A 71,705-nucleotide genomic window follows, 5' to 3' on the forward strand; every position below is an offset into this window, starting at 1 on the left:
TGTCAAGTTACCTACAAAGAAGAATAATTATTCTTGGTCATTGATTCATTTTTCATAAGATAAGCTAAAATAATCGAGATATATAAATACTTTGAATCACCTAGTAAATAAATTCATTTAAGATAAGATATAACTCCACACAGAAACAATTCAAGGCAAGATATTATATAATATAAGGCCACGCAAGGCCCATCAAGGTCATTTAAGGCCACTTAAAGCCAGGCCACTCCAATCACACAAGCTCATTCAAGTTCAATCACAAGTTTATAGAGAGCAAACAACACAACCACACATATTTTTCTTCCTCCTTACCTTTCACTTTTTTTTGATATACTTTTCTTTCATCTTACAATTTATTAACTTAAATGTATAAGGGTTTTTTATTCTTATAAGATATACCTGATCTTGCTAGAGAACATGAAATGACCCAAACTAGACACTTCAACCTAACCTAAAATGCAATAGAGAAAAACTAAAATCCAATCTCAATTTTTAATGACTTCATCATTAATATGTAAAATATCAGTCATTAAAATTTCAATTTATCCTAAATTTTACATGTAAAAACCTATGTTCAATCTTAAGATGTAATTATATATATAGGCGCTCGAACTTGCCTGATTTTCAAAATTGAGTATTTAATCAAACTTTCGAAAGTTGGTGGATGCATGGGAAGTGTTTTCTAGAACTTGACTTTCAGTCCCAAATGCATTTTTCTAAATATTTCTTGCTCCCTCTGGTCTCTTCGATGAACTTAGAATGATTCCTTCCTTTGACCCGTTCCGATAGTTATAAATAGATACCCTCATCCCTCACGTCAATTGCGTTAACAGATTCCCAAAATCCGAGACTAGTAGCAGAATTCAGCTCTCTAAACTTCGTGAAATCACCATAGCGATCGTGTATTAGCCCAATTAACAGACAGTCACCGAAATGATTTAAACAAATTATTCATCAACTAATAAATTCTTATAAAATAATTTATGATTGATAGAAGTGTTAAAAAAAAATAAAATACTTTTGACAAGTAGAAGAGACCAAGAAAAAATAAATAGTAGAAGAGACCATGATCTCGATATGGCAAATGGGTGCTTCTGTATCATGGGAGCAACCCAAACCCACAGGGAAAAACTTGTTGGAAACCAAGAAAAAATAAATAAATAATAGAACTCAAAGAAATACTCTTGATATCATGTAAAAACAAAATGAAAATTGTATATTTCATGTATCTCACAAAAAGTATTGAGGATATTTATACAAGCCTATACTACTACCCCAATGGAAAATACAATCAAAGGATTTTTGTTACATATATTTGGCCACAAATCAGTCAAAGATAATTACTTGTGTCTCTAGGTTTGCATCTTTCACATATTTACTATAGTTTGGAGAATTGTTTTGAATCAGACCTGAAGTAGCCAAAATATCCAAATCTAACCAGTATATTCATATCAGCTCATTTACACCTAGCAGTACATATGCGAAAAGAGAGCGTCAGACCACATTGCTGCTTTATTGGGTGTCAGAATCTGGAAAATTTACAAGTTCAATTTCAGCTGGTGGTGAGGGCTGAAGATTCTCTGGAGTGTCTTCAGGATTAGAGAGTTCCAAATTGGAAGAGTTCCATTCATGGATATCAGGGGAAGGATCAGAAATTGGAGATTCTCCTGGACTCACAGTTTCTCCATGATAGATATACCTTGCTAGAGCAACTGTTTTTTCCCAAACACTCTTATCACTTGGAGTTGCATTGCCTCTGTCCTCCACTTCTTGTTTATAGTAGTTTTTCAGCAATTGAAACAGAAATAGGAGAAAACAAATGGTCGAAGTGGCACCGGTTATAGCGTAGATACCCCAGAAGCTTTGCAGGCTCAGGCTTCCAGTTATATCATTGTCAGTTGCATTGCTGAAGCACTCTCGCGACGGAGCAAACCACTTGTCTTCCAAATGTTTTAGTTCTCCATCTTCTGATAGCTTCAGGATCGCTTTGGAAAAATCTGCGGCGATAGGAGAGCCTTTCTGAAATACCTGGAAACAGAATCAGAGCAGTATTCAATCAGTCACTTATGCAGGGAAATGCATCTTTGAAAGAGTGCTAGTAATTGCTTGACTATTTAACTGAAATTTTTTATGGTAATCTGTCATGAACTCACAAAGCCTAGTCCACCAAATCTGTAGGTAGGAGTGGTTGCAGTATATCGCTTGCAGTGATGACCGATGAAAACTTTCTCATATGGGAGTTCGAGAAAGGCAGCAGATATGGAGGCACTTTCAAATTCCCCTTCATAGTTGTATTCATAGCCAACATTCTTGATGTTCTCTGGTTTGAATCCTAGCACATTCTTCAGATAATTCCGTACAAATGAATCTCCATCACAGCCAACTTTTAAGCTGCTCCTTTTCAGCCACTCAATATCGGTAACATTTGGCTGCAGACGTCGGACAGTCAGCATTGAAGAGAGACTGGCAGTGTAGCTCGAAGTTAAGATCTGAAAGTGTTTGAATAGTAAACGTGTATGAGAAGAAAACTGATAGAAAGAAGTAGAAGAGAAAATACAGAAACTGTTGTATTGAATTTTGATGAAAGAAATGAATAATCCTGATTGCATAAATTCCATGCAATCGTTACACATATTTATTGAAAAATAGAATAACAGAATTCCAAACTTATAGCATGTAATCATTACATGCTATTATCTGTTAACATCAAAACAGAAAAACTAACTCCTAGAGACTAGGACAATGGATTATTATTAGCAAGATAATTAGAAATAACAGAAAGCAAAAGACTCGTTGACAGCTCCTCCAATGACAGCTTTAGAAGCAAACTTCAACAAGATCAATACTACGAAAAGCCACACGAGAAGAACCACTCTGGTGAGGTTACTGTATATCTTCTCCCCTGCATAAAAAATTAAATCTTATGAATTTTCTCTACCATAGCTATATAAATGTCAACGATTGATTATAATGTTATCTCATGCAGTAAGAAATGCAGCTGCCAAAGCTGGATGAGATGCATTTTCTCTGGTGCACACTTAAGACACTTGTGTGGATAGCACAATAAACTATTCTAGTTTTACTGTTTCTCGAAAGCAACTTACTGTGTGCAAAATAAAGAGAGGAGAAAGTAAACCAGAGAGTAAACTATTCTAGTTTTACTGTTTCTCGAAAGCAACTTATTGTGTGCAAAATAAAGTGAGGAGAAAGTAAACCAGAGAGCTGTGCCAATCTGATTCTTCCATGGGCCGTTGAATTCAGGATTGGTGTGATGCTCCAAGAACCACACTATGAACATTGTGAAGATCAATACGGCACCAGTGACCAACCACATGTCCTTTGTAAACGGCTTCATAAACATCCATGCTGACTCTTTAGACACTTCTGGAACTATCATTGACAATCCTGATTCTGCATATGGTTGAGTAAACTCAACCTTTTCTGCTCTCCTGGCTAGTATGGTTACATCGCCGACAATGGCATCGTATGTCTTTTTTTAAAAAAAATCAGCACAAAAGATAAGCAAACTTTGTTATATAAAAAGCCTTAGAAATAAATATATGTTATTCTAGGTAGAGAAAAATTAAATTTACCCTCATGGGAGGTTACATCTATTTCTTTTATAGCTTTCGAGGTCCGTCTTTTTCATGAAATGAAAAAGGTTCGATATAAGTTAAATATCTATATTTTATCATGTTAAAATATCACTAACTTATTAGAATAGAATATTTTTAATTTATTAAAGGAAAATATATCTAATTATGGATCTAGAAATTTACCAAACCCACACAAGTCTGAGCTCAGTACTTGTCTAAGGCTGAAGATTATGGGTCTAATGATTCTCTAGACCCATACATGTTTGGGCTCAGCGCTTAGCTGAGCCGAGAGATGGTAAGTCCAGAGGTTCATCAGACACAATCATGTCTAGAATTAGTATGCAGTTGAGTCTTGAGATAATGACTTGATAATTCAAAAAAGTTGTATATATTCGGGCTCCATACACTTTGATGAATTAAGTAATACTCTAAAAGGCGTAAGAAAAATACTATAGTTTTCCCCACATCTTTTTTACATAAGAGTTTCACTGTGCACAGTGAAACTCTTAACTGTTTTTTTTTTTTTTTTTTTTTTTTTTAATTCAGTTTGTTAATGTGAATTTTTTTTTATTTAATTATCAGATTTTCATGACATGGATCTCGGGTTTGACGGGCTAACCTGGTTTGACGAGTTAACCCAGAATTTTTTTTTTGCTTTTTTGCTTTTTAATTATTTTTTCTCGTTTAGTTTAGTTTATTAATTTTTTTTTCGTTTAACTCGTCGATTTTTTTTTTCTATTTAGTTATCAAACTTTCATGATGCGAATCTCAGGTTTGACAGGTTAACCTAATTTGACGGGTTAACTCAGTTGATTCAGATTTTTTTTTTTAATTTTTCCTCATTAGTAATAGGCTTATGTCTTTTGTTTTTTTTTTTTTTTTTTTTTCGTTTAATTTAGGTTGTTAATATTCAATTTTTTTATATTTAGTTATCAAACTTTCATGACATAGATCTCAGGTTTGACAGGTAACCTGGTTTGATGGGTTAGTACAATTAATTATGAGTTAACCCATCAATTTTTTTTTTCTATTTAGTTATCAAACTTTCACGACATAAATCCAAGGTTTGACTGGTTAACCTAGTTTAAAGGGTTAACCCAGTTAATTCAGATTTTTTTTCTTTTTTCTTCATTAGTTTTTTTTCTTTTTAATTAATTTATTTAATTATCACACTTTTATGACATGACCTTGCAACTAGACCCGCATCCAAGGCTATTGGGTCTGGTATTGCAGCTAGACCTACTTGATCATGTAAGTTTAATGTTATTATTAATATTAAAAATATTACTTTTGGATCAGGCGTTATAGCCAAACCCAAGATTCTTAGATATAACTTTGCAGAAAGACCTAACACTTTTAAATCTTAACTTTTTTTTTTTATACAAAAAAAATAAAATTAACCTGCGCCATCTAGTTATTAATCTAAACTTTGTTTATTTGTTCAAAATGGAGGACCAGGAAAAACAAAAAAAAATGTTAATGCCGGCTTTAGTTTGCAGCAGCAAATTATATTATTATCATTCCTGTTATTGTATAAAGATGTCAGTCTTGTCAGGTATTGTGATTAAGGGAATCACTTACAAACAAAAAATAAGACATAAAAAAATGGAAGCACAAAATAAATATTTAAGGATTAGAATAAAGCTATCATCTGTACTGCGTCATATGATCATCATCGAGTACTTCGAATATTTAGAAGAGGATCAAGTTCTTACCTTGTTGTACACGTGATGCACCAGATCATCATAGGTGCCATTGTAGGGAACAAATTGGTAAGGCAGATCATAACCCAGAACTTCTCGCACCTTACGGAAAAGTTCAATGCAGAAACCATTATATTCCTCTTTACCAGCAGCGTTTGTTGATACTTTCACAAACGTCTCAAATGAGGTCCTACCAGGAACACCAATAATCATCCGCTTTGTATCAGTAGGCATCAACCAGCCTTTTGGATTACGTTGTAGGTCTCCCGGCCAAATCACCGGCCCTTTCAACCTTATAGCATCTGTACTATTTTCAGCTCCACCTTTTGCCACCACAGGTTGGTTTGAGAATCCAAACTCAGGTATCCAGAAATCTAGCTCCCTGCATCCCCTTCCAACCACATTCACAATCCTCAGCATAGGGCTATGCAACAACTCACCTGCTTTGACATTTATCTCGCCGCTTAAACCAACAAAACTTGTTGTAAATATGTTATCCAGAAACGATTTTGGACTGCTAGTGTTACTAGACAGTCTGTCCATGGCCTGAGTGATGATAGCAATGCTGTCATGTGCTCGTAGAGCATAGAATCCTGGCTCATAGTAACCTTCCTCTGGATATTCAGATATGAATTTCTGCCGGAATTGGGTAAGAAAAGTTTGGTAGGAACTTGTATTATCATAATAGTAGTTCTTAATTCCCAGAGCACCTTCCATGGAGTGGATAACAGAAGTGTTAACTATGTCCAAGAAACTTGTAACTCTATCTGTAAGTATCCATACCATGTCATTTCCTCCAAGTCCCATCTTCTTAGCTTCTCTAAACAGATGAATCATCATGGGCAACGATGACTGGAGCACGATAAAAACCCGAGATTGTATTTTTTCACTTAGTAGTTTTGTCAGTTCTTCTTGAACAGCATCTTTTGGATCAGATACGAAGGAAAATGGTGGAAGAACCAAGTTATATTCAGTCTCTGAACCAACATCTTGAAGAGCCTTAGATAGGAGAGCCAGCATGCCATCACCACCATATGCATAATCTTCGTAAACAGTTACAACCCTCCTCCAGTTATAAGATTGAATAATTGCTGCAATGCATTTTATTTGGTTAGAATCACTGTGAGCCATTCTTATCAAGAAAGGCCAACGAGATGATGCTAATGGTGGTGTTATGGCAGGTGCAGAAAATGAAATAACTGGAACTTTAAATTGGCTTCCAATATCAGCAACTAAAGCTGCCTCATCCCATCTTTCCATACCAATAATCACTTCCACTTCATTCTCTTCAATCAACTTTTCAGCTGCAAGAATAATTCATGGAGCAACATTAGTGTAGTCACTCTTGTCATGGCTAAACGTTAAAAGTACATGGAACCAGATATCATAAAGTGAGACCAAAAAAGAAGAAGAATATTACCAGAAAGAGCAGCTTGAAGTGGGCTACTCCGGGAATCCTGAAAGTAAAGAGACAGCTTGTGATTTGGTGACCCATTGTTGAACTTTCGAACTGCTATTTCCATTGCTGTTTTCTCTTCTTTCCCGGTTCTTGAATTGATATCAATGATGGCGCCAATGTTTGTAACTTTACTATCATAGATGTCTTTACCTCCATGTGGGAGAGTAGTGACTAAAAAGGAGGCAGCTACAAGGAGCAGAAGCCAAAATTTTGGGAGTTTGTTAAAAGTAAAGATAGGGAAAGTCATTAGAGCAGTTTCTTTGAAGCACATCATACTAGTCTTGGTAGTTTTGTTGTTGAAGTGATAACTTCTACTACATGCTTTTGGTTTATAGCATTTGAAATATGGTGATAGTCCGTGATCGGAGAGGAAGAAAGACACGCAATTTCGAGGAATTTACGCGTTATTTTGAGAGGAACAAAGACTCGGTTTGCTTGGAGCAAGTCAATGCTTTAATGAGAGAAATTAAGTACTCAGCTGTGTTTCATGATAAAAAAGAAGAGGCTGTCCTACAGTTCTGATAACGGTATGTATACTATCTATATAACGATAAAAGAGAAAAATAAGAGTTTGGGACATGTATGTGGGTTAATGGTTATCAGTCATCCACTGATCCTTACCTGGTACTTATAATTCCACTATTGATTTAATTAACTTTTCGATCTACTTGATGTTTTGCAGATGTTCTTTCGTACGAGGTCAGCCTTTGGATTTGATCTCAGCTTTGGAATCTTTTTTCTTAGATATTATTGAGATTGGAGTTTTTGGGGAAAAAAAGTGTAAATATTATTAGTTTTGTCTATTACAAGAAGCAAGATTGGCTCAAATGGAAACATCACAAGATAGACAACCATAACAAACAATACAAAATTCTACTGAATAGGTTACTGCATCAATGTTGTTAATTTATTATATAGGTTGTTTACTGTTGTAAGTTTTTAATTTATTATTGTGGAGTTCTGGTTTTCTTGGGCAGAACCTTGTAGCCATGCAATTTCCTTGCTACTGCCATTTTGACAGCTGTTTGTGTAGAAAATAATTGTGTCTACAAGCTGAATTTTTCATTAATATTCTTCTCTTCGTGGGAGGAAATATATAGACAAAGCTCTGAATAGATAACAATCCTATTCTTGTATGGCATAGTTGCATGGAAAAGTAAAACCTAGCTTGTTTTGAAATTACACAGCAGGAGCTGGAATGAGTTGCCGAGCTTAAAACAGCAATGAACCGCTTGATGTTTTTTAACATAGCCAGCCCAACAAACGTTTTAAATTCTTTGGTCTTACATTTTCCTACCAACAGCATCGAGTGGTCCTCCTTGTCAGCTAGTGTTGTTAACTTCATGGTACTTCTGTCGCATTTCGATTCCTTGTACAGCGTAGTTAAACGGGCTTTAACTTCCAGGATCAATCCTCAGAGGCTTACCTTTCATCACCATGTTAAAATAGTATTTTACAATCTATTTTAGAATAAAACAATTATAATACATCCACATGTGTTCCTTAATACGAATTATACATGTAACATTGATTGATGTCATCAGGCATTGGTGGACGTTCGATACTGAATTCTTACAAATTAATGAAGAAATTACTTATAAGAAAAGAAGTCAATCTCTCTCGGATCACTGTCAAAAATTAAAATAATACGTCGCATCATATAATAAATGAGTATTATATAATTGGAGGGTTTATATTCAATGAAACTGGAGGTGGAATTTGGACAGATGCTGGAGGTGGAATTTCTAAGCATATAATAAATGCTTAGAAACTTGAAGGAAACTCAGCGTTGAAAAGGTTGCCAGAAGAAAGATTTTAAACAATAATTGCCTCCTTGTCTCTTTTGAAGATTGTTGATGTTATTAGAAACTAACTTATGCCCACACTTTTTGATGAATTGTTGTGTGTGGTCTCATACCATGTGATGGTGGGACCATCACATTAATTAAAAAGAGAGGCAGTTGGTTGCCTCGGTAGGAGATAGCAGAAATTTTAACAAAAGAGAGGAGAAAAATAGGAGAAAGAGAGGAAGTTGAGACAGCTGAATTGGCTGTCATTTTTCTTCAATTTCTAGCCTGTTTATCGTTGGATTGGGTTGAGATTTTGACAGTAGTTTCTAGACACATTACTCTTCATTCTGAATAGTTGGATCGAAGATTAGTAGTGTGGAAGCTGACCGTTTTAACATAAAACAAGGCTGTCAGTGTTGTGAGTTTTTCTCAAATACTTCTCTCTTTAATCTTGTTGTATTCCAAGAATAGATTGTTATTGATTATATGTATGTTGTAGTCCTTAGTTAAATCTAAGGAAGAACAATTGTGAACCCATTATTTGTTGATAGTGGAAGTTTTTAGATGGACTGCGGTCCCGTGATTTTTCTCGCATCGGGTTTTCCACTTAAAAATTCTGGTGTTGATTTGTGTAATTATTTGCATTATCTTATTCATTGTTTGATTCTGATTTTGATTGCACAAAGAGGAAAATGAATTGGAACTTGTATTCCGCTGTATTGATTCGGATAGATTAATGTCTGGTTATTTGTTTCTAGTTTTCCTAATATAAATAAACGTCAAACATCAGCAAGTTGGAATTTGGAAAAAATGCGGTCAGTGGACATAAATATAATTAATCCGGCAGTCCATTTAGCTAAAAACGAAAGGCACAAGCATTATATATTTTCTATAAAATTTATTTGCCTTTACTTAATAAAGATGCAATCTCTTTTTTCTTTCTTTTCAATTCGTGGATTTATTTAATTAATCAGGATATGTACATAAACAATGTTCATGAGTTAAGAGAGAAAGGAGGGACACCAAATCATATCCTGAGAGATAGTTTATACATCTAAATTCTAACCCTATTGAAAAATTATAGTGCTTAATTGATAAATAACTTCAACTACTATTGGAGTAATTAAGCGGAAATAATTAATATTCATAGGATCCTTGATCTGAGGATAATTTCTTCATCTTCTTTTCATCTTAATTTGATCTTATGTGAAATATGAAAGGAGTCAGGTCCAGTATTCCTATATATCATCCAAAATCATGACACACTGACATGGTCGAGTAACGCATGCAGTCTCACAACACAACGATACCTAATCCTTAAAAGTATGTGTGTGTGTGTTTTACTTTAGACATACACACACACAAACACACACTACATCATTTAATAATTTTATCAACAAAAGTTTTTTATTGGTATGAGATTACCATTCCATCGGTGAAGATTTTATCGATTAATTCATTGACGGAATGCATCCATCGATATAACGTTCATTGGTAATTCTATCATCTATCACTAATTTTTTCGGTAAAAAAATAATTAAAAACCAATGGTTTTACAAAAGAAAAATACATGCCAAAAAAAAAAAATTCCCCACTAGAAATATACCGACGGATTGATTCCGCTTGTATTCCCTTTGGTAGATCACCAACGGAAGTATATCGTTGGTAATTGTATCATATGCAGTAAATGCTTTTCTAACTCTCTGGAAAATACCAACATAATAATTATGTCTATAAGTTTGTCCGTGATAATTAAAAAATATTTTTATGAATAAAATTGTATAGAATAATAAAAAAAGAAAATAATTAAACAAATACAATTGTATAAAATTGAAATATGTAAAAATAAAATTGTCGCAAACCACAAGTCGTTCAAGTGTTCAACCTCTAATGATAATCTACATAAACCATCCAATGAAAAATCTCATAAACCCTTTTTAGGAGTGAGGGATTGCTATACTTCAAATGATAAATTTATCAATTTGCCCTTTAAGTAAGATTACAAATATTATTTTAGGATAATTTTATAAATTTATTCAATTATGTCCCTACTTGCTTTTTTTTCTAGGTCTAAAATTATAATCCCTTGTATTAATTATATCATAGTCCTTAATTTCTAAAATTTATTTATAATTAAGTCACATTTGATTAATCATTCCATTTTAATTTCTAACCAATGATTCTTATGTGTGTGACTCATTAGGTTTTCTAATAAGTTGATCCAAATATAAATCATAATTCTAAATATAAATCAACCATGGATTAAAATAATTGTTTCAAATAATTTCTTTCATATTCCATTTAGAATTGTGGACTTCAACTTTGGGGTATTGATAAATACAAACTGAAGAAAAGGCAAACTACATATAATTGAAGATCAAGTACAATATGTAGCAATTTGTCATGATTTCCTGAATATTAGAAAAATATAAGTAGCTTGACTTAACTTGTCAGTGACTAGTTTCTCAGTATAATTAATTTTTATAATTTTATAATTTTTTTGTAAATTATTTTTGTCTCATGAACTTTATTTTTTACTCTAGATTAATTAATTAAACATTATATTAATTAATTAAATATAAATAAATATTAAAAATAATAAATTTTTTTTATTAATAATAAATATATTTTACATTAATAAACAGTAACCAATCAATTTTCTTCTTACAAAACTTTGGGCATATTTGGACACCGCATCGAAAAGAACATCTTTGATTACCTGTGGGCCTTCAGGATCGCTTTTTGTAGCTTGCTATTTTGTTCATATTATATATTCTCGCTGGCCTAAGAAGGCACTGCAGATCCGATTCAATGCACATCTCCAAACGACAGTAAACCGCTTTGGAAGTTTATTATTGCAATCTCTGAACCAAAATCTTTAAGATGCCTTAGTTTTCTATTTTAGGGAGATGCCAGCATTTGTAACCATCTACCAAATTTCCAAGAATATATAATCTTCGTAACTTACAACCCTCCTCCAGTTATAAGATTGAATAATTGCTGCAATGCATTTTATTTGGTTAGAATCACTGTGAGCCATTCTTATCAAGAAAGGCCAACGAGATGATGCTAATGGTGGTGTTATGGCAGGTGCAGAAAATGAAATAACTGGAACTTTAAATTGGCTTCCAACATCAGCAACTAAAGCTGCCTCATCCCATCTTTCCATACCAATAATCACTTCCACTTCATTCTCTTCAATCAACTTTTCAGCTGCAAGAATAATTCATGGAGCAACATTAGTGTAGTCACTCTTGTCATGGCTAAACGTTAAAAGTACATGGAACCATATATCATAAAGTGAGACCAAAAAAGAAGAAGAATATTACCAGCACGAGCAGCTTGAAGGGGGCTACTCCGGGAATCCTGAAAGTGAAGAGACAGCTTGTGATTTGGAGACCCATTGTTGAACTTTCGAACTGCAATTTCCATTGCTGTTTTCTCTTCTTTCCCGGTTCTTGAATTGACATCAATGATGGCGCCAATGTTTGTAACTTTACCATCATTGATGTCTTTAGCTCCATGGGGGAGAGTAGTGACTAAAAAGGAGGTGACTACAGGAAACAGTTGAAAGACTAGCAAGAATTATAGAGATGAAACACAGAATAGAAGTAGAGAAATATACTGCTGTAATGCAGAGGAAGAAGAAGAAATGTCTATATGTTTTATTCACTTGTTACGTTCCCAGCACTATTACATTCATTTATATACTGCTGTAGATGAAAAGCTTGGTTACGTTTTCCTACTCAGCTGTAACAGAATGCATTAACTGGCTAACCATTATATTCTCTATTCTCTTTTGACAGGTGGCTGAAGCAGAGTGGCTGAAGCTTGAAGCTGAGCTCCACAATCTTGAGAGTCCGTTAAAATTAATGATAGGGAAAGACATTAGAGCTTTGTCTTCAAAGCATATCATACTAGTTTTGGCCATACCGTTATTGAACAAGTAACCTCAACATATGAAAAAAAGAAAGTATATGTGGACCGTGATGTTTGAGAGGAGAACGCGAATTTTCCAAGGAATGATGTACGCGTTATTTTCACACGTCTTAGACTTGGCTTTTGCTGGAAGTATTTAGCAAGGACAAGTTTTTGTGTGGTCATCGCTGCCTAAGATCAGTAGATCACACTGTTTATGTGTGGTCATCGCTAGCTCTCAAATCAGCTAGTCATGCTTGGTGGCTCCCGAGAATTAAAATTGAGTTAATTTCATTTTACCCCTTGTATAAATTATACGAGTTTATCATTTTTTAAAAAATATTTTCTTTCAATTACCTGAGTTGATTAATTTTATTTTACCCTCGTGTGTAAAAGAAAGAAGATAAATAGATAAAATGTTAAAAAAGTTAGTGATGGAGAAGAAACTTGAGTGAAAATCGATAGTTATCAAAAAGGTAAAATAAAATGAACTTTTTTAAAAAATTCACGAGTTATTCAAAGATATTACATGATAATAGGATAGGTGATAGTAGAAAAGTTGTAGAATATTTATTTTTCCAAAAAACAAAACAAAGTTTGATATAGACTTTGAAAAAAAAACAAACTATAATCATACTTAAAAATAAACTAAAATCCTAATGGTATTTCAAAAAAAAAAAAACTCAATATATTTAAATTAAATTAAAAAATCCATAAAGTGATACATATAATATATATTTAGCCCTTTGATTTTTGATTAAATACACTTACAATATACACACACACTTTGAATCACCAAATAAATAAATTCATTTAAGATAAGATATAACTCCACCCTAAAACAATTCTGGGTAAGATATCATATAACATAAGGCCACTCAAGGCCTGTCATAATTCATATTGGGGTTCTCCTCAAATTCACCTTTTCTATTCCAAAATAATAGTAGTGAGAAAAGGATGCTAGAGCGCCCTGAAAATGGCTAGAATTGGGTTAAGGAGGTTAAAAAATATAAAGATTGAAATTTGACAGTAATTTGTTGACTAATGAGAGCCCTTTTGACAAAAAAAATTTAATTTGATGAAGAAAAATCCAAAATTAAATGTTTATGGACTCAATTAAATTTTATTGAAGGTTTAATTGAATTTATAGAGGGTTGGATTATAAGAAAAATTGATTTTGAATTCAATTTGGGCTTTAATTGGAAGAAATTAAAGTTCTAGGGTCATATTATAATTTTTGAGAGTTGATTTGGTTAAATCAGGGGTTTAATTGCATAAATATTGAAGTTTGATGGCCAATTAGGGACTTAATTGAATAAATTCGAAACCAAGGACCAAACTGGAAGAGGTGCGTAAATTGAGGGGATGTTATTGACAAAATCAGGAGCCAAATTGAAGAAATTGGAAGTTTATTGATCAATTGAGGGTCAAATTGCATAAATCAGAGACCAAGAACTAAAGTGAAAAAAAACAACCAACTTCAGGGCCGACGATTGAATTTGGTAAAGATGCAATTGAATTGGTTTTTAAAATCAAAATTTACAATTTAGGACTTGATTGAACAAATCACAAATTGAGGATTGATTTGGAATTTGGCACAATTTTGCTGCCATTTTCTTTTAAATGAAATGACGCTTCTTGTCCAAAATAGCATCGTTTCATCCACTGTTCATTGAAAAAAAAGAAGCCTAAAACGGTGCCGTTTTGAACGGCATTGTAGGTCTACTTCTTCCCTGGACGCACGAGTTAGGGGAAGAAGAAGCAGCAACCTTCCCCTGCATTTCTCCTCTCCTTCTTTCCTTGAAACTTCAAAAAAACACCGACCACAACCCCACTTGCCTAATCTTTGCCCACGGGTCAGTAAAAAACAAAAGGGACATACCCCTTTGGCGGCTGCATGGTGGCCACCTCGGCTACCCTACCCTTGCGTCATGATTGGGAAGGGGTAGGAGGCCTCTCTCCCCCTGTTTTTTTTTTTCCTATAAATACAGGGGAAGAGAGAGCATAAGGGAGGAGAAGAGAGGAAGAAAAGAAAAAAAAATTGAGATGAAGAAGGGAAGGAAAATAGAGAGAGAAAGAAATAAAACAGGGGAAGAAACAGGAAGAACCGTCACCTCCACCTTCCTCGCCGCCGCCACGAGAACCGTCTTGAGCCGTTGTCTATAGCAGCTCCACCGCCAACTGAGGCAAAGGAGAAACTAAACTGAAACAAAGAAAAAAAAAAGCAGGGGAACCCTTGGCCGCTTCAATTCTGCCACCTCCCCAGCCACCAGCAGTTGTGTTCTAGCACCTCCACCATCACTAGCAGTACTGTGAGCCACCACATGCCAGCCTCCTTCTCTTTCCCTTTCTTCTTCTTCTTCTTCTTCAGGTCTCGCCACTGTTCACGTTGCATGTGAACAGTGGAGAGATCCACTATTTAATGGGCCGACAACATCGGCCCAAACCAAAATGGTTGGGTTGGGCCTGCCAAATTCTAAAAATTGCAAAAATTTGTTTTTTTGAAAAATTGTAATTTTTTGTCTATTTTTCTACAAAATTTTTCTTAATATTGGTTTATATTTTTATACCATAAAAATACAAAATCCGATATTAAAATACCCGGTTTTTGTCAAAACATAAAAAAAAATATTTTGTTTCATGCATATGGCCAAGTCTCTCAAAGTTAAAATCATATTGTATTTTCATACAACAAAGAAAACTTCAAAAAAATAACTTTTAGCATGCATTTTGGCTTTAATAACTAGTTTATTAAAGTCATGATAATTTAGCCAATATTTCAAAAATTCCAAAAAAAATATTTTCTTTTGTTTTAGTATCAGGGATTACAAATTTATACATAAAACATATTCCCGATATTAAAAAGGTATTTCTTTTGACGACATAGAACAATTAGGTTTTTACCTGATACGATAAGGATCTCTTTACAGATGAAGACTTTTCTTAAACCGTAAACAGACTGACAATTAGAAACCACAACAAGACCTTAGATTTTATCAGACAACAAAACAATGTATCTTATCTTAAGTAGGGCGTAGTTGGGGTGCTAATACCTTTCCTTTACGCAACTAATTTCCATACCTGATCTCTGAGACCAGTTAGGGTTCCCAGTGACTATAATAATAGGTGGCGACTTCCATTCAAAATTTCCACGGATAGAAAACAAGAATTTCTTGTCTCCCTATATTTTCTAGATAGACTTACATATACTTGAGAGTGAACGATTCACTGTGACGCCGCACACATGCGATAAGGCCCGGCAAGGTCATTTAAGGCCACTCAAAGCCAAGGCCGCTCCAGTCACACAAGCTCATTCAAGTTCAATCACAAGTTTATAAAGAGCAAACAACACAACCACACATATTTTTCTTCCTCCTTATCTTTCACTCTTTTTGCTATACTTTTTTTTTCTCTTGCAATTTACTAACTTAAATGTGTAAGGGTTTTCTTATTCTTAGAAGATACTTGTTCTTGCTAGAGAACATGGAACAACCCAAACTAGACACTTCAACCTAAAAAGTAATTGACAAAAACTAAAATCCAATCTCAATTTTTAATGACTTCATAATTAATATGTAAAATATCATAGTCATTAAAATTTCAATTTATCCTAAATTTTAAATGTAAAAAATTATGTTCAATCTTAATATGTAATTATATAGGCGCTCGAACTTATCTGATTTTCAAAATTGAGTATTTAATCAAACTTTTTATTTCTTACAACAAATTGTTAATGGATGAGTGTTAGTTAAGTACTGTTGATGTGTCTATTACGTGATGATATGGACACTTACGGGCTAATATTATTAATGAGATGCCACATCAATATGTAAATAAAAGAAAAAACTCCATCCAAAACCAATTTTAAATAAATTAGGAAAAAGTTATTTAAATAAATTAAAATACACACACACTTCTAATTTTCTACAATGTTTTGGAGGGGTTTTTTTTTCTTTTATTTACTTATTGATGTGGCATCTCATTAAAATATCATTACTAAATGTTATCTTAAGTTAAGTTCTAGTGTCCATATTTTATTTAATTTATTTTTCTAGAACTTGACTTTCAGTCCCAAATGCGTTTTTCTAAATATTTCTTGCTCCCTCCGGTCTCTTCGATGAACTTAGAACGATTCCTTCCTTTGACCCGTTCCAATAATTATAAATAGATACCCTCATCCCTCACGTCAATTGCGTTAACAGATTCCCAAAATCAGAGACTGGTAGCAGAATTCAGGTCTCTAAACTTCGTGAAATCACCATAGCGATCGTGTATTAGCCCAATTAACAGACAGTCACCGAAATGATTTAAACAAATTATTCATCACCTAATAAATTCTTATAAAATAATTTATGATTGATAGAAGTGTTAAAAAAAAAAAAAATACTTTTGACAAGTAGAAGAGACCAAGAAAAAATAAATAGTAGAAGAGACCATGATCGCGATATGGCAAATGGGTGCTTCTGTATCATGGGAGCAGCCCAAACCCACATGGAAAAACTTGTTGGAAACCAAGAAAAAATAAATAAATAATAGAACTCAAAGAAATACTCTTGATATCATGTAAAAACAAAATGAAAATTGTATATTTCATGTATCTCACAAAAAAGTATTGAGGATATTTATACAAGCCTATACTACTACCCCAATGGAAAATACAATCAAAGGATTTTTGTTACATATATTTGGCCACAAATCAGTCAAAGATAATTACTTGTGTCTCTAGGTTTGCATCTTTCACATATTTACTATAGTTTGGAGATGTGTTTTGAACCAGACCTGAAGTGGCCAAAATATCCAAATCTAACCAGTATATTCATATCAGCTCATTCACACCTTGCAGTACATATGCGAAAAGAGAGCGTCAGACCACATTGCTGCTTTTTTGGGTGTCAGAATCTGGAAAATTTACAACTTCAATTTCAGCTGGTGATGAGGAGAGACGATTCTCTGGAGTGTCTTCAGGATTAGAGAGAAGAGTTCGATTCATGGATATCAGGGGAAGGATCAGAAATTGGAGATTCTCCTGGACTCACAGTCTCTCCATGATAGATATACCTTGCTAGAGCAACTGTTTTTTCCCAAACACTCTTATCACTTGGAGTTGCATTGCCTCTGTCCTCCACTTCTTGTTTATAGTAGTTTTTCAGCAATTGAAACAGAAATAGGAGAAAACAAATGGTCGAAGTAGCACCGGTTATAGCGTAGATACCCCAGAAGCTTTGCAGGCTCAAGCTTCCAGTTATATCATTGTCAGTTGCATTGCTGAAGCACTCTCGCGACGGAGCAAACCACTTGTCTTCCAAATGTTTTAGTTCTCCATCTTCTGATAGCTTCAGGATCGCTTTGGAAAAATCTGCGGCGATAGGAGAGCCTTTCTGAAATACCTGGAAACAGAATCAGAGCAGTATTCAATCAGTCACTTATGCAGGGAAATGCATCTTTGAAAGAGTGCTAGTAATTGCTTGACTATTTAACTGAAATTTTTTATGGTAATCTGTCATGAACTCACAAAGCCTAGTCCACCAAATCTGTAGGTAGGAGTGGTTGCAGTATATCGCTTGCAGTGATGACCGATGAAAACTTTCTCATATGGGAGTTCGAGAAAGGCAGCAGATATGGAGGCACTTTCAAATTCCCCTTCATAGTTGTATTCATAGCCAACATTCTTGATGTTCTCTGGTTTGAATCCTAGCACATTCTTCAGATAATTCCGTACAAATGAATCTCCATCACAGCCAACTTTTAAGCTGCTCCTTTTCAGCCACTCAATATCGGTAACATTTGGCTGCAGACGTCGGACAGTCAGCATTGAAGAGAGACTGGCAGTGTAGCTCGAAGTTAAGATCTGAAAGTGTTTGAATAGTAAACGTGTATGAGAAGAAAACTGATAGAAAGAAGTAGAAGAGAAAATACAGAAACTGTTGTATTGAATTTTGATGAAAGAAATGAATAATCCTGATTGCATACATTCCATGCAATCGTTACACATATTTATTAAAAAATAGAATAACAGAATTCCAAACTTATAGCATGTAATCATGCTATTATCTGTTAACATCAAAACAGAAAAACAAACTCCTAGAGACTAGGACAATGGATTATTATTAGCAAGATAATTAGAAATAACAGAAAGCAAAAGACTCGTTGACAGCTCCTCCAATGACAGCTTTAGAAGCAAACTTCAACAAGATCAATACTACGAAAAGCCACACGAGAAGAACCACTCTGGTGAGGTTACTGTATATCTTCTCCCCTGCATAAAAAATTAAATCTTATGAATTTTCTCTACCATAGCTATATAAATGTCAACGATTGATTATAATGTTATCTCATGCAGTAAGAAATGCAGCTGCCAAAGCTGGATGAGATGCATTTTCTCTGGTGCACACTTAAGACACTTGTGTGGATAGCACAATAAACTATTCTAGTTTTACTGTTTCTCGAAAGCAACTTACTGTGTGCAAAATAAAGAGAGGAGAAAGTAAACCAGAGAGTAAACTATTCTAGTTTTACTGTTTCTCGAAAGCAACTTATTGTGTGCAAAATAAAGTGAGGAGAAAGTAAACCAGAGAGCTGTGCCAATCTGATTCTTCCATGGGCCGTTGAATTCAGGATTGGTGTGATGCTCCAAGAACCACACTATGAACATTGTGAAGATCAATACGGCACCAGTGACCAACCACATGTCCTTTGTAAACGGCTTCATAAACATCCATGCTGACTCTTTAGACACTTCTGGAACTATCATTGACAATCCTGATTCTGCATATGGTTGAGTAAACTCAACCTTTTCTGCTCTCCTGGCTAGTATGGTTACATCGCCGACAATGGCATCGTATGTCTTTTTAAAAAAAAAATCAGCACAAAAGATAAGCAAACTTTGTTATATAAAAAGCCTTAGAAATAAATATATGTTATTCTAGGTAGAGAAAAATTAAATCTACCCTCATGGGAGGTTACATCTATTTCTTTTATAGCTTTCGAGGTCCGTCTTTTTCATGAAATGAAAAAGGTTCGATATAAGTTAAATATCTATATTTTATCATGTTAAAATATCACTAACTTATTAGAATAGAATATTTTTAATTTATTAAAGGAAAATATATCTAATTATGGATCTAGAAATTTACCAAACCCACACAAGTCTGAGCTCAGTACTTGTCTAAGGCTGAAGATTATGGGTCTAATGATTCTCTAGACCCATACATGTTTGGGCTCAGCGCTTAGCTGAGCCGAGAGATGGTAAGTCCAGAGGTTCATCAGACACAATCATGTCTAGAATTAGTATGCAGTTGAGTCTTGAGATAATGACTTGATAATTCAAAAAAGTTGTATATATTCGGGCTCCATACACTTTGATGAATTAAGTAATACTCTAAAAGGCGTAAGAAAAGTACTATAGTTTTCCCCACGTCTTTTTTACATAAGAGTTTCACTGTGCACAGTGAAACTCTTAACTGTTTTTTTTTTTTTTTTTTTTTAATTCAGTTTGTTAATGTGAATTTTTTTTTATTTAATTATCAGATTTTCATGACATGGATCTCGGGTTTGACGGGCTAACCTGGTTTGACGAGTTAACCCAGAATTTTTTTTTGCTTTTTTGCTTTTTAATTAATTTTTCTCGTTTAGTTTAGTTTATTAATTTTTTTTTCGTTTAACTCGTCGATTTTTTTTTTTCTATTTAGTTATCAAACTTTCATGATGCGAATCTCAGGTTTGACAGGTTAACCTAATTTGACGGGTTAACTCAGTTGATTCAGATTTTTTTTTTTAATTTTTCCTCATTAGTAATAGGCTTATGTCTTTTGTTTTTTTTTTTTAATTTTTTTTCGTTTAATTTAGGTTGTTAATATTCAATTTTTTTATATTTAGTTATCAAACTTTCATGACATAGATCTCAGGTTTGACAAGTAACCTGGTTTGATGGGTTAGTACAATTAATTATGAGTTAACCCATCAATTTTTTTTTTCTATTTAGTTATCAAACTTTCACGACATAAATCCAAGGTTTGACTGGTTAACCTAGTTTAAAGGGTTAACCCAGTTAATTCAGATTTTTTTTTCTTTTTCTTCATTAGTTTTTTTCTTTTTAATTAATTTATTTAATTATCACACTTTTATGACATGACCTTGCAACTAGACCCGCATCCAAGGCTATTGGGTCTGGTATTGCAGCTAGACCTACTTGATCATGTAAGTTTAATGTTATTATTAATATTAAAAATATTACTTTTGGATCAGGCGTTATAGCCAAACCCAAGATTCTTAGATATAACTTTGCAGAAAGACCTAACACTTTTAAATCTTAACTTTTTTTTTTTATACAAAAAAAATAAAATTAACCTGCGCCATCTAGTTATTAATCTAAACTTTGTTTATTTGTTCAAAATGGAGGACCAGGAAAAACAAAAAAAAATGTTAATGCCGGCTTTAGTTTGCAGCAGCAAATTATATTATTATCATTCCTGTTATTGTATAAAGATGTCAGTCTTGTCAGGTATTGTGATTAAGGGAATCACTTACAAACAAAAAATAAGACATAAAAAAATGGAAGCACAAAATAAATATTTAAGGATTAGAATAAAGCTATCATCTGTACTGCGTCATATGATCATCATCGAGTACTTCGAATATTTAGAAGAGGATCAAGTTCTTACCTTGTTGTACACGTGATGCACCAGATCATCATAGGTGCCATTGTAGGGAACAAATTGGTAAGGCAGATCATAACCCAGAACTTCTCGCACCTTACGGAAAAGTTCAATGCAGAAACCATTATATTCCTCTTTACCAGCAGCGTTTGTTGATACTTTCACAAACGTCTCAAATGAGATCCTACCAGGAACACCAATAATCATCCGCTTTGTATCAGTAGGCATCAACCAGCCTTTTGGATTACGTTGTAGGTCTCCCGGCCAAATCACCGGCCCTTTCAACCTTATAGCATCTGTACTATTTTCAGCTCCACCTTTTGCCACCACAGGTTGGTTTGAGAATCCAAACTCAGGTATCCAGAAATCTAGCTCCCTGCATCCCCTTCCAACCACATTCACAATCCTCAGCATAGGGCTATGCAACAACTCACCTGCTTTGACATTTATCTCGCCGCTTAAACCAACAAAACTTGTTGTAAATATGTTATCCAGAAACGATTTTGGACTGCTAGTGTTACTAGACAGTCTGTCCATGGCCTGAGTGATGATAGCAATGCTGTCATGTGCTCGTAGAGCATAGAATCCTGGCTCATAGTAACCTTCCTCTGGATATTCAGATATGAATTTCTGCCGGAATTGGGTAAGAAAAGTTTGGTAGGAACTTGTATTATCATAATAGTAGTTCTTAATTCCCAGAGCACCTTCCATGGAGTGGATAACAGAAGTGTTAACTATGTCCAAGAAACTTGTAACTCTATCTGTAAGTATCCATACCATGTCATTTCCTCCAAGTCCCATCTTCTTAGCTTCTCTAAACAGATGAATCATCATGGGCAACGATGACTGGAGCACGATAAAAACCCGAGATTGTATTTTTTCACTTAGTAGTTTTGTCAGTTCTTCTTGAACAGCATCTTTTGGATCAGATACGAAGGAAAATGGTGGAAGAACCAAGTTATATTCAATCTCTGAACCAACATCTTGAAGAGCCTTAGATAGGAGAGCCAGCATGCCATCACCACCATATGCATAATCTTCGTAAACAGTTACAACCCTCCAGTTATAAGATTGAATAATTGCTGCAATGCATTTTATTTGGTTAGAATCACTGTGAGCCATTCTTATCAAGAAAGGCCAACGAGATGATGCTAATGGTGGTGTTATGGCAGGTGCAGAAAATGAAATAACTGGAACTTTAAATTGGCTTCCAATATCAGCAACTAAAGCTGCCTCATCCCATCTTTCCATACCAATAATCACTTCCACTTCATTCTCTTCAATCAACTTTTCAGCTGCAAGAATAATTCATGGAGCAACATTAGTGTAGTCACTCTTGTCATGGCTAAACGTTAAAAGTACATGGAACCAGATATCATAAAGTGAGACCAAAAAAGAAGAAGAATATTACCAGAAAGAGCAGCTTGAAGTGGGCTACTCCGGGAATCCTGAAAGTAAAGAGACAGCTTGTGATTTGGTGACCCATTGTTGAACTTTCGAACTGCTATTTCCATTGCTGTTTTCTCTTCTTTCCCGGTTCTTGAATTGATATCAATGATGGCGCCAATGTTTGTAACTTTACTATCATAGATGTCTTTACCTCCATGTGGGAGAGTAGTGACTAAAAAGGAGGCAGCTACAAGGAGCAGAAGCCAAAATTTTGGGAGTTTGTTAAAAGTAAAGATAGGGAAAGTCATTAGAGCAGTTTCTTTGAAGCACATCATACTAGTCTTGGTAGTTTTGTTGTTGAAGTGATAACTTCTACTACATGCTTTTGGTTTATAGCATTTGAAATATGGTGATAGTCCGTGATCGGAGAGGAAGAAAGACACGCAATTTCGAGGAATTTACGCGTTATTTTGAGAGGAACAAAGACTCGGTTTGCTTGGAGCAAGTCAATGCTTTAATGAGAGAAATTAAGTACTCAGCTGTGTTTCATGATAAAAGAGAAGAGGCTGTCCTACAGTTCTGATAACGGTATGTATACTATCTATATAACGATAAAAGAGAAAAATAAGAGTTTGGGACATGTATGTGGGTTAATGGTTATCAGTCATCCACTGATCCTTACCTGGTACTTATAATTCCACTATTCATTTAATTAACTTTTCGATCTACTTGATGTTTTGCAGATGTTCTTTCGTACGAGGTCAGCCTTTGGATTTGATCTCAGCTTTGGAATCTTTTTTCTTAGATATTATTGAGATTGGAGTTTTTGGGGAAAAAAAAGTGTAAATATTATTAGTTTTGTCTATTACAAGAAGCAAGATTGGCTCAAATGGAAACATCACAAGATAGACAACCATAACAAACAATACAAAATTCTACTGAATAGGTTACTGCATCAATGTTGTTAATTTATTATATAGGTTGTTTACTGTTGTAAGTTTTTAATTTATTATTGTGGAGTTCTGGTTTTCTTGGGCAGAACCTTGTAGCCATGCAATTTCCTTGCTACTGCCATTTTGACAGCTGTTTGTGTAGAAAATAATTGTGTCTACAAGCTGAATTTTTCATTAATATTCTTCTCTTCGTGGGAGGAAATATATAGACAAAGCTCTGAATAGATAACAATCCTATTCTTGTATGGCATAGTTGCATGGAAAAGTAAAACCTAGCTTGTTTTGAAATTACACAGCAGGAGCTGGAATGAGTTGCCGAGCTTAAAACAGCAATGAACCGCTTGATGTTTTTTAACATAGCCAGCCCAACAAACGTTTTAAATTCTTTGGTCTTACATTTTCCTACCAACAGCATCGAGTGGTCCTCCTTGTCAGCTAGTGTTGTTAACTTCATGGTACTTCTGTCGCATTTCGATTCCTTGTACAGCGTAGTTAAACGGGCTTTAACTTCCAGGATCAATCCTCAGAGGCTTACCTTTCATCACCATGTTAAAATAGTATTTTACAATCTATTTTAGAATAAAACAATTATAATACATCCACATGTGTTCCTTAATACGAATTATACATGTAACATTGATTGATGTCATCAGGCATTGGTGGACGTTCGATACTGAATTCTTACAAATTAATGAAGAAATTACTTATAAGAAAAGAAGTCAATCTCTCTCGGATCACTGTCAAAAATTAAAATAATACGTCGCATCATATAATAAATGAGTATTATATAATTGGAGGGTTTATATTCAATGAAACTGGAGGTGGAATTTGGACAGATGCTGGAGGTGGAATTTCTAAGCATATAATAAATGCTTAGAAACTTGAAGGAAACTCAGCGTTGAAAAGGTTGCCAGAAGAAAGATTTTAAACAATAATTGCCTCCTTGTCTCTTTTGAAGATTGTTGATGTTATTAGAAACTAACTTATGCCCGCACTTTTTGATGAATTGTTGTGTGTGGTCTCATACCATGTGATGGTGGGACCATCACATTAATTAAAAAGAGAGGCAGTTGGTTGCCTCGGTAGGAGATAGCAGAAATTTTAACAAAAGAGAGGAGAAAAATAGGAGAAAGAGAGGAAGTTGAGACAGCTGAATTGGCTGTCATTTTTCTTCAATTTCTAGCCTGTTTATCGTTGGATTGGGTTGAGATTTTGACAGTAGTTTCTAGACACATTACTCTTCATTCTGAATAGTTGGATCGAAGATTAGTAGTGTGGAAGCTGACCGTTTTAACATAAAACAAGGCTGTCAGTGTTGTGAGTTTTTCTCAAATACTTCTCTCTTTAATCTTGTTGTATTCCAAGAATAGATTATTATTGATTATATGTATGTTGTAGTCCATAGTTAAATCTAAGGAAGAACAATTGTGAACCAATTATTTGTTGATAGTGGAAGTTTTTAGATGGACTGCGGTCCCGTGATTTTTCTCGCATCGGGTTTTCCACTTAAAAATTCTGGTGTTGATTTGTGTAATTATTTGCATTATCTTATTCATTGTTTGATTCTGATTTTGTTTGCACAAAGAGGGAAATGAATTGAAACTTGTATTCCGCTGTATTGATTCGGATAGATTGATGTCTGATTATTTGTTTCTAGTTTTCCCAATATAAATAAACGTCAAACATCAGCAAGTTGGAATTTGGAAAAAATGCGGTCAGTGGACATAAATATAATTAATCCGGCAGTCCATTTAGCTAAAAACGAAAGGCACAAGCATTATATATTTTCTATAAAATTTATTTGCCTTTACTTAATAAAGATGCAATCTCTTTTTTCTTTCTTTTCAATTCGTGGATTTATTTAATTAATCAGGATATGTACATAAACAATGTTCATGAGTTAAGAGAGAAAGGAGGGACACCAAATCATATCCTGAGAGATAGTTTATACATCTAAATTCTAACCCTATTGAAAAATTATAGTGCTTAATTGATAAATAACTTCAACCACTATTGGAGTAATTAAGCGGAAATAATTAATATTCATAGGATCCTTGATCTGAGGATAATTTCTTCATCTTCTTTTCATCTTAATTTGATCTTATGTGAAATATGAAAGGAGTCAGGTCCAGTATTCCTATATATCATCCAAAATCATGACACACTGACATGGTCGAGTAACGCATGCAGTCTCACAACACAACGATACCTAATCCTTAAAAGTATGTGTGTGTGTGTTTTACTTTAGACATACACACACACAAACACACACTACATCATTTAATAATTTTATCAACAAAAGTTTTTTATTGGTATGAGATTACCATTCCATCGGTGAAGATTTTATCGATTAATTCATTGACGGAATGCATCCATCGATATAACGTTCATTGGTAATTCTATCATCTATCACTAATTTTTTCGGTAAAAAAATAATTAAAAACCAATGGTTTTACAAAAGAAAAATACATGCCAAAAAAAAAAATTCCCCACTAGAAATATACCGACGGATTGATTCCGCTTGTATTCCCTTTGGTAGATCACCAACGGAAGTATTTCGTTGGTAATTGTATCATATGCAGTAAATGTTTTCTAACTCTCTGGAAAATACCAACATAATAATTATGTCTATAAGTTTGTCTGTGATAATTAAAAAATATTTTTATGAATAAAATTGTATAGAATAATAAAAAAAAGAAAAATAATTAAACAATTCTATGTTTGGTGCACATTAAAATGAAATTAGATATGGGTGAAGCAGAAGAACATTTAGGAAGAAGAATCAACCTGAATTCTTAAAAGGATTTCTTTGTTTGTGTTTTGGGTTGACAACGCAGTGGAATACTGGGAAGCATTTTTGCTAATAGGATGAGTTTTTAAATTTTGTCAGTTACTAGTTTGCACATATTTCATATGAAGTATAATTAATGAACTTAATTGGTTGTTTATCTTGGTTTCGACTATTTGACAATGGTTTGTACTCTAGGTGGATGAATTAATAGATTTCTGCCCTTCATCTAGGAGAGAAAAAAAGAAAAGAAAAGAAAATGAAAGCATGCTTGACTATTCCTAATTATCCATGTGACAGACATCTTTTTTGTGGATTCTCTTTTATCCTTTTGGTTTTTTCTCAAATTGTATATCTTCTTGTTATGCAGCATCTCTGTCTGCCTTATTCAAACATATTGGGACCGTTGAAGAACCAAGCACGGATGAGCTTATTCGTGAGAAAGTTCTGAGCTTTGTAAGAGATAAGGTTAGAAGATTACCCTAAGCTATGTGTTATGGATGATGTTATTTTGCTTTGCTTTTTCCAGCAATTGAGGACTAATAACTCCATTCTCAGGTTTTCCCACTTAAAGCTGAACTCCTGAGACCTCAGGAGGAAATGGAGCGTCATATAACTGATTTGATTAAAAAGGTATTTATAACTTTACAGTTATTTCTATGAAACTTTAAATTCTGCTGTTCCATTAAAGTATGCATGACTAGTTTGATTTTTTCCTTTTAGAGCTCAGAAGATGTAACCGGAGCAGAGTTCAGAATGTTTATGGACTTCTTAAAAACTTTGGGCATATTTGGACACAAAGCGCCTTCAGAACGCATGAAAGAACTAGTTGAAATAATTGAAGGACAGGCTGATTTAGATTCAGCATTTGATGTGACTCATGTAAGTGATTGTTGGAATTGCGTTCTTAATTTAAGTGCTTCATTGTGAAATATGGAACACCAACTTCCTATGTAATAACTGCAAAATCTGCTCTTAAACAACAATAGAAACTTGTGCGTTTCCTTTCAGAGTAGATTTGTTCTAGCAACTCATAGAATATTGAGGATTAGATACAAGAAAATAATGCCTTGTGGTATAATCCAAATTCAGAGGCTGTTTTTTTTTCCTTGTTTCCTGTATGTATGGATATATAGATAGCTTGATTCTATTATATGCACCATGTAACCTGTAACAGCATGGTGTAACATGCACTCATGCCTCTGGTCATGCTCCTTGTGTCAAAATTAAAGAATAAATGGGTTAGGAAATCTGATGAAATACGCTTTGGAAGCTTTATTATTGCCCCGAATAAGATTAATTCTACCAGAAATTTTAAGATGTGTTTGGTCCACATAGTTTTCTATTTTAAGCTGGAAGATGTAGCCCTTACATTTGTAACTTATCTAAAATTTCCAAGAATAGTATAATCTTCGTAAACAGTCACAACCCTCCTCCAGTTATAAGACTGAATAACAGATGCAATGCATCTTATTTGGTTAGAATCACTGTGAGCCATTCTTATCAAGAAAGGCCAACGAGATGATGCTAATGGTGGTGTTATGGCAGGTGCAGAAAATGAAATAACTGGAACTTTAAATTGGCTTCCAACATCAGCAACTAAAGCTGCCTCATCCCATCTTTCCATACCAATAATCACTTCCACTTCATTCTCTTCAATCAACTTTTCAGCTGCAAGAATAATTCATGGAGCAACATTAGTAGTGTAGACAGTAGTCACTCTTGTCATGGCTAAACGTTAAAAGTACATGGAACCATATATCATAAAGTGAGACCAAAAAAGAAGAAGAATATTACCAGCACGAGCAGCTTGAAGTGGGCTACTCCGGGAATCCTGAAAGTAAAGAGACAGCTTGTGATTTGGTGACCCGTTGTTGAACTTTTGAACTGCTATTTCCATGGCTGTTCTCTCTTCTTTCCCGGTTCTTGAATTGACATCTATGATGGCGCCAATGTTTGTAACTTTACTATCATTGATGTCTTCAGCTCCATGGGGGAGAGTAGTGACTAAAAAGGAGGTGACTACAAGAAACAGTAGCCACAATCTTGAGAGTCGGTTAAAATTAATGATAGGGAAAGACATTAGAGCTTTGTCTTCAAAGCATATCATAATGGTTTTGGCCATACCGTTATTGAACAAGTAACCTCAACATATGAAAAAAAGAAAGTATATGTGGACCGTGATGTTTGAGAGGAGAACGCGAATTTTCCAAGGAATGATGTACGCGTTATTCACACGTCTTAGACTTGGCTTTTGCTGGAAGTATTTAGCAAGGACAAGTTTTTGTGTGGTCATCGCTGCCTAAGATCAGTAGATCACACTGTTTATGTGTGGTCATCGCTAGCTCTCAAATCAGCTAGTCATGCTTGGTGGCTCCCAAGAATTAAAATTGAGTTAATTTCATTTTACCCCTTGTATAAATTATACGAGTTTATCATTTTTTTAAAAATATTTTCTTTCAATTACCTGAGTTGATTAATTTTATTTTACCCTCGTGTGTAAAAAGAAGAAGATAAATAGATAAAATGTTAAAAAAGTTAGTGATGGAGAAGAAACTTGAGTGAAAATCGATAGTTATCAAAAAGGTAAAATAAAATGAACTTTTTAAAAAATTCACGAGTTATTCAAAGATATTACATGATAATAGGATAGGTGATAGTAGAAAAGTTGTAGAATATTTATTTTTCCAAAAAACAAAACAAATTTGATATAGACTTTGAAAAAAAAAAACTATAATCATACTTAAAAATAAACTAAAATCCTAATGGTATTTCAAAAAAAAAAATAACTCAATATATTTAAATTAAATTAAAAAAATCCATAAAGTGATACATATAATATATATTTAGCCCTTTGATTTTTGATTAAATACACTTACAATACACACACACACACTTTGAATCACCAAATAAATAAATTCATTTAAGATAAGATATAACTCCACACTAAAACAATTCTGGGTAAGATATCATATAACATAAGGCCACTCAAGGCCTGTCATAAAAAATATAAAGATTGAAATTTGACAGTATTTTGTTGACTAATGAGAGCCCTATTGACAAAAAAAAATTAATTTGAGGAAGAAAAATCCAAAATTAAATGTTTATGGACTCAATTAAATTTTATTGAAGGTTTAATTGAATTTATAGAGGGTTGGATTGTAAGAAAAATTGATTTTGAATTCAATTTGGTCTTTAATTGGAAGAAATTAAAGTTCTAGGGTCATATTATAATTTTTGAGAGTTGATTTGGTTAAATAAGGGGTTTAATTGCATAAATATTGAAGTTTGATGGCCAATTAGGGACTTAATTGAATAAATCCGAAACCAAGGACCAAACTGGAAGAGGCGTGTAAATTGAGGGGATGTTATTGACAGAATCATGAGCCAAATTGAAGAAATTGGAAGTTTATTGATCAATTGAGGGTCAAATTGCATAAATCAGAGACCAAGAACTAAAGTGGAAAAAACAGCCAACTTCTGGGCCGACGATTGAATTTGGTAAAGATGCAATTTAATTGATTTTTAAAATCAAAATTTACAATTTAGGACTTGATTGAACAAATCACAAATTGAGGACTGATTTGGAATTTGGTACGATTTTGCTGCCATTTTCTTTTAAATGAAATGACGCTTTTTGTGCAAAATAACTTCGTTTCATCCGCTGTTCATTGAAAAAAAGAAGCCTAAAACGGTGCCGTTTTGAATGGCACTGTAGGTCTACTTCTTCCCCTGGACGCGCGAGGTAGGGGAAGAAGAAGCAGCAACCTTCCCCTGCATTTCTCCTCTCCTTCTTTCCCTGAAACTTCAAAAAAACACCAACCACAACCCCACTTGCCTAATCTTTGCCCACGGGGCAGTAAAAAACAAAAGGGACGTCCCCCTTGGGCGGCTGTATAGTGGCCACCTCGGCTACCCTACCTTTGCGCCATGATTGGGAAGGGGTAGTAGGCCTCTCTCCCCCTGTTTTTTTTTTTTCCCCTATAAATACAGGGGAAGAGAGAGCATAAGGGAGGAGAAGAGAGGAAGAAAAGAAAAAAAAATTGAGATGAAGAAGGGAAGGAAAATAGAGAGAGAAAGAAATAAAATAGGGGAAGAAACAGGAAGAACCGTCACCTCCACCTTCCTCGCCGCCGCCACGAGAACCGTCTTGAGCGGTTGTCGATAGCAGCTCCACCGCCAGTTGAGGTAGAGGAGAAACTAAACTGAAAAAAAGAAAAAAAAGCAGGGGAACCCTTGGCCGCTTCAATTCTGCCACCTCCCCAGCCACCAGCAGCTGTGTTCTAGCACCTCCACCATCGCTAGCAGTACTGTGAGCCACCGCATGCCAGCCTCCTTCTCTTTCCCTTTCTTCTTCTTCTTCTTCTTCAGGTCTTGCCACTGTTCACGTTGCATGTGAACAGTTGAGAGATCCACTATTTAATGGGCCGACAACATCGGCCCAAACCAAAATGGTTGGGTTGGGTCCTGCCAAATTCTAAAAAAATTGCAAAAATTTGTTTTTTTGAAAAATTGTAATTTTCTGTCTATTCTTCTACAAAATTTTTCTTAATATTGGTTTATATTTTTATACCGTAAAAATATAAAATCCGATATTAAAATACCCGGTTTTTGTCAAAACATAAAAAAAATATTTTGTTTCATGCATATGGCCAAGTCTCTCAAAGTTAAAATCATATTGTATTTTCATACAACAAAGAAAACTTCAAAAAAATAACTTTTAGCATGCATTTTGGCTTTAATAACCAGTTTATGAAAGTCATGATAATTTAGCCAATATTTCAAAAATTCCCAAAAAAATATTTTCTTTTGTTTTAGTATCAGGGATTACAAATTTATACATAAAACATACTCCCGATATTAAAAAGGTATTTCTTTTGACGACATAGAACAAGTAGGTTTGTACCTGATACGATAAGGATCTCTTTACAGATGGAGACTTTTCTTAAACCGTAAACAGACTGACAATTAGAAACCACAACAAGACCTTAGATTTTATCAGACAACAAAACAATGCATCTTATCTTAAGTAGGGCGTAGTTGGGGTGCTAATACCTTTTCTTTACGCAACTAATTTCCATACCCGATTTCTGAGACCAGTTAGGGTTCCTAGTGACTATAATAATAGGTGGCGACTTCCATTCAAAATTTCCACTGATAAAAAACAAGAATTCCTTGTCTCCCTATATTTTCTAGATAGACTTACATAAATTTGAGAGTGAACGATTCACTGTGACGCCGCACACATGCGATAAGGCCCGACAAGGTCATTTAAGGCCACTCAAAGCCAAGGCCGCTCTAGTCACACAAGCTCATTCAAGTTCAATCACAAGTTTATAAAAAGCAAACAACACAACCACACATATTTTTCTTCCTCCTTATCTTTCACTCTTTTTGCTATACTTTTTTTTTCTCTTGCAATTTACTAACTTAAATGTGTAAGGGTTTTTTTATTCTTAGAAGATACTTGTTCTTGCTAGAGAACATGGAACAACCCAAACTAGACACTTCAACCTAAAAAGTAATTGACAAAAACTAAAATCCAATCTCAATTTTTAATGACTTCATAATTAATATGTAAAATATCATAGTCATTAAAATTTCAATTTATCCTAAATTTTAAATGTAAAAAATTATGTTCAATCTTAATATGTAATTATATAGGCGCTCGAACTTATCTGATTTTCAAAATTGAGTATTTAATCAAACTTTTTATTTCTTACAATAAATTGTTAATGGATGAGTGTTAGTTAAGTACTGTTGATGTGTCTATTACGTGATGATATGGACACTTACGGGCTAATATTATTAATGAGATGCCACATCAATAAGTAAATAAAAGAAAAAACTCCCTCCAAAACCAATTTTAAATAAATTAGAAAAAAGTTATTTAAATAAATTAAAACACACACACTTCTAATTTTCTACAATGTTTTGGAGGGATTTTTTTCTTTAATTTACTTATTGATGTGGCATCTCATTAAGATATCATTACTAAATGTTATCTTAAGTTCTAGTGTCTATATTTTATGTTGTAACCCATTTTTGGGTCCCCAAATAAATGAAATAAAATAAATAGCCAAAAGAGGTTAGAAAAATAACAGGAGGCAGAAGCGCTCAGCAAATGGTCAGAAAAATCGGTCAAGGAGGTTAAAAAATACAAAGATGGATTTTTGACAATATATTCTTGAATGATTGAGAGCCCTATTGAGAAGGAAAATTTGAATTTTGAGGAGAAAAGCCCAAATTTGGATGTTTATGGACTTATTTGGATTTTTATTCGAATTTATAGTAGTTTTGATTGCAAGAAAAATTGTTTTTAAGTCAATTTGGGCTTTAATTGGAAGAAATTTAAGTTCTAGGGCCAAAATATATTTTTTAGAAATTTATTAGGCCAAATCAGGGGCTTAATTGAATAAATATTGAAGTTTAATGGCCAATTAGGGGTTTAATTGTGAAAAACCGAAACCAGGGACTAATTTGGAAGAACCAGGTAAATAGAGGGGGCTGTTTTGCTTTGGATCAAGGGCCTAATTGAAGGAATTAGAAGTTTATTGATCAATTGAGGGCTTAATTGCATAAATCAGAGGCCAGGGACCAAAGTGAAAAACGCGGCCAACAAGAGGGACGGGGACCGAATTTGGCAGGGACGCAATTGAATTTTATTCTTGATTGAAGGACTCGATTGAAGGACTTAATAGAACAAATGATAAATTAAGAACTGATTCAAAAAAATGTTCTGGCGCCTTTATTTTAAAATGAAACGGCGCGTTTTATCCAAAATGACGCCGTTTCTTGCATAATAAAAAAAAAAAGAGACCGAACGGTGCCGTTTTGAACGGCACTGTTCACTTTCTTCTTCCCCCGAACATCACAGCGGGGAAGAAGGAAAAGTTTGTATTTTTTAATTTTTTTGCAGGTCCCTCTTGCCACCGACCGACCGAGGCCCCACGCCGGTGGGCCACCGACAGAAGACGCTGACCGACCACCCGCCGCGCTGCCGAAGCCGAGGGAGGCCTGCCTGGACAGCCGCTCCCCGACAGCCGCTCCTCGACCCGCTCCTTGGCTCCACGGTGAAGCCACGCCCCATGGTTCTATAAATAGAGAACCGAAAGGGAGAAAAAAAAAACAAAAAAAAAGAACAGAAGAGGAACCCGAAGAAAACTAAGAAAAATCGAAGAGAGAAAAGAGAGGAGAAAAAACTGAAAGGGAGGAGAGAGAGAACGAAAGAGAGAGAAGCTAGAAGGAACCAAACAAACAAAAAACGAGAAGAAAGAGAGAAGCAAAAAGGGAATACCTGAACAGACAGAAAACAAAAGGAAAAAACGAAACGAAAATACAGAATAGGGAGAAGTCTCTCGACGCTGTTCGAGCCGCCACAGCACCGCCCGGAGCCGCCGTACGCGAGCCACGCCACCGCAGCACCACCAGCGACCGCCTCCTCCACGCCAGGTGACGTCCTCACCCCCCCTACATTTCGTTTTGGTTAACAGCGTCTTCCTCTTGCATGCATAATCTTGTTGCATGCAGGAGGATGGGAGGGGAAAATTAATTCCCCTCCCCGTTTTTTTTTCTTCTCTCCTGGGCCAGACCGGTTCTGGCCCAGCCTTTAGGTCTGGGCCGGGTCCGGCCCAGACCAGAAGAAGCATGATGGCCTATTGGGCCGAGATCGGCCCAACCTAGTATGGGCCGAGTTCGGCCCAACCTTTCTTTGTGTGGGCTGAGTCCGGCCCGTTTATTTGGGCCGGCCCAGCCCGAATTATTTTATATATATATATTATATAATATGTTATAATATATGTGTGTATATATGTATATATATATATAAAAATGTTGTTGATTTTTCTACATATTTTTGTCAAAGTGGTTCAATGTTGGTTTGTATTTTTATACCGTAAGGATACAAGCTCAGTATTAAAATACCTGATTTTCGTCAAAAGCATAAAAAAATAATATTTTCCAAAAAAATTGTTTTTGTTTTAAAATACGGCCTGGTCTCTCCAATATATATATATAAATATTATAACATCATATTTTCACACAACAAAGAAAATTTCAAAACAATATATGTATTAGCATGCATTTTGGCTTTAATAACCAGTTTATTCAAGCCATGAGAACTAGGTCAATATTTCAAAAATTCTAAAAAAATCTTTTGTTTTCTTTTAGTATTTGGGATTACGAATTTATACGTAAAACGTATTCCTAAATATTATTGAAAAAGTTTTGGTATAGACGTTAGAACGGTTAGGATTTTACCCGATAAGATAAAGACCTTCTTACCGAGGAGGATTTTTCTTGAACCATAGACAGACCAACAAGTAGAAGTACAATAACACTTTAGTTTTATCAGACAATAAAACAATGCAGCTTACCTTAGGTAGGGCGTATTTGGGGCGTATTTGGCGTATTTGTGTTTATTGTTAATATGCCTTTTCGTTTATTTGCATATTTGTTTTTTTTTACGCGTATTATTTATGCATTGTATAAAATTGTCACATGCATCACTTGCTTTTATTTTGAAAAGCACACACAAGCTTTAAGTTAAGTGGGGAATTAGCGATTTACCCTAAGACTATTGGTCAGGGTTTAAATGCGTGAAACACCCAACTCATATCTGAGTGCCTGCTTGGTAATGGTGGGCATACGTGTCTTAACTGTTCCTTGCAATGCCCCCATACTGTCTTTACGAAGAACGTCACTAGGCAGATATGAGACCCTTCAAGACCAGATAGAAAAACTACCAACTCTCACTTAATAATTAGAGCTTGTCCTTAGGTTATGTGTCTTATTTGCAATATTATACTCATCGCGCATCACTTGTGCATCACATTTCATCCCGCATTTTGTTTTTTAAATTATCATATGCATTCCAGATCGTGAAACATAGGTCCCACATCCAGAGTCCACCAAACCCGTTCAAGATCAAGAATGGAGAATGAAGAGAGGGCCATCCTAGAATCCTGCTACCAAAGTGAATTGGAATCCGTAAGGAATGAAGTTTCTCGAATGACCAATCTGCTTGAGCAACTTTTAAGAGCCAAGAACGGGGAAGGAACGTCCACCCAACCACCTATAGGAGCACCGTCAGTTCATGTCCCGGGGGTATCTCAGAACTTGGGGGCAGATTCAATGACGGGGCAGCACTTTGCGCCTGCCATTCCCATTCAGCCCCCTCAAGCTCACATTACTGTAGATGGGCCTTCTGATAATAGGTCCACTGGATTTATGAACGATGACAAGATATTAGCTTTGGAAGAAAGGTTAAGAGCAATCGAGGGAAATGATTGGTTTGACCCCATGCGAGCGTCTGAAATATGCTTGGTACCAAACATCACGGTACCAAAAGATTTTAGGATACCGGAGTTTATAAAGTACACTGGGTTGGAATGCCCAAACACTCACCTTCGATCTTATTGCAATAAGATGGCTAAGGTGATTCATGATGATAAGTTACTGATCTACTTTTTCCAAGATAGTCTATCGGGGTCGGCGCTAAGTTGGTACATGAGGCTGGATAATGCCAGGATTAAGAAATGGAAGGATTTAGTGGAGGCTTTCCTTAAGCAATACAAGTTCAATTTGGAAATTGCTCCAGATCGAACAAGCCTTATGTCGATGGAAAAGAGAAGCCAAGAGTCAGTAAGGGCTTATGCGCAAAGATGGAGGGACGAGGCCACACATGTGCAACCCCCTTTGATAGAAACGGAGATGGTGACTTTGTTCGCCAATACATTCAAGGCACCCTACTATGAGCATTTAATGGGTAGCTCAGCTCAACATTTCTATGATGTTGTATGCATAGCGGAAAGAATAGAGCAAGGGATTAAAGCTGGACGTATAATTGAGCCATTGGAGACAAAGGGTTTTATTGGAAGAAAAATGAAAGGTCCCGTTAACAACTTCGAAGGTGGGTCCAATGACAATATAATGGATTCATATAACCCACAAATACCTACCTCTCATGTGGCCCACATAAACTTTAACAAACATTTTTCCCCTAATCGAGCAAATAACCAGTCAAACATCCAAAACAACCACCAAAGACCAAACACAAGATACATTTCAGAACAACTACCGCCATTACCCATGCCTTTGAAGGACATGTATGCCAAACTACTAAGCATTGGACAAATAGCCCCTATCCCTACATTACCACTACAGCCACCATTCCCCATCTGGTATAAGCCCGAGTTGACTTGCGAGTACCATGCTGGTATTCCCGGGCATTGTCTTGAAACGTGCTACGCTTTCAAGAAAAAGTTGTTGGAGCTCATCAAGATAGGATGGGTGTCATTTGAAGACACACCCAATGTCAATTCAAATCCTTTGCTTGGTCATGACAAAAGTAATAGGGGATAAAGGGTTGGAAAACCTTGGTCAAGAATCGTTAATAATAAAGAAGGTGAGATCGAAGGAGAAGACAAGGAAACACAAGTGGGGAAGGAAGATGAAGCATTGCCCCGGTTGACTTTCCACGCACTAGAAGAAGTTTCAAAACGGGTTGACCCAAGAACTTCTCGTAGTTTTCAAAATGTAAAACAACTTTATTTGCCTTAGCATGTTTTTGTCATTTGCTTTTGTCATTGCTTTTATTTTCTCTAGTGGGCAATCAAGGCTCATGATGTCAGCTACATTTTGTGTTTGAGCCTATCTTTTTCTTTAAATAAATGATGAGATTATGCACTTTTTGAACAAGGTTGAGTGGTTACAAAGAAAGTATCATAAAATGGTTTAAATATAAAATTTAAGAAAAGCTAACCCTAAAATACAACCCTACCTCTGATAGCATAATGAATTACATGGTCGCTTTATAATCATCTGTATTTGTCTTTTAAAGAATAGAGTTTATCAACCATAACAATGTGCATTTTGAAAATAAATAAATAAATAAATCATTATCCCTTCACTCACTAAAAGGTTTATCACTGGTTGAATGAATTTCTTCTCTATATAAAAGTCCAGACTAGGATCACACCCCTACACTGGGGGCAAGACGAGATGTTTTTTGAAAAGTTTTACGGAAACCTATAGATTTGAAAACCAAGCTAAAGCATTTGACAAAAGCATGACAAAGAGGCAAATACAAGTCATACATTTTAAGAGAAGGACTACTTGAGGAAGGTCAACGACTTCTTCTCCAAGAATATGATAGGCAACACGAGAGATGAATCCAGCATACGACTTCAAAAGCAAGTTCATGTTAAGAGGGAGTCTCATGAACTAGAAGAAGAGGATGGGGCCTATGTTTCAAAACCAGGTATGAATGCATGCATTACATCTAATCATAAATCATTGCATATATGTTTTTTGGGTCGTTACAGGACGAGATTTTAGCGCATTCCAATAAAATTATGGACGAAGAAAGAATCATTGAGTTGATTCTAGAATAACAAGAAGAGAAGATAATGGTTTTCAAACCCTGCCAGCAGGAAGAACGACATCGATAGCATTCAGTAAAAAGGAATCGCTAGATGGGATTCCAAGTTGTTTGATAAAAGGAGATCGCTAGAAGGGATCTCGTATTTCGATGAAGGTCGCTAGAAGGGACCTCATATTTCAGCTTTGAATAAAAGGAATCGCCAGATGGGATTCCAAGTTGTTTGAGAATGCCAGAAGGGATCTCGTTTTCGATATTCATCAATGGAGGTCGCTAGAAGGAACCTCAAATTTCAGCTTTTGTATAAAAGAGATCGGCAAAGGGATCTCAGTTTAACCCAATTGAACAGGATTTTGGTTATGGTTAGAGGGGATTGCCGAAAGGAATCTCAGTCTAGCCCAACCCTACACATTCCTTGGTTATGGTTAAAGGGGCTCAACGAAGGATCTCAGTTTAACCTAATTGGAAAGGATTTTGGTTCTGGTTAGATGGGATTGCCGAAAGGAATCTCAGTCTAGCCCAACCCTACACATTCCTTGGTTATGGTTAAAGGCGGTCGACGAAGGGATCTCAGTTTAACCTAATTGGAAAGGATTTTTGGTTCTGGTTAGAGGAGATTGCCGAAAGGAATCTCAGTCTAGCCCAACCCTACACATTCCTTGGTTATGGTTAAAGGGGATCGACAAAGGGATCTCAGTTTAACCTAATTGGAAAGGATTTTGGTTCTGGTTAGAGGAGATTGCCGAAAGGAATCTCAGTCTAGCCCAACCCTACACATTCCTTGGTTATGGTTAAAGGGGATCGACAAAGGGATCTCAGTTTAACCTAATTGGAAAAGGATTTTGGTTCTGGTTAGAGGAGATTGCCGAAAGGAATCTCAGTCTAGCCCAACCCTACACATTCCTTGGTTATGGTTAAAGGGGATCGACGAAGGGATCTCAGTTTAACCTAATTGGAAAGGATTTTGGTTCTGGTTAGAGGAGATTGCCGAAAGGAATCTCAGTCTAGCCCAAACCCTACACATTCCTTGGTTATGGTTAAAGGGGATCGACAAAGGGATCTCAGTTTAAACCTAATTGGAAAGGATTTTGGTTCTGGTTAGAGGGGATTGCCGAAAGGAATCTCAGTCTAGCCGAACCCTACACATTCCTTGGTTATGGTTAAAGGGGATCGACGAAAGGGATCTCAGTTTAACCTAATTGGAAAGGATTTTGGTTCTGGTTAGAGGAGGATTGCCGAAAGGAATCTCAGTCTAGCCCAACCCTACACATTCCTTGGTTATGGTTAAAGGGGATCGACAAAGGGATCTCAGTTTAACCTAATTGGAAAAGGATTTTGGTTCTGGTTAGAGGGGATTGCCGAAAGGAATCTCAGTCTAGCCCAACCCTACACATTCCTTGGTTATGGTTAAAGGGGATCCCAAAGGGATCTCAGTTTAACCTAATTGGAAAGGATTTTGGTTCTGGTTAGAGGGATTGCCGAAAAGGAATCTCAGTCTAGCCCAACCCTACACATTCCTTGGTTATGGTTAAAGGGGATCGACAAAGGGATCTCAGTTTAACCTAATTGGAAAGGATTTTGGTTCTGGTTAGAGGGGATTGCGAAAGGAATCTCAGTCTAGCCCAACCCTACACATTCCTTGGTTATGGTTAAAGGGATCGACAAAGGGATCTCAGTTTAACCTAATTGGAAAGGATTTTGGTTCTGGTTAGAGGGGATTGCCGAAAGGAATCTCAGTCTAGCCCAACCCTACACATTCCTTGGTTATGGTTAAAAGGGGATCGACAAAGGATCTCAGTTTAACCTAATTGGAAAGGATTTTGGTTCTGGTTAGAGGGGATTGCCGAAAGGAATCTCAGTCTAGCCCAACCCTACACATTCCTTGGTTATGGTTAAAGGGGTCGACGAAAGGGATCTCAGTTTTAACCTAATTGGAAAGGATTTTGGTTCTGGTTAGAGGGGATTGCCGAAAGGAATCTCAGTCTAGCCCAACCCTACACATTCCTTGGTTATGGTTAAAGGGGGTCGACGAAGGGATCTCAGTTTAACCTAATTGGAAAGGATTTTGGTTCTGGTTAGAGGAGATTGCCGAAAGGAATCTCAGTCTAGCCCAACCCTACACATTCCTTGGTTATGGTTAAAGGGGATCGACAAAGGGATCTCAGTTTAACCTAATTGGAAAGGATTTTGGTTCTGGTTAGAGGAGATTTGCCGAAAGGAATCTCAGTCTAGCCCAACCCTACACATTCCTTGGTTATGGTTAAAGGGGATCGACGAAGGGATCTCAGTTTAACCTAATTGGAAAGGATTTTGGTTCTGGTTAGAGGGGATTGCCGAAAGAAATCTCAGTCTAGCCCAACCCTACACATTCCTTGGTTATGGTTAAAGGGGATCGACAAAGGGATCTCAGTTTAACCTAATTGGAAAGGATTTTGGTTCTGGTTAGAGGGGATTGCCGAAAGGAATCTCAGTCTAGCCCAACCCTACACATTCCTTGGTTATGGTTAAAGGGGTCGACGAAGGGATCTCAGTTTAACCTAATTGGAAAGGATTTTGGTTCTGGTTAGAGGGATTGCCGAAAAGGAATCTCAGTCTAGCCCAACCCTACACATTCCTTGGTTATGGTTAAAGGGGATCGACGAAGGGATCTCAGTTTAACCTAATTGGAAAGGATTTTGGTTCTGGTTAGAGGGGATTGCCGAAAGGAATCTCAGTCTAGCCCAACCCTACACATTCCTTGGTTATGGTTAAAGGGGGTCGACGAAGGGATCTCAGTTTAACCTAATTGGAAAGGATTTTGGTTCTGGTTAGAGGGGATTGCCGAAAGGAATCTCAGTCTAGCCCAACCCTACACATTCCTTGGTTATGGTTAAAGGGGATCGACGAAGGGATCTCAGTTTAACCTAATTGGAAAGGATTTTGGTTCTGGTTAGAGGAGATTGCCGAAAGGAATCTCAGTCTAGCCCAACCCTACACATTCCTTGGTTATGGTTAAAGGGGTCGACGAAGGGATCTCAGTTTAACCTAATTGGAAAGGATTTTGGTTCTGGTTAGAGGAGATTGCCGAAAGGAATCTCAGTCTAGCCCAACCCTACACATTCCTTGGTTATGGTTAAAGGGGATCGACGAAGGGATCTCAGTTTAACCTAATTGGAAAGGATTTTGGTTCTGGTTAGAGGAGGATTGCCGAAAGGAATCTCAGTCTAGCCCAACCCTACACATTCCTTGGTTATGGTTAAAGGGGATCGACGAAGGGATCTCAGTTTAACCTAATTGGAAAGGATTTTGGTTCTGGTTAGAGGGGATTGCCGAAAGGAATCTCAGTCTAGCCCAACCCTACACATTCCTTGGTTATGGTTAAAGGGGATCGACAAAGGGATCTCAGTTTAACCTAATTGGAAAGGATTTTGGTTCTGGTTAGAGGAGATTGCCGAAAGGAATCTCAGTCTAGCCCAACCCTACACATTCCTTGGTTATGGTTAAAGGGGATCGACAAAGGGATCTCAGTTTAACCTAATTGGAAAGGATTTTGGTTCTGGTTAGAGGAGATTGCCGAAAGGAATCTCAGTCTAGCCCAACCCTACACATTCCTTGGTTATGGTTAAAGGGGATCGACAAAGGGATCTCAGTTTAACCTAATTGGAAAGGATTTTGGTTCTGGTTAGAGGGGATTGCCGAAAGGAATCTCAGTCTAGCCCAACCCTACACATTCCTTGGTTATGGTTAAAGGGGATCGACGAAAGGGATCTCAGTTTAACCTAATTGGAAAGGATTTTGGTTCTGGTTAGAGGAGATTGCCGAAAGGAATCTCAGTCTAGCCCAACCCTACACATTCCTTGGTTATGGTTAAAGCGGGATCGACAAGGGATCTCAGTTTAACCTAATTGGAAAGGATTTTGGTTCTGGTTAGAGGGGATTGCCGAAAGGAATCTCAGTCTAGCCCAACCCTACACATTCCTTGGTTATGGTTAAAGGGGATCGACAAAGGGATCTCAGTTTAACCTAATTGGAAAGGATTTTGGTTCTGGTTAGAGGGGATTGCCGAAAGGAATCTCAGTCTAGCCCCAACCCTACACATTCCTTGGTTATGGTTAAAGGGGAATCGGACAAAGGGATCTCAGTTTAACCTAATTGGAAAGGATTTTGGTTCTGGTTAGAGGAGATTGCCGAAAGGAATCTCAGTCTAGCCCAACCCTACACATTCCTTGGTTATGGTTAAAGGGTCGACGAAGGGATCTCAGTTTAACCTAATTGGAAAGGATTTTGGTTCTGGTTAGAGGGGATTGCCGAAAGGAATCTCAGTCTAGCCCAACCCTACACATTCCTTGGTTATGGTTAAAGGGGATCGACGAAGGGATCTCAGTTTAACCTAATTGGAAAGGATTTTGGTTCTGGTTAGAGGGGATTGCCGAAAGGAATCTCAGTCTAGCCCAACCCTACACATTCCTTGGTTATGGTTAAAGGGGATCGACAAAGGGATCTCAGTTTAACCTAATTGGAAAGGATTTTGGTTCTGGTTAGAGGGGATTGCCGAAAGGAATCTCAGTCTAGCCCAACCCTACACATTCCTTGGTTATGGTTAAAGGGGTCGACGAAAGGGATCTCAGTTTAACCTAATTGGAAAGGATTTTGGTTCTGGTTAGAGGGGATTGCCGAAAGGAATCTCAGTCTAGCCCAACCCTACACATTCCTTGGTTATGGTTAAAGGGGATCGACGAAAGGGATCTCAGTTTAACCTAATTGGAAAGGATTTTGGTTCTGGTTAGAGGGGATTGCCGAAAGGAATCTCAGTCTAGCCCAACCCTACACATTCCTTGGTTATGGTTAAAGGGGATCGACGAAAGGGATCTCAGTTTAACCTAATTGGAAAGGATTTTGGTTCTGGTTAGAGGGGATTGCCGAAAGGAATCTCAGTCTAGCCCAACCCTACACATTCCTTGGTTATGGTTAAAGCGGGATCGACAAAGGGATCTCAGTTTAACCTAATTGGAAAGGATTTTGGTTCTGGTTAGAGGGGATTGCCGAAAGGAATCTCAGTCTAGCCCAACCCTACACATTCCTTGGTTATGGTTAAAGGGGATCGACGAAAGGGATCTCAGTTTAACCTAATTGGAAAGGATTTTGGTTCTGGTTAGAGGGGATTGCCGAAAGGAATCTCAGTCTAGCCCAACCCTACACATTCCTTGGTTATGGTTAAAGGGGATCGACGAAGGGATCTCAGTTTAACCTAATTGGAAAGGATTTTGGTTCTGGTTAGAGGGGATTGCCGAAAGGAATCTCAGTCTAGCCCAACCCTACACATTCCTTGGTTATGGTTAAAAGGGGTCGACGAAAGGGATCTCAGTTTAACCTAATTGGAAAGGATTTTGGTTCTGGTTAGAGGGGATTGCCGAAAGGAATCTCAGTCTAGCCCAACCCTACACATTCCTTGGTTATGGTTAAAGGGGATCGACGAAAGGGATCTCAGTTTAACCTAATTGGAAAGGATTTTGGTTCTGGTTAGAGGGGATTGCCGAAAGGAATCTCAGTCTAGCCCAACCCTACACATTCCTTGGTTATGGTTAAAGGGGATCGACGAAGGGATCTCAGTTTAACCTAATTGGAAAGGATTTTGGTTCTGGTTAGAGGGGATTGCCGAAAGGAAATCTCAGTCTAGCCCAACCCTACACATTCCTTGGTTATGGTTAAAGGGGATCGACAAAGGGATCTCAGTTTAACCTAATTGGAAAGGATTTTGGTTCTGGTTAGAGGGGATTGCCGAAAGGAATCTCAGTCTAGCCCAACCCTACACATTCCTTGGTTATGGTTAAAGGGATCGACAAAGGGATCTCAGTTTAACCTAATTGGAAAGGATTTTGGTTCTGGTTAGAGGAGATTGCCGAAAGGAATCTCAGTCTAGCCCAACCCTACACATTCCTTGGTTATGGTTAAAGGGGATCGACAAAAGGGATCTTTTTAACCTAAGAAAAGGATTTTGGTTCTGGTTAGAGGGGATTGCCGAAAGGAATCTCAGTCTAGCCCAACCCTACACATTCCTTGGTTATGGTTAAAGGGGATCGACAAAGGGATCTCAGTTTAACCTAATTGGAAAGGATTTTGGTTCTGGTTAGAGGGGATTGCCGAAAGGAATCTCAGTCTAGCCCAACCCTACACATTCCTTGGTTATGGTTAAAGGGGATCGACAAAGGGATCTCAGTTTAACCTAATTGGAAAGGATTTTGGTTCTGGTTAGAGGGATTGCCGAAAGGAATCTCAGTCTAGCCCAACCCTACACATTCCTTGGTTATGGTTAAAGGGTCGACGAAAGGGATCTCAGTTTAACCTAATTGGAAAGGATTTTGGTTCTGGTTAGAGGGGATTGCCGAAAGGAATCTCAGTCTAGCCCAACCCTACACATTCCTTGGTTATGGTTAAAGGGGATCGACAAAGGGATCTCAGTTTAACCTAATTGGAAAGGATTTTGGTTCTGGTTAGAGGGGATTGCCGAAAGGAATCTCAGTCTAGCCCAACCCTACACATTCCTTGGTTATGGTTAAAGGGGATCGACAAAGGGATCTCAGTTTAACCTAATTGGAAAGGATTTTGGTTCTGGTTAGAGGGGATTGCCGAAAGGAATCTCAGTCTAGCCCAACCCTACACATTCCTTGGTTATGGTTAAAGGGGATCGACGAAGGGATCTCAGTTTAACCTAATTGGAAAGGATTTTGGTTCTGGTTAGAGGGGATTGCCGAAAGGAATCTCAGTCTAGCCCAACCCTACACATTCCTTGGTTATGGTTAAAGGGGATCGACGAAAGGGATCTCAGTTTAACCTAATTGGAAAGGATTTTGGTTCTGGTTAGAGGGGATTGCCGAAAGGAATCTCAGTCTAGCCCAACCCTACACATTCCTTGGTTATGGTTAAAGGGGATCGACGAAAGGGATCTCAGTTTAACCTAATTGGAAAGGATTTTGGTTCTGGTTAGAGGGGATTGCCGAAAGGAATCTCAGTCTAGCCCAACCCTACACATTCCTTGGTTATGGTTAAAGGGGATCGACGAAGGGATCTCAGTTTAACCTAATTGGAAAGGATTTTGGTTCTGGTTAGAGGGGATTGCCGAAAGGAATCTCAGTCTAGCCCAACCCTACACATTCCTTGGTTATGGTTAAAGGGGATCGACGAAAGGGATCTCAGTTTAACCTAATTGGAAAGGATTTTGGTTCTGGTTAGAGGGGATTGCCGAAAGGAATCTCAGTCTAGCCCAACCCTACACATTCCTTGGTTATGGTTAAAGGGGATCGACGAAAGGGATCTCAGTTTAACCTAATTGGAAAGGATTTTGGTTCTGGTTAGAGGAGATTGCCGAAAGGAATCTCAGTCTAGCCCAACCCTACACATTCCTTGGTTATGGTTAAAGGGGATCGACGAAAGGGATCTCAGTTTAACCTAATTGGAAAGGATTTTGGTTCTGGTTAGAGGAGATTGCCGAAAGGAATCTCAGTCTAGCCCAACCCTACACATTCCTTGGTTATGGTTAAAGGGGATCGACGAAAGGGATCTCAGTTTAACCTAATTGGAAAGGATTTTGGTTCTGGTTAGAGGAGATTGCCGAAAGGAATCTCAGTCTAGCCCAACCCTACACATTCCTTGGTTATGGTTAAAGGGGATCGACAAAGGGATCTCAGTTTAACCTAATTGGAAAGGATTTTGGTTCTGGTTAGAGGGGATTGCCGAAAGGAATCTCAGTCTAGCCCAACCCTACACATTCCTTGGTTATGGTTAAAGGGGATCGACAAAGGGATCTCAGTTTAACCTAATTGGAAAGGATTTTGGTTCTGGTTAGAGGGGATTGCCGAAAGGAATCTCAGTCTAGCCCAACCCTACACATTCCTTGGTTATGGTTAAAGGGGATCGACGAAGGGATCTCAGTTTAACCTAATTGGAAAGGATTTTGGTTCTGGTTAGAGGGGATTGCCGAAAGGAATCTCAGTCTAGCCAAACCCTACACATTCCTTGGTTATGGTTAAAGGGGATCGACAAAGGGATCTCAGTTTAACCTAATTGGAAAGGATTTTGGTTCTGGTTAGAGGGGATTGCCGAAAGGAATCTCAGTCTAGCCCAACCCTACACATTCCTTGGTTATGGTTAAAGGGATCGACGAAAGGGATCTCAGTTTAACCTAATTGGAAAGGATTTTGGTTCTGGTTAGAGGGGATTGCCGAAAGGAATCTCAGTCTAGCCCAACCCTACACATTCCTTGGTTATGGTTAAAGGGGATCGACGAAGGGATCTCAGTTTAACCTAATTGGAAAGGATTTTGGTTCTGGTTAGAGGGGATTGCCGAAAGGAATCTCAGTCTAGCCCAACCCTACACATTCCTTGGTTATGGTTAAAGGGGATCGACGAAGGGATCTCAGTTTAACCTAATTGGAAAGGATTTTGGTTCTGGTTAGAGGAGGATTGCCGAAAGGAATCTCAGTCTAGCCCAACCCTACACATTCCTTGGTTATGGTTAAAGGGGATCGACAAAGGGATCTCAGTTTAACCTAATTGGAAAGGATTTTGGTTCTGGTTAGAGGGGATTGCCGAAAGGAATCTCAGTCTAGCCCAACCCTACACATTCCTTGGTTATGGTTAAAGGGGATCCACGAAGGGATCTCAGTTTAACCTAATTGGAAAGGATTTTGGTTCTGGTTAGAGGGGATTGCCGAAAGGAATCTCAGTCTAGCCCAACCCTACACATTCCTTGGTTATGGTTAAAGGGGATCGACGAAAGGGATCTCAGTTTAACCTAATTGGAAAGGATTTTGGTTCTGGTTAGAGGGGATTGCCGAAAGGAATCTCAGTCTAGCCCAACCCTACACATTCCTTGGTTATGGTTAAAGGGGATCGACGAAGGGATCTCAGTTTAACCTAATTGGAAAGGATTTTGGTTCTGGTTAGAGGGGATTGCCGAAAGGAATCTCAGTCTAGCCCAACCCTACACATTCCTTGGTTATGGTTAAAGGGGATCGACAAAGGGATCTCAGTTTAACCTAATTGGAAAGGATTTTGGTTCTGGTTAGAGGGGATTGCCGAAAGGAATCTCAGTCTAGCCCAACCCTACACATTCCTTGGTTATGGTTAAAGGGGATCGACGAAGGGATCTCAGTTTAACCTAATTGGAAAGGATTTTGGTTCTGGTTAGAGGGGATTGCCGAAAGGAATCTCAGTCTAGCCCAACCCTACACATTCCTTGGTTATGGTTAAAGGGGATCGACGAAAGGGATCTCAGTTTAACCTAATTGGAAAGGATTTTGGTTCTGGTTAGAGGGGATTGCCGAAAGGAATCTCAGTCTAGCCCAACCCTACACATTCCTTGGTTATGGTTAAAGGGGATCGACGAAGGGATCTCAGTTTAACCTAATTGGAAAGGATTTTGGTTCTGGTTAGAGGGGATTGCCGAAAGGAATCTCAGTCTAGCCCAACCCTACACATTCCTTGGTTATGGTTAAAGGGGATCGACGAAGGGATCTCAGTTTAACCTAATTGGAAAGGATTTTGGTTCTGGTTAGAGGGGATTGCCGAAAGGAATCTCAGTCTAGCCCAACCCTACACATTCCTTGGTTATGGTTAAAGGGGATCGACGAAGGGATCTCAGTTTAACCTAATTGGAAAGGATTTTGGTTCTGGTTAGAGGAGATTGCCGAAAGGAATCTCAGTCTAGCCCAACCCTACACATTCCTTGGTTATGGTTAAAGGGGATCGACGAAAGGGATCTCAGTTTAACCTAATTGGAAAGGATTTTGGTTCTGGTTAGAGGGGATTGCCGAAAGGAATCTCAGTCTAGCCCAACCCTACACATTCCTTGGTTATGGTTAAAGGGGATCGACAAGGGATCTCAGTTTAACCTAATTGGAAAGGATTTTGGTTCTGGTTAGAGGGGATTGCCGAAAGGAATCTCAGTCTAGCCCAACCCTACACATTCCTTGGTTATGGTTAAAGGGGATCCGAAAGGGATCTCAGTTTAACCTAATTGGAAAGGATTTTGGTTCTGGTTAGAGGGGATTGCCGAAAGGAATCTCAGTCTAGCCCAACCCTACACATTCCTTGGTTATGGTTAAAGGGGATCGACGAAAGGGATCTCAGTTTAACCTAATTGGAAAGGATTTTGGTTCTGGTTAGAGGGGATTGCCGAAAGGAATCTCAGTCTAGCCCAACCCTACACATTCCTTGGTTATGGTTAAAGGGGATCGACGAAGGGATCTCAGTTTAACCTAATTGGAAAGGATTTTGGTTCTGGTTAGAGGGGATTGCCGAAAGGAATCTCAGTCTAGCCCAACCCTACACATTCCTTGGTTATGGTTAAAGGGGATCGACGAAGGGATCTCAGTTTAACCTAATTGGAAAGGATTTTGGTTCTGGTTAGAGGGGATTGCCGAAAGGAATCTCAGTCTAGCCCAAACCCTACACATTCCTTGGTTATGGTTAAAGGGGATTCTCAGTTTAACCTAATTGGAAAGGATTTTGGTTCTGGTTAGAGGAGATTGCCGAAAGGAATCTCAGTCTAGCCCAACCCTACACATTCCTTGGTTATGGTTAAAGGGGATCGACGAAGGGATCTCAGTTTAACCTAATTGGAAAGGATTTTGGTTCTGGTTAGAGGGGATTGCCGAAAGGAATCTCAGTCTAGCCCAACCCTACACATTCCTTGGTTATGGTTAAAGGGGATCGACGAAAGGGATCTCAGTTTAACCTAATTGGAAAGGATTTTGGTTCTGGTTAGAGGAGATTGCCGAAAGGAATCTCAGTCTAGCCCAACCCTACACATTCCTTGGTTATGGTTAAAGGGGATCGACGAAAGGGATCTCAGTTTAACCTAATTGGAAAGGATTTTGGTTCTGGTTAGAGGGGATTGCCGAAAGGAATCTCAGTCTAGCCCAACCCTACACATTCCTTGGTTATGGTTAAAGGGGATCGACGAAAGGGATCTCAGTTTAACCTAATTGGAAAGGATTTTGGTTCTGGTTAGAGGAGATTGCCGAAAGGAATCTCAGTCTAGCCCAACCCTACACATTCCTTGGTTATGGTTAAAGGGGATCGACAAAGGGATCTCAGTTTAACCTAATTGGAAAGGATTTTGGTTCTGGTTAGAGGAGATTGCCGAAAGGAATCTCAGTCTAGCCCAACCCTACACATTCCTTGGTTATGGTTAAAGGGGATCGACGAAGGGATCTCAGTTTAACCTAATTGGAAAGGATTTTGGTTCTGGTTAGAGGGGATTGCCGAAAGGAATCTCAGTCTAGCCCAACCCTACACATTCCTTGGTTATGGTTAAAGGGGATCGACGAAGGGATCTCAGTTTAACCTAATTGGAAAGGATTTTGGTTCTGGTTAGAGGGGATTGCCGAAAGGAATCTCAGTCTAGCCTAACCCTACACATTCCTTGGTTATGGTTAAAGGGGATCGACAAAGGGATCTCAGTTTAACCTAATTGGAAAGGATTTTGGTTCTGGTTAGAGGGGATTGCCGAAAGGAATCTCAGTCTAGCCCAACCCTACACATTCCTTGGTTATGGTTAAAGGGGATCGACAAAGGGATCTCAGTTTAACCTAATTGGAAAGGATTTTGGTTCTGGTTAGAGGAGATTGCCGAAAGGAATCTCAGTCTAGCCCAACCCTACACATTCCTTGGTTATGGTTAAAGGGGATCGACAAAGGGATCTCAGTTTAACCTAATTGGAAAGGATTTTGGTTCTGGTTAGAGGGATTGCCGAAAGGAATCTCAGTCTAGCCCAACCCTACACATTCCTTGGTTATGGTTAAAGGGGATCGACGAAAGGGATCTCAGTTTAACCTAATTGGAAAGGATTTTGGTTCTGGTTAGAGGGGATTGCCGAAAGGAATCTCAGTCTAGCCTAACCCTACACATTCCTTGGTTATGGTTAAAGGGGATCGACAAAGGGATCTCAGTTTAACCTAATTGGAAAGGATTTTGGTTCTGGTTAGAGGAGATTGCCGAAAGGAATCTCAGTCTAGCCCAACCCTACACATTCCTTGGTTATGGTTAAAGGGGATCGACAAAGGGATCTCAGTTTAACCTAATTGGAAAGGATTTTGGTTCTGGTTAGAGGGGATTGCCGAAAGGAATCTCAGTCTAGCCCAACCCTACACATTCCTTGGTTATGGTTAAAGGGGATCGACAAAGGGATCTCAGTTTAACCTAATTGGAAAGGATTTTGGTTCTGGTTAGAGGAGATTGCCGAAAGGAATCTCAGTCTAGCCCAACCCTACACATTCCTTGGTTATGGTTAAAGGGGATCGACAAAGGGATCTCAGTTTAACCTAATTGGAAAGGATTTTGGTTCTGGTTAGAGGAGATTGCCGAAAGGAATCTCAGTCTAGCCAACCCTACACATTCCTTGGTTATGGTTAAAGGGGATCGACAAAGGATCTCAGTTTAACCTAATTGGAAAGGATTTTGGTTCTGGTTAGAGGGGATTGCCGAAAGGAATCTCAGTCTAGCCCAACCTACACATTCCTTGGTTATGGTTAAAGGGGATCGACAAAGGGATCTCAGTTTAACCTAATTGGAAAGGATTTTGGTTCTGGTTAGAGGGGATTGCCGAAAGGAATCTCAGTCTAGCCCAACCCTACACATTCCTTGGTTATGGTTAAAGGGGATCGACAAAGGGATTCTCAGTTTAACCTAATTGGAAAAGGATTTTGGTTCTGGTTAGAGGAGATTGCCGAAAGGAATCTCAGTCTAGCCTAACCCTACACATTCCTTGGTTATGGTTAAAGGGGATCGACAAAGGGATCTCAGTTTAACCTAATTGGAAAGGATTTTGGTTCTGGTTAGAGGAGATTGCCGAAAGGAATCTCAGTCTAGCCCAACCCTACACATTCCTTGGTTATGGTTAAAGGGGATCGACAAAGGGATCTCAGTTTAACCTAATTGGAAAGGATTTTGGTTCTGGTTAGAGGGGATTGCCGAAAGGAATCTCAGTCTAGCCCAACCCTACACATTCCTTGGTTATGGTTAAAGGGGATCGACAAAGGGATCTCAGTTTAACCTAATTGGAAAGGATTTTGGTTCTGGTTAGAGGAGATTGCCGAAAGGAATCTCAGTCTAGCCCAAACCCTACACATTCCTTGGTTATGGTTAAAGGGGATCGACAAAGGGATCTCAGTTTAACCTAATTGGAAAGGATTTTGGTTCTGGTTAGAGGAGATTGCCGAAAGGAATCTCAGTCTAGCCCAACCCTACACATTCCTTGGTTATGGTTAAAGGGGATCGACAAAGGATCTCAGTTTAACCTAATTGGAAAGGATTTTGGTTCTGGTTAGAGGGATTGCCGAAAGGAATCTCAGTCTAGCCCAACCCTACACATTCCTTGGTTATGGTTAAAGGGGATCACGAAGGGATCTCAGTTTAACCTAATTGGAAAGGATTTTGGTTCTGGTTAGAGGAGATTGCCGAAAGGAATCTCAGTCTAGCCCAACCCTACACATTCCTTGGTTATGGTTAAAGGGGATCGACAAAGGGATCTCAGTTTAACCTAATTGGAAAGGATTTTGGTTCTGGTTAGAGGAGATTGCCGAAAGGAATCTCAGTCTAGCCCAAACCTACACATTCCTTGGTTATGGTTAAAGGGGATCAACGAAGGATCTCAGTTTAACCTAATTGGAAAGGATTTTGGTTCTGGTTAGAGGGGATTGCCGAAAGGAATCTCAGTCTAGCCTAACCCTACACATTCCTTGGTTATGGTTAAAGGGGATCGACAAAGGGATCTCAGTTTAACCTAATTGGAAAGGATTTCGGTTCTGGTTAGAGGAGATTGCCGAAAGGAATCTCAGTCTAGCCTAACCCTACACAGTTCCTTGGTTATGGTTAAAGGGGATCGACAAAGGGATCTCAGTTTAACCTAATTGGAAAGGATTTTGGTTCTGGTTAGAGGAGATTGCCGAAAGGAATCTTAGTCTAGCCCAACCCTACACATTCCTTGGTTATGGTTAAAGGGGATGGACAAAGGGATCTCAGTTTAACCTAATTGGAAAGGATTTTGGTTCTGGTTAGAGGAGATTGCCGAAAGGAATCTCAGTCTAGCCCAACCCTACACATTCCTTGGTTATGGTTAAAGGGGATGGACAAAGGGATCTCAGTTTAACCTAATTGGAAAGGATTTTGGTTCTGGTTAGAGGGGATTGCCGAAAGAAATCTCAGTCTAGCCCAACCGTACACATTCCTTGGTTATGGTTAAAGGGGATCGACGAAGGGATCTCAGTTTAACCTAATTGGAAAGGATTTTGGTTCTGGTTGAAGGGGATCGGCGAAAGTATCTCAGTTCAGTCTAACCACACAAACCTTGGTTATGGTTAAAGGGGATCGGCGAAGGGATCTCAGTTTAACCAAATTGGAAAGGATTTTCTTTTTGGTTGAAGGGGATCAGCGAAAGAATCTCAGTTCAGTCTAACCACAAAGACCTTGGTTATGGTTAAAGGGGATCAACGAAGGGATCTCAGTTTAACCTAATTGGAAAGGATTTTGGTTGTGGTTTAAAGAGATCTCCAAAAGGGAGCACAAGATGACTAAATTTTGATCATATTTTTTGGGGTCGAGGAGGATTACTGTAAAAGACAAGTTCTAAATCAATCAAGCTTCAACCAGATTAATTTCAGGAGTTCTGTTTTGAGTTTATCTTTATAAAACTTATTGCGCAAAACCCTTGCTTCGTAAGCATTATAAAGAGGGGGCATCTGTTGTAACCCATTTTTGGGTCCCCAAATAAATGAAATAAAATAAATAGCCAAAAGAGGTTAGAAAAATAACAGGAGGCAGAAGCGCTCAGCAAATGGTCAGAAAAATCGGTCAAGGAGTTTAAAAAATACAAAGATGGATTTTTGACAATATATTCTTGAATGATTGAGAGCCCTACTGAGAAGGAAAATTTGAATTTTGAGGAGAAAAGCCCAAATTTGGATGTTTATGGACTTATTTGGATTTTTATTCGAATTTATAGGAGTTTTGATTGCAAGAAAAATTGTTTTTAAGTCAATTTGGGCTTTAATTGGAAGAAATTTAAGTTCTGGGGCCAAAATATATTTTTTAGGAATTTATTAGGCCAAATCAGGGGCTTAATTGAATAAATATTGAAGTTTAATGGCCAATTAGGGGTTTAATTGTGAAAAACCGAAACCAAGGACTAATTTGGAAGAACCGGGTAAATAGAGGGGGCTGTTTTGCTTTGGATCAGGGCCTAATTGAAGGAATTAGAAGTTTATTGATCAATTGAGGGCTTAATTGCATAAATCAGAGGCCAGGGACCAAAGTGAAAAACGCGGCCAACAAGAGGGACGGGGACCGAATTTGGCGGGACGCAATTGAATTTTATTCTTGATTGAAGGACTCGATTGAAGGACTTAATAGAACAAATGATAAATTAAGGACTGATTCAAAAAAATGTTCTGGCGCCTTTATTTTAAAATGAAACGGCGCGTTTTATCCAAAATGACGTCGTTTCATGCATAATAATAATAAAAAAAGAGACCGAACGGTGTCGTTTTGAACGGCACTGTTCACTTTCTTCTTCCCCCGAACATTACAGCGGGGAAGAAGGAAAAGTTTGTATTTTTTAATTTTTTTTACAGGTCCCTCTTGCCACCGATCGACCGAGGCCCCACACCGGTGGGCCACCGACAGAAGACGCTGGCCGACCACCCGCCGCGCTGCCGAAGCCGAGGGAGGCCTGCCTGGACAGCCGCTCCTCGGCCCACTCCTCGACCCGCTCCTTGGCTCCACGGTGAAGCCACGCCCCATGGTTCTATAAATAGAGAACCGAAAGGGAGAAAAAAAAAAAAAAAGAACAGAAGAGGAACCCGAAGAAAACTAAGAAAAATCGAAGAGAGAAAAGAGAGGAGAAAAAACCGAAAGGGAGGAGAGAGAGAACGAAAGAGAGAGAAGCTAGAAGGAACCAAACAAACAAAAAACGAGAAGAAAGAGAGAAGCAAAAAGGGAATACCTGAACAGACCGAAAACAAAAGGAAAAAACGAAACGAAAATACAGAATAGGGAGAAGTCTCTCGCCGCCGTTCGAACCGCCACAGCACCGCCCGGAGCCGCCGTACGCGAACCACGCCACCGCAGCACCACCAGCGACCGCCTCCTCCACGCCAGGTAACGTCCTCACCCCCCCTACATTTCGTTTTGGTTAACAGCGTCTTCCTCTTGCATGCATAATCTTGTTACATGCAGGAGGATGGGAGGGGAAAATTAATTCCCCTCCCCGTTTTTTTTTTCTTCTCTCCTGGGCCAGACCGGTTCTGGCCCAGCCTTTAGGTCTGGGCCGGGTCCGGCCCAGACCAGAAGAAGCATGATGGCCTGTTGGGCCGAGATCGGCCCAACCCAGTATGGGCCGAGTTCGGCCCAACCTTTCTTTGTGTGGGCTGAGTCCGGCCCGTTTATTTGGGCCGGCCTAGCCCGAATTATTTTTATATTATATATTATATAATATGTTATAATATATGTGTGTATATATGTATATATATATAAAAAAAATATAATAATTAAAAATATATATTTTTTGAAAAAATCTTAAAAAATATTGTTGATTTTTTCTGCATATTTTTGTCAAAGTGGTTCAATGTTGGTTTGTATTTTTATACCGTAAAAGATACAAAACCAGTGTTAAAAATACCCGGTTTTCGTCAAAATATCAAAGATTTTCAGAATAAAAAATGTTTTTTGCTTTCAAAAAAAATTCTAAAAAGTCTCTAAAATTGTTGTTGATTTTTCTGCATATTTTTATCAAAGTGGATTAATATTGGGTTGTATTTTTTATACCGTAAGGATACAAGCTCAGTATTAAAATACCTGATTTTCGTCAAAAGCATAAAAAAATAATATTTTCCAAAAAAAATTGTTTTTGTTTTAAAATACGGCCTAGTCTCTCCAATATATATATATAAATATTATAACATCATATTTTCACACAACAAAGAAAATTTCAAAACAATATATGTATTAGCATGCATTTTGGCTTTAATAACCAGTTTATTCAAGCCATGAGAACTAGGCCAATATTTCAAAAATTCTAAAAAAATCTTTTGTTTTCTTTTAGTATTTGGGATTACGAATTTATACGTAAAACGTATTCCTAAATATTATTGAAAAAGTTTTGGTATAGACGTTAGAACGGTTAGGATTTTACCCGATAAGATAAAGACCTTCTTACCGAGGAGGATTTTTCTTGAACCATAGACAGACCAACAAGTAGAAGTACAATAACACTTTAGTTTTATCAGACAATAAAACAATGCAGCTTACCTTAGGTAGGGCGTATTTGGGGTGCTAATACCTTCCCTTTACGCAACCAGTCCCCGTACCCGATCTCTGAGACCAGTTAGGGTTCCTAGTGACCAAAATACTAGGTGGCGACTCCTATTCCATTTTCTACAAAAAAAAAAAAAAAAGATAATATTTTCTTGTATCCCCATAGATATAGATAGATTTACTTTGTAGATTAAGAAAATGGAAAAACATGTTATTTTTCGCCGCGACGCCGCACACGTGCGACATTTTATTTAATTTATTTTTCTAGAACTTGACTTTCAGTCCCAAATGCGTTTTTCTAAATATTTCTTGCTCCCTCCGGTCTCTTCGATGAACTTAGAACGATTCCTTCCTTTGACCCGTTCCAATAATTATAAATAGATACCCTCATCCCTCACGTCAATTGCGTTAACAGATTCCCAAAATCAGAGACTAGTAGCAGAATTCAGGTCTCTAAACTTCGTGAAATCACCATAGCGATCGTGTATTAGCCCAATTAACAGACAGTCACCGAAATGATTTAAACAAATTATTCATCACCTAATAAATTCTTATAAAATAATTTATGATTGATAGAAGTGTTAAAAAAAAAAAAATACTTTTGACAAGTAGAAGAGACCAAGAAAAAATAAATAGTAGAAGAGACCATGATCGCGATATGGCAAATGGGTGCTTCTGTATCATGGGAGCAACCCAAACCCACAGGGAAAAACTTGTTGGAAACCATGAAAAAATAAATAAATAATAGAAATCAAAGAAATACTCTTGATATCATGTAAAAACAAAATGAAAATTGTATATTTCATGTATCTCACAAAAAGTATTGAGGATATTTATACAAGCCTATACTACTACCCCAATGGAAAATACAATCAAAGGATTTTTGTTACATATATTTGGCCACAAATCAGTCAAAGATAATTACTTGTGTTTCTAGGTTTGCATCTTTCACATATTTACTCTAGTTTGGAGATGTGTTTTGAATCAGACCTGAAGTAGCCAAAATATCCAAATCTAACCAGTATATTCATATCAGCTAATTTACACCTAGCAGTACATATGCGAAAAGAGAGCGTCAGACCACATTGCTGCTTTATTGGGTGTCAGAATCTGGAATATTTACAACTTCAATTTCAGCTGGTGGTGAGGGCTGAAGATTCTCTGGAGTGTCTTCAGGATTAGAGAGTTCCAAATTGGAAGAGTTCCATTCATGGATATCAGGGGAAGGATCAGAAATTGGAGATTCTCCTGGAGTAACAGTCTCTCCATGATAGATATACCTTGCTAGAGCAACTGTTTTTCCCCAAACACTCTTATCACTTGGAGTTGCATTGCCTCTGTCCTCCACTTCTTGTTTATAGTAGTTTTTCAGCAATTGAAACAGAAATAGGAGAAAACAAATGGTGGAAGTGGCACCGGTTATAACGTAGATACCCCAGAAGTTTTGCAGGCTCAAGCTTCCAGTTATATCATTATCAGTTGCATTGCTCAAGCACTCTCGCGACGGAGCAAACCACTTTTCTTCCAAACGTTTTAGTTCTCCATCTTCTGATAGCTTCAGGATCGCTTTGGAAAAATCTGGGGCGATAGGAGAGCCTTTCTGAAATACCTGGAAACAGAATCAGAGCAGTATTCAATCAGTCACTTGTGCAGGGAAATGCATCTTTGAAAGAGTGCTAGTAATTGCTTGACTATTTAACTGAAATTTTTTATGGTAATCTGTCATGAACTCACAAAGCCTAGTCCGCCAAATCTGTAGGTAGGTGTGGTTGCACTATATCGCTTGCAGTGATGACTGATGAAAACTTTCTCATATGGGAGTTCGAGAAAGGCTGCAGATATGTTGGCACTGTCAAATTCTCCTTCATAGCTGTATTCAGAGCTAACATTCTTGATGTTCTCTGGTTCGAATCCAAGCACATTCCGCAGATAATTCCTTACAAATGAATCTCCATCACAGCCAACTTTTAAGCTGTTCCTTTTCAGCCACTCAATATCAGTAACATTTGGCTGCAGACGTCGGACAGTCAGCATTGAAGAAAGACTGGCAGTGTAGCTCGAAGTTAAGATCAATACTACGAAAAGCCACACGAGAAGAACCACTCTGGTGAGGTTACTGTATATCTTCTCCCCTGCATAAAAATTTAAATCTTATGAATTTTCTCTACCGTAGCTATATAAATGTCAACGATTGATTATAATGTTATCTCATGCAGTAAGAAATGCAGCTGCCAAAGCTGGATGAGATGCATTTTCTCTGGTGCACACTTAAGACACTTGTGTGGATAGCACATTAAACTATTCTAGTTTTACTGTTTCTCGAAAGCAACTTACTGTGTGCAAAATAAAGAGAGGAGAAAGTAAACCAGAGAGCTGTGCCAATCTGATTCTTCCATGGGCCGTTGAATTCAGGATTGGTGTGATGCTCCAAGAACCACACTATGAACTGTTGGTGGGAGAAACCAATTGTGGTGGCTTTGAAACATTCAGAGGGGATAAAACACACTGTTTTATTACAAAATCCAAAGCTTACAATTAACAACAAAACTCACAATACACACCCTCTCTTTCTCTCTAGTGTTTCTCTCTATTCTCTCCACACACATTACAAAAGCTGGACACTCTATTTATACATGAAATTAAAACAAGAAAATTCAAACTTCAAGTGTGAAGGCGGCTGGCGGCTGTGGAGGCTGGTGGCTGGCGGCTGCGGCTGATGGCTGGTTGGTTAGTGGCAGCTGGTGGCTGGCTGGGCGGTGGTTGCCTTCCTTGACCTTCTAGATTGAGTTTAGATTCAACAAATCTCCCCTTTAAACTCAATCGAGGGATGTCATGCCAAGCATGAATACTTCTCCCTTCAATGCCTTCTCTCTGCTTATAGCCTTTATCCACTAATTTGGCTTTCGTCTTGTAGACCCATTTGACACCTATTGCTTTCTTCTTTTCTGGTGGATAAGTCAGCTTCCAGGTATCTTTCTTCTCAATGGCATGTATTTCTTCATCCATTGCTTTAATCCATTTCTCTTCTGTGACAGCTTTATTGAAGGTTAATGGGTCACTATCTGCATGGAAACAAAACAAAGTTGTATCTTCCATTACCTGAGTGGTATCGTACAACTCTTCAAGATTTCGCATCCTTCTTGGTCCTTCTGATGAGGATGTTGATGGTGGTGTTGATGATGATGCTCCTGGTGTGTTTCTCCTGTTGAATACAGGGAAACTGTGTGCCGGACTTTGTGGTTCAGCTGCTGGCACAATCGGTTCTTCGACAAGTACTGTTAGTACTTCTTCACCTTCAAGGATCAAATCAGTGTTGATCCATCTGATTGCTTCTTGATCACCATTCCATTCCCAAGATTTATCTTCTTCAAAGATAACATCTCTACTCGTAATCACCTTCTTCGTGATGGGATTATACAGCCTGTATCCCATCCTTCTTTCACCATATCCGACAAAGATGCATTTCTCGCTCTTATCATCGAGCTTTCTCCTTCTTTCATCTGGGATCTTTGCATATGCCACACAACCAAAGACTCGTAGATGAGTAACACTTGGTTTGTGACCACTCCATGCTTCTTCTGGAATGACTCCTTGTAGACTTCTGGTCGAGCAGCGATTTAGTAGATACACTGCACATGATACAACTTCAGCCTAGTATTGCTTGGGCAATTTCTTTGCTTTGAGCAGACTTCTTGCCATGTCAAGAATCGTTCGATTCTTCCTTTCTGCTACACCATTCAGCTGTGGTGTATAAGCTGGTGTCGTCTGATGTCGGATACCTTGTTGTGTACAAAAGGCTTCAAAATTATTGGCTGTATATTCTCCACCTTGATCAGATCTCACGGTTCTGATCATGTAGCCACTTTGCTTCTCCACAATTGCTTTAAAATCTTTAAAACAATTGAATACTTCTGACTTCCTCTTCAGAAAGTATATCCACGTCTTCCTACTAAAATCATCAATAAAAGTGAGGAAGTACCTATTTTGTCCAGTCGACATAGGCGTAATTGGGCCACACACATCTGTGTGTATTAACTCCAGTGGCCTCTTTGCTCTCCAGTTGACTTCTTTGGCAAAACTGGATCTGTGATGTTTGCTGAGGACACAACTCTCACAGACTTCATCTGGATGATCAATGTGAGGCAAACCTTTGACCATCTTCTTGCTTGCTAGCATCTTCAGACTTGTGAAATTCAGATGTCCAAGCCTCAGGTGCCAAAGCCATTCTTCACTGTTGGTGATGGCGCTCAAACACCTTGCTGTATCATACTGGATGTTCAAAGGAAACATCCTATTCTTGGACATTTTCACATAGGCCATTAATCTCCAATTGTTGTCTCTAATTGCCAGATGACAATTCTCCGAGTAAAAAGTATAGCCTCTCTCCAAAAGTTGACCTAAGCTGATCAGGTTCTGCTTTATGGCTGGGACATAATAGACATCGGCGATGTAGTTGGAATCGCCATTCTTCAACTTGACTGGGATGTTGCCTTTACCTTTAAATGGAACCTTTGTGGTATCTCCAAAAGTAACTAGACCTTGCTTGGTCTCATCTAGATCACTAAATAACTCTCGATAGCCGCACATGTGATTGCTGGCTCCAGTATCTAGATACCATATGTCCTCCTGCTTTTCACCAAGTCCTTGTTGGACAAGCAATGCAGCTGCTCATGTGTCCTCTTTTGCTGCAAAGTTGGCATGCTTACGTATCTCTAACGGAGCTTTCCTTCTGCATTCAATGCTATAGTGCCCAAATTGATTGCAACTATAACATTGGATATTCCTTTTGTCACGGTTATTGTAACCGCCTCCTCTTCCTCTAGGAGTGAATGCTTGTTGTCCTCGGCCTCCTCTGGTGGTGTTTCTGCCACCTCTTCCTCTAAAGCTTGTATTCCAAGAACCTCTTCCTTGGAATCTCTGGAATCCTCCTCTGGATTGTTGACTTTCTGCTTGAGTGGTGTATCCATTTGATGAAGTCTCCCCTTGCTCATATATGTCCTTGAGGGACAGCTTTGCTTGTAAGGCATGCTCAATTGCCTTATCTCCATTTCGCTTTACAATCTTCTGCTCATGAGCTTGCAAGGAACTCATAAGCTCATCCACAGTCAACTTGTCCACATCTTTGGACTCTTCAATTGTGACAACAACAAAATCAAATTTTGGATCTAGGGATCTCAAAATTTTCTCAGTAATTCGAGCATCGATGAGGGCTTCTCCATTTCTCCTCATCTGGTTGATTATCACCATAATCCTTGTGTGATAATCAGAAATAGACTCCGAGGACTTCATTTGCAACAACTCAAATTCTCCTCGCAAAGATTGAAGACGAATCTTCTTGATTCTATCAGCACCTTTGTAATTCTGTTGGAGAGCCTCCCATATATCATGTGATGTTTCAGCGAAAGCTATGATCTCGAATGTATCTTCATCAAGACCTTGGTAGATGATGGTCTTGGCTTTGTTGTCCTTTTTTCTGTTGACTTTCAGGGCTTGCTTCTGTGCCTCTTGTAAAGCATCTTCTCTTTCTTTGGACTCTGGTTCATCATAACCAGTTTGTACAATATCCAAACACTCTTGTGACCTAAGAAATGCCTTCAATCTGATGCACCAACTATCATAGTTGTCTTTGGTCAGCTTCGGGATGAGTGTATGTGTACCTTCTGTAGTCATTTTGCTCTTGGAATGACTATATCACCTCTTTGGAAGCTGAATTTGGCCAAACGGACACTGTAGATCGATCCGGAATGGTCCAAATAGTAGGGAACCAGTCTGACTTTGTAGAAATCGGGTCAGAAAATAGGTGAACCGGTCAAAAAACCAATTCTGTACGGCGGGCGGTTCGCTGGGTTGAACCGGGAATATTCGGGGAATATTCTCTCAGCGCGCTGGCGGCTCGGCTCGGCGCGGTGTACGACGCGACTTGTGGCTCGGCTGGACTCGGCGCTCGGCTCGGCTCAGACTTGGCTTACACGGCGCAGCTCGGCTTGAATATGGCGCGTGTGGACGTCAGTCGTCGTCTTCCTCTGGCGCGAGTGGTTGCGCGTGGTCTAACAGTGCAGAATCTTCAGGCGGCGCGTGTGGACTACCTCCGGCTCCGATCAGGCTGATTCTTGCGATAGTGAGTTCGTCTTGATGAGCACTACACTGTGGAATGATCAAAACTTGTTTGACCACTTTGAAAATTCGGATATACCCCAAAACTCTTCTGTTTTCCGACGAACGGGGCTCTGATACCAATTATTGGTGGGAGAAACCACTTGTGGTGGCTTTGAAACACTCAGAGGGGATAAAACACACTGTTTTATTACAAAATCTGAAGCTTACAATTAACAACAAAACTCACAATACACACCCTCGCTTTCTCTCTAATGTTTCTCTCTATTCTCTCCACACACATTACAGAAGCTGGGCACTCTATTTATACATGAAATTAAAACAAGAAAATTCAAACTTCAAGTGTGAAGGCGGCTGGTGGCTGTGGAGGCTGGTGGCTGGTTCGTTGGTGGCAGCTGGTGGCTGGCTGGGCGGTGGTTGCCTTCCTTGACCTTCTAGATTGAGTTTAGATTCAACATGAACGTTGTGTAGATCAATACGATACCAGTGACCAACCACATGTCCTTTGTAAACGGCTTCATAAACATCCATGCTGACTCTTTAGACACTTCTGGAACTATCATTGACAATCCTGATTCTGCATATGGTTGAGTAAACTCAACCTTTTCTGCTCTACGGGCTAGTATGGTTACATCGCCGACAAGGGCATCGTATGTCTTTTTAAAAAAAAAATTAGCACAAAAGATAAGCAAACTTTGTTATATAAAAAGCCTTGGAAATAAATATATGTTATTCTAGGTAGAGAAAAATTAAATCTACCCTCATGGGAGGTTACATCTATTTCTTTTATAGCTTTCGAGGTACGTCTTTTTCATGAAATGAAAAGGGTTCAATATAAGTTAAATATCTATTTTTTATCATGTTAAAATATCACTAATTTACTAGAATAGAATATTTCTAATTTATTAGAGTAAAATATATCTAATTGTGGATCTAGAAATTTACCAAACCCACACAAGTCTGAGCTCAGTACTTGTCTAAGGCTGAAGATTATGAGTCTAATAATTCTCTAGACCCAAGCGCTGAGCCGAGAGATGGTAAGTCCAGAGGTTCATCAGACCCAATCATTTCTAGAATTAGTATGCAGTTGAGTCTTGAGATAATGACTTGATAATTCAAAAAAGTCGTATATATTTGGGCTTCATACACTTTGATGAATTAAGTAATACTCTAAAAGACGTAAGGAAAGCACTGTAGTTTTCCCCACGTCTTTTTTACATAAGAGTTTCACTGTGCATTGTGTGCACAGTGAAACTCTTAACTGTTTTTTTTTTTTTAATTTTTTTTGTTTTTTTCCTGTTTTTATTTTTTTTTTTTTTGTTTTTTAGGCCTTTATGGGTTTTTTTTTTTGTTTTTTCTGTGTTTTTTTTTTCTTTTAATGAATTTTCTTTTGTTTAATTTAGTTTGTTAATGTGAATTTTTTTTATTTAATTATCAGATTTTCATGACATGGATCTCGGGTTTGACGGGCTAACCTGGTTTGACGAGTTAACCCAGATTTTTTTTTTTTGCTTTTTTCCTTTTTAATTAATTTTTTTTGTTTAGTTTAGTTTTTTTTTTTTTGTTTAACTCGTCGATTTTTTTTTATTTAGTTATCAAACTTTCATGATGCGAATCTCAGGTTTGACGGGCTAACCTAATTTGACGGGTTAACTCAGTTGATTCAGATTTTTTTTTTAATTTTTCCTCATTAGTAACAGGCTTATGTCTTTTGTTTTTTTATAATTTTTTTTTCGTTTAATTTAGGTTGTTAATATTCAATTTTTTTATATTTAGTTATCAAACTTTCATGACATAGATCTCGGGTTTGACAGGTAACCTGGTTTGATGGGTTAGTACAATTAATTATGAGTTAACCCATCAATTTTTTTTTTTCTATTTAGTTATCAAACTTTCACGACATGAATCCAAGGTTTGACTGGTTAACCTGGTTTAAAGGGTTAACCCAGTTAATTCAGATTTTTTTTTCTTTTTCTTCATTAGTTTTTTTCTTTTTAATTAATTTATTTAATTATCACACTTTTATGACATGACCTTGCAGCCAGACCCACATCCAAGGCTATTGGGTCTGGTATTGCAGCTAGACCTACTGGATCATGTAAGTTTAATATTATTATTAATATTAAAAATATTACTTTTGGGTCAAGCGTTATAGCCAAACCCAAGATTCTTAGATATAACTTTGCAGAAAGACCTAACACTTTTAAATCTTAACTGTTATTTTTATATTTTTTATACAAAAAAAAAAAAATAACCTGCGCCATCTAGTTATTAATCTAAACTTTGTTTATTTGTTCAAAATGGAGGACCCGGAAAAACAAAAAAAAATGTTAATGCCGGCTTTAGTTTGCAGCAGCAAATTATATTATTATCATTCCTGTTATTGTATAAAGATGTCAGTCTTGTCAGGTATTGTGATTAAGGGAATCACTTACAAACAAAAAATAAGACATAAAAAAATGGAAGCACAAAATAAATATTTAAGGATTAGAATAAAGCTATCATCTGTACTGCGTCATATGATCATCATCGAGTACTTCGAATATTTAGAAGAGGATCAAGTTCTTACCTTGTTGTACACGTGATGCACCAGATCATCATAGGTGCCATTGTAGGGAACAAATTGGTAAGGCAGATCATAACCCAGAACTTCTCGCACCTTACGGAAAAGTTCAATGCAGAAACCATTATATTCCTCTTTACCAGCATCGTTTGTTGATACTTTCACAAACTTCTCAAATGAGGTCCTACCAGGAACACCAATAATCATCCGCTTTGTATCAGTAGGCATCAACCAGCCTTTTGGATTACGCTGTAGGTCGCCCGGCCAAATCACCGGCCTTTTCAACCTTGTAGCATCTGTACTATTTTCAGCTCCACCTTTTGCCACCACAGGTTGGTTTGAGAATCCAAACTCAGGTATCCAGAAATCTAGCTCCCTGTATCCCCTTCCAACCACAATCACAATCCTCAGCATAGGGCTATGCAACAACTTACCTGCTTTGACATTTATCTCGCCGCTTAAACCAACAAAACTTGTTGTAAATATGTTATCCAGAAACGATTTTGGACTGCTAGTGTTACTAGACAGTCTGTCCATGGCCTGAGTGATGATAGCAATGCTGTCATGTGCTCGTAGAGCATAGAATCCTGGCTCATAGTAACCTTCCTCTGGATATTCAGATATGAATTTCTGCCGGAATTGGGTAAGAAACGTTTGGTAGGAACTTGTATTATCATAATAGTAGTTCTTAATTCCCAGAGCACCTTCCATGGAGTGGATAACAGAAGTGTTAACTATGTCCAAGAAACTTGTAACTCTATCTGTAAGTATCCATACCATGTCATTTCCTACAAGTCCCATCTTCTTAGCTTCTCTAAACAGATGAATCATCATGGGCAACGATGACTGGAGCACGATAAAAACCCGAGATTGTATTTTTTCACTTAGTAGTTTTGTCAGTTCTTCTTGAACAGCATCTTTTGGATCAGATACGAAGGAAAATGGTGGAAGAACCAAGTTATATTCAATCTCTGAACCAACATCTTGAAGAGCCTTAGATAGGAGAGCCAGCATGCCATCACCACCATATGCATAATCTTCGTAAACAGTTACAACCCTCCTCCAGTTATAAGATTGAATAACTGCTGCAATGCATTTTATTTGGTTAGAATCACTGTGAGCCATTCTTATCAAGAAAGGCCAACGAGATGATGCTAATGGTGGTGTTATGGCAGGTGCAGAAAATGAAATAACTGGAACTTTAAATTGGCTTCCAATATCAGCAACTAAAGCTGCCTCCTCCCATCTTTCCATACCAATAATCACTTCCACTTCATCCTCTTCAATCAACTTTTTAGCTGCAAGAATAATTCATGGAGCAACATTAGTGTAGACAGTAGTCACTCTTGTCATGGCTAAACGTTAAAAGTACATGGAACCAGATATCATAAAGTGAGACCAAAAAAGAAGAAGAATATTACCAGCAAGAGCAGCTTGAAGTGGGCTACTCCGGGAATCCTGAAAGTAAAGAGACAGCTTGTGATTTGGTGACCCATTGTTGAACTTTCGAACTGCTATTTCCATTGCTGTTTTCTCTTCTTTCCCGGTTCTTGAATTGATATCAATGATGGCGCCAATGTTTGTAACTTTACTATCATAGATGTCTTTACCTCCATGTGGGAGAGTAGTGACTAAAAAGGAGGCAGCTACAAGGAGCAGAAGCCACAATTTTGGGAGTTTGTTAAAAGTAAAGATAGGGAAAGTCATTAGAGCAGTTTCTTTGAAGCACATCATACTAGTCTTGGTAGTTTTGTTGTTGAAGTGATAACTTCTACTACATGCTTTTGGTTTATAGCATTTGAAATATGGTGATAGTCCGTGATCGGAGAGGAAGAAAGACACGCAATTTCGAGGAATTTACGCGTTATTTTGAGAGGAACAAAGACTCGGTTTGCTTGGAGCAAGTCAATGCTTTAATGAGAGAAATTAAGTACTCAGCTGTGTTTCATGATAAAAGAGAAGAGGCTGTCCTACAGTTCTGATAACGGTATGTATACTATCTATATAACGATAAAAGAGAAAAATAAGAGTTTGGGACATGTATGTGGGTTAATGGTTATCAGTCATCCACTGATCCTTACCTGGTACTTATAATTCCACTATTCATTTAATTAACTTTTCGATCTACTTGATGTTTTGCAGATGTTCTTTCGTACGAGGTCAGCCTTTGGATTTGATCTCAGCTTTGGAATCTTTTTTCTTAGATATTATTGAGATTGGAGTTTTTGGGGAAAAAAAGTGTAACTATTATTAGTTTTGTCTATTACAAGAAGCAAGATGGGCTCAAATGGAAACATCACAAGATAGACAACCATAACAAACAATACAAAATTCTACTGAATAGGTTACTGCATCAATGTTGTTAATTTATTATTGTGGAGTTCTGGTTTTCTTGGGCAGAACCTTGTAGCCATGCAATTTCCTTGCTACTGCCATTTTGACAGCTGTTTGTGTAGAAAATAATAGTGTCTACAAACTGAATTTTTCATTAATATTCTTCTCTTCGAAGGAGGAAATATATAGACAGAGCTCTGAATAAATAACAATTCTATTCTAAAAAAGTATAGTAATTTTATACAAGATTTGATATGACTTCATAATCAATCAAATTCACATAATTATTGTCTATACAAGATTTGATCTGAATATACAGCAATCGGATTACAAAATAATATTTGGTTTAGTTCTTATAATTAATTAGATTACAGAATCGCAACTCATCATGTAAACAACTTGCTGTTCTTGTACTCTTCTCAAAGTTGTCTTCCCTAACGCGCATGGTGCTCTAAAAAGAATGAAATTGCTCATCTAAATTCAAGGACTTGAATTCAACAAATATAACTTGTCATGTTATATAGAATCTTACTGAAAGCGTAGCAGTTTCAGCTGCTTGTTTCTAAACCGTGTTAGATGAGTGACGTTGTAGCACCTTGGTTTCCCATATTTATCAAGGATGTTTAGCTAATTCAGTCTAACTTGTGGAATAGATTGAGTCCAAGCAGGTGGTAAATGCGTAGATGTTAAGCAATTAAGGCTAAGCCTCTCCGTATGTAGGTGAACTGAAAAGTCTACTTCAAATTGTTAGAAATTGCACTGAAGGATTATTCTATCGACAGGTACGTACATCTATGATCCAACATTCTTGTATGGCATAGTTGCATGGAAAAGCAAAACCTAGCTTGTTTTGAAATTACACAGCAGGAGCTGGAATGAGTTGCCGAGCTTAAAACAGCAATGAACCGCTTGATGTTTTTTAACATAGCCAGCCCAACAAACGTTTTAAATTCTTTGGTCTTACATTTTCCTACCAACAGCATCGAGTGGTCCTCCTTGTCAGCTAGTGTTGTTAACTTCATGGTACTTCTGTCGCATTTCGATTCCTTGTACAGCGTAGTTAAACGGGCTTTAACTTCCAGGATCAATCCTCAGAGGCTTACCTTTCATCACCATGTTAAAATAGTATTTTACAATCTATTTTAGAATAAAACAATTTTAATACATCCACATGTGTTCCTTAATACGAATTATACATGTAACACTGATTGATGTCATCAGGTATTGGTGGACGTTGGATACTGAATTCTTACAAATTAATGAAGAAATTACTTATAAGAAAAGAAGTCAATCTCTCTCGGATCACTGTCAAAAATTAAAATAATACGTCGCATCATATACTAAATGAGTATTATATAATTGGAGGGTTTATATTCAATGAAACTGGAGGTGGAATTTCTAAGCATATAATAAATGCTTAGAAACTTGAAGGAAACTCAGCGTTGAAAAGGTTGCCAGAAGAAAGATTTTAAACAATAATTGCCTCCTTGTCTCCTTTGAAGATTGTTGATGTTATTAGAAACTAACTTATGTCCACACTTTTGTTGTGTGTGGTCTCATATCATGTGGTGGTGGGACCACCACATTAATTAAAAAGAGAGGCAGTTCGTTGCCTCAGTAGGAGATAGCAGAAATTTTAACAAAAGAGAGGAGAAAAATAGGAGAAAGAGAGGAAGTTGAGACAGCTGAATTGGCTGTCATTTTTCTTCAATTTCTAGCCTGTTTACCGTTGGATTGGGTTGAGATTTTGACAGTAGCTTCTAGACACATTACTCTTCATTCTGAATAATTGGATCGAAGATTAGTAGTGTGGAAGCTGAGCGTTTTAACAGAAAATAAGGCTGTCAGTGTTGTGAGTTTTTCTCAAATACTTCTCTCTTTAATCTTGTTGTATTCCAAGAATAGATTGTTATTGATTATATGTATGTTGTAGTCCTTAGTTAAATCTAAGAAAGAACAATTGTGAACCCATTATTTGTTGATAGTGGAAGTTTTTAGATGGACCACGGTCCCGTGATTTTTCTCGCATCGGGTTTTCCACTTAAAATTTTTTGTGTTGATTTGTGTAATTATTTGCATTATCTTGTTCATTGTTTGATTCTGATTTTGATTGCACAAAAAGAGAAAAGAATTGGAACTTGTATTCCACTGTATTGATTCAGATAGATTGATGTCCAGTTATTTGTTTCTAGTTTTCCCAATATAAATAAACGTCATACATCAGCCAGTTGGAATTTGGAAAAAATGCGGTCAGTGGACATAAATATAATTAATCCGGCAGTCCATTTAGCTAAAAACGAAAGGCACAAGCATTATATATTTTCTATAAAATTTATTTGCCTTTACTTAATAAAGATGCAATCTCTTTTTTCTTTCTTTTCAATTCGTGGATTTATTTAATTAATCAGGATATGTACATAAACAATGTTCATGAGTTAAGAGAGAAAGGAGGGACACCAAATCATATCCTGAGAGATAGTTTATACATCTAAATTCTAACCCTATTGAAAAATTATAGTGCTTAATTGATAAATAACTTCAACCACTATTGGAGTAATTAAGCGGAAATAATTAATATTCATAGGATCCTTGATCTGAGGATAAGTTCTTCATCTTCTTTTCATCTTAATTTGATCTTTATGTGAAATATGAAAGGAGTCAGGTCCAGTATTCCTATATATCATCCAAAATCATGACACAGTGACATGGTCGAGTAACGCATGTAGTCTCACAACACAATGATACCTAATCCTTAAAAGTGTGTGTGTGTTTTTTTTACTTTAGACATACACACACACACAAACACACACTACATCATTTAATAATTTTACCAACAAAATTTTTTCATTGGCATGAGATTACCATTCCATCAGTGAAGATTTTATCGATTAATTCACCGAAGGAATGCATCCGTCGATATAACATTCATTGGTAATTCCATCATCTATCACTAATTTTTTCGGTAAAAAAATAATTAAAAACCAATGGTTTTACAAAAGAAAAATACACTCCAAAAAAAATAATTTCCCCACTAGAAATATGCTGACGGAATATACCGACGGATTGATTCCGCTTGTATTCCCTTTGGTAGATCACCAACAGAAGTATTTCGTTGGTAATTGTATCATATTCAGTAAATATTTTCTAACTCTCTGGAAAATACCAACATAATAATTATGTCTATAAGTTTGTCCGTGATAATTAAAAAATATTTTTAGAAATAAAATTGTATAGAATAATAAAAAAAAGAAAATATTTAAACAAATACAATTGTATAAAATTGAAATATGTAAAAATAAAATTGAATAATATAAAATCCAAATATTCACTATAATTTTATTTGTATAAATAAAAATTAAACTAGAATAATGGCGGCGTTAGAGGAGGAGGAGGCTGGTCGTTCTCAAGATCATACGACCAAAAAGGGGGCGCACACGTACCACCTATCTGTGATCTCATGTTCATGACCATTTAGCAGAGTTGTTCATAATTTACCGAGTTTGCTCATATTTTTCGATGAGATGAGTCTTATGTTGTTGCAAGGCCACGAATTCCTGAGACTGGCTGCTCGATACCGATTAAGAGCTCCCAATAGTTAAGACACTACAGGCCGCCCGCAAGTTCTCAGTCGTAGTGTTGGAGAGTCCGTACTCCCGATTTCTATCGGGTCCACCAGATGATCTTGCCTTCATCCACAAATCCGGATCGAAATTCGAGTGGGTCGAAGGATTGTCCTTGTATCTCTCCCTCAATTAACTATTATGTCTCCTAAAAATTAAAAAAGAAATCATCAAATTCAATTTAAGAAAATAATAACTTATAAAAGAAATTGGTTAAACGAACATACCATGAAATGTTAAGTGCGGTTGTCGATGAACTGTTGCACCCCCTGTTGTTACCTGATTTTTCACCCACCTATTTGATAAATTTTTTTAAAAAAATCCAAAAATAGCAAAAAAAAAAATGAAAATCCAAAAAAATATGTTTTTAATATATTTTGCATCGTTTTTAGCATTTTCAACGTTGTCTAAGAAGAATTTTAATTTTCAAAGGTTTTTGGAACGCGTTCGACTTTTCTCGCGTCATTTTTAAAATCATTGATTTTCCTCTTTGAGTTGATGTTGATATTACTCGTTTTCAAAAATATAAAAAAATTTACAAAAATCAAATTTACAAAAAAATGAAAGTTAAGAGACCAAGTTAAAAAACCTAGCAACATTTTTCCTATAAATAATGGTCTCCTCAACACACTTAAGGAGAGGGTAATTTTGAGATTTGAGGGAAGAAAAATTCACAAAGGGGAGAGGGGCAGTTTGGAGAGAGAAAAAAAGAAGAAGGAGAAACCCTAAAAGCTGAACCTTTCTTCTCCCTCACAAAAAAAAGGTAGCCGCCGCCTTCCCCGACTTAGACCCCGTTGGGGGTCTTCTCCTTCACCCATCTCCTTAGCCGCCAGCCATCATCAGATTTCCTTTCTTCTCGCCAGCCAAACTCAGCCCAAAGATAACCGCCCCTCCCTCCACACTAGAGCCCCATCTTCTTCTCCCTCGTCCTCCGGTCTTCTCTACCAAAACAAACCAGAGCCGCCTCCCCTTTCCTTGGCCAAATCAGTCGCCTTCCCCTTCACTTCTCTCTCATTCGCTCCTTTCCTAGCCAGAGAACCAGCCACCGCTGATCTCCCTCCCTCATCCCCACAGACTCGGCCATATCCTCCTCTCTCAGCCGACCCATCAGCCTCCCCCTCTGGGTCAACGAACATACCCGACCACAGCAACTGGCTAGCCTGCCAAGACCAGATCAGAACCCCCGGTAACAGCTTGAACACAGCAGCGACACCCGTTGCTCCGGCCACCGTGGAGCACGCCACGTTCATAGAAGATCATGGCCACCAAAGTAAAGGCTCTCCTTCACAGTAGGATCGTCTCCGGAGGAGAAAAAAAGGGAACCAAAAGCAGATCTGTAAAAATGAAGAAATAAAATCGACTGGCTTGTGTGTTTTTCTTCTTGTGTAGGTGACGGTGGGTGTCACCGCCGGCAAGGAAAGGACGAGGGGAAGAAGTCGATCCAGACCCCCCTGTTGCTGGGTTTGGGTTTTCGCGCCGCCACTGTTCCCACGTCCAGAAACTCTACTGAACACTGTTCCGCAACTCCAGAAGTCTGTTTGCCACTTTTTTGAATAGTTTTTGGATTATTTTGTAATTTTTAAATTGTTTAATGTAATATTTGTGTAATTTTGAGTTTTTTGTAGTTTATACTTTGTGTAAATGTGGATGTAAAAAGAAAAAAAGAAAAAAAAAGAAAGAGAAAATAATAATAATAGAAAAAGAGTTGTGTGTGTGTTTGTATTTTTTTATATATATGTTATTGAATAAAAAAAAATGAATTTAATATTTTATTTTATATGCACAAATATCTAAAGGACAAATAAAAATCATGTTGTATTTTCCATAAAAATGTAGAACATGTATCTACATATATTCTGGGAACTAATAATTGATTTATCAAAGCCTTAGAATTGAGCTAAAATTTTATTTTTAAAATCACATCAAGTTCATGAAGCTTGAAAGTGAATGTGTGGTGTGTATTTTGTTTATGAATGTTTTTTGTTTTTTTATGATAAAATTGCAAGAATAAAGAAGAATTTAATTTTCTGATTTGCTCATGGATAAAGAATTATGAACTTACATGTAAGTTGTATTTTCTAAAATTTGATGAATGAATCGAATTTTAAAACTTCTTTAACACATCAAGTTCACGAAGCAGCTTACCTCAGGTAGG

The 71,705-nt window shown here is 37.5% G+C and overlaps 4 protein-coding genes and 1 long non-coding RNA gene across 5 annotated transcripts; 1 reads left to right on the forward strand and 4 right to left on the reverse strand.

Annotated features, from left to right (window-relative positions):
- Window positions 1-1,240: 1,240 nt before the first annotated feature.
- Window positions 1,241-12,110, reverse strand: LOC118033067 (glutamate receptor 2.7-like). The gene is made up of 6 exons (XM_035037911.2): window positions 11,878-12,110; window positions 5,312-6,603; window positions 3,163-3,490; window positions 2,834-2,902; window positions 2,154-2,482; window positions 1,241-2,028 (listed from the first exon to the last, which is right to left on the reverse strand). The coding sequence occupies exons 1-6, from the start codon at window positions 11,978-11,980 to the stop codon at window positions 1,513-1,515; spliced, it is 2,637 nt and encodes an 878-aa protein (XP_034893802.1). The 5' UTR covers window positions 11,981-12,110; the 3' UTR covers window positions 1,241-1,512.
- Window positions 12,111-17,433: 5,323 nt separating this feature from the next.
- Window positions 17,434-23,047, reverse strand: LOC118033093 (glutamate receptor 2.7-like). Its single transcript, XM_035037931.2, has 6 exons — window positions 22,532-23,047; window positions 21,127-22,415; window positions 18,983-19,310; window positions 18,654-18,722; window positions 17,979-18,307; window positions 17,434-17,853 (listed from the first exon to the last, which is right to left on the reverse strand). Exons 1-6 carry the CDS (start codon window positions 22,842-22,844, stop codon window positions 17,434-17,436), a joined length of 2,748 nt encoding a protein of 915 aa, XP_034893822.1. The 5' UTR covers window positions 22,845-23,047.
- A 3,228-nt stretch (window positions 23,048-26,275) lies between these two features.
- LOC118033094 (uncharacterized) lies at window positions 26,276-27,153 on the forward strand. Its single transcript, XR_012169634.1, has 3 exons — window positions 26,276-26,718; window positions 26,809-26,883; window positions 26,974-27,153. It is a non-coding gene; the product is annotated as an uncharacterized lncRNA (long non-coding RNA).
- A 305-nt stretch (window positions 27,154-27,458) lies between these two features.
- Window positions 27,459-28,408, reverse strand: LOC118033068 (glutamate receptor 2.4-like). Its single transcript, XM_035037912.2, has 2 exons — window positions 28,048-28,408; window positions 27,459-27,921 (listed from the first exon to the last, which is right to left on the reverse strand). Exons 1-2 carry the CDS (start codon window positions 28,373-28,375, stop codon window positions 27,632-27,634), a joined length of 618 nt encoding a protein of 205 aa, XP_034893803.1. The 5' UTR covers window positions 28,376-28,408; the 3' UTR covers window positions 27,459-27,631.
- Window positions 28,409-55,766: 27,358 nt separating this feature from the next.
- LOC118033095 (glutamate receptor 2.7) lies at window positions 55,767-65,535 on the reverse strand. The gene is made up of 6 exons (XM_073408700.1): window positions 65,018-65,535; window positions 63,603-64,894; window positions 61,471-61,689; window positions 57,254-57,425; window positions 56,654-57,051; window positions 55,767-56,528 (listed from the first exon to the last, which is right to left on the reverse strand). Exons 1-6 carry the CDS (start codon window positions 65,328-65,330, stop codon window positions 56,013-56,015), a joined length of 2,910 nt encoding a protein of 969 aa, XP_073264801.1. The 5' UTR covers window positions 65,331-65,535; the 3' UTR covers window positions 55,767-56,012.
- Between the last annotated feature and the right edge of the window lie 6,170 nt (window positions 65,536-71,705).

The sequence above is a fragment of the Populus alba genome, chromosome 4 (genome assembly GCF_005239225.2).
Source record: "Populus alba chromosome 4, ASM523922v2, whole genome shotgun sequence".
Classification (NCBI taxonomy): domain Eukaryota; kingdom Viridiplantae; phylum Streptophyta; class Magnoliopsida; order Malpighiales; family Salicaceae; genus Populus; species Populus alba.

Bases quoted from the DNA above. Each gene is read 5' to 3' on its own strand.
- LOC118033067 (XM_035037911.2), bottom strand. From the start codon at position 11,980: ATGGAAATTGCAGTTCGAAAGTTCAACAATGGGTCTCCAAATCACAAG. The intron at 2,483-2,833 runs TGAAGTTTGCTT...TTCAGATCTTAA, and splicing joins TTTCGTAGTATTGATCTTGT to CTTCGAGCTACACTGCCAGT. The intron at 2,029-2,153 runs GTGAGTTCATGA...TTCTGTTTCCAG, and splicing joins GATTTGGTGGACTAGGCTTT to GTATTTCAGAAAGGCTCTCC.
- LOC118033093 (XM_035037931.2), bottom strand. From the start codon at position 22,844: ATGATGTGCTTCAAAGAAACTGCTCTAATGACTTTCCCTATCTTTACT. The intron at 18,723-18,982 runs GTAAAACTAGAA...TTTTTTATGCAG, and splicing joins TAAGTTGCTTTCGAGAAACA to GGGAGAAGATATACAGTAAC. The intron at 18,308-18,653 runs TGAAGTTTGCTT...TTCAGATCTTAA, and splicing joins TTTCGTAGTATTGATCTTGT to CTTCGAGCTACACTGCCAGT.
- LOC118033068 (XM_035037912.2), bottom strand. From the start codon at position 28,375: ATGGCCAAAACCATTATGATATGCTTTGAAGACAAAGCTCTAATGTCT. The intron at 27,922-28,047 runs GTAATATTCTTC...TTATTCTTGCAG, and splicing joins ACTTCAAGCTGCTCGTGCTG to CTGAAAAGTTGATTGAAGAG.
- LOC118033095 (XM_073408700.1), bottom strand. From the start codon at position 65,330: ATGATGTGCTTCAAAGAAACTGCTCTAATGACTTTCCCTATCTTTACT. The intron at 61,690-63,602 runs GTAAGAACTTGA...TTTTTTAAAAAG, and splicing joins TGCATCACGTGTACAACAAG to ACATACGATGCCCTTGTCGG. The intron at 57,052-57,253 runs GTAAGTTGCTTT...ATTTTTATGCAG, and splicing joins CTCTCTTTATTTTGCACACA to GGGAGAAGATATACAGTAAC.